This window comes from Ochotona princeps, chromosome X (genome assembly GCF_030435755.1).
Source record: "Ochotona princeps isolate mOchPri1 chromosome X, mOchPri1.hap1, whole genome shotgun sequence".
Taxonomy (NCBI): Eukaryota; Metazoa; Chordata; class Mammalia; order Lagomorpha; family Ochotonidae; genus Ochotona; species Ochotona princeps.
In genome coordinates, this window is record NC_080865.1 from 81,703,756 (window position 1) to 81,762,885 (window position 59,130).

Here is a 59,130-nt window from a genome sequence, read left to right on the forward strand (position 1 = left end):
TATGATGCTAGTGCCACAGGTTGAGGCCTAGCCCACTACACCATCGTGCCAACCCCTTGTGTGTATCTTAGAAGGAATCATCTGTCTTGATCCCAGCACAAGCTTTGGCTAATTCTAAGCTCAGAAGAAAGAGTCTTAACCTTATACTGTTCAGTTGTGTGCCTTAAGCAAACCTTTGCCACCATTCCACTGAGAGTTCAGGAGAAAGCCCTGAGACACACAACAATTTCCAGAGCATGAGACGACTACTTGTCTAGAGGAAAAGCAGTCATTTTGAAGATTTTAATTATTGACTCCACAATCCCAAAAACAGAGGATTCACTAGAATCATAGAAAATACTTTTTGTTGTTATTACTGATAGTGCCTATGCTGTGCCACAACAAAGTTCTGATCCTCAAAGTTATAGGAAGAATCACTTACAGAACACTTAAGGCAAAACAAAAGAGAAAATTCAAACCAAATCATAGCTTGAGGTCCATAAAGCAACCACTGTCATGGGAGAAGCCCTAACATTGATGACACTGAATGGAGGCTCTCTGGAGAAAGCAGTTTATAAGTATAAGCAGGACAGACAAAAAAATCCTTGAAGTATATGTCATATTCCCAAAAAAGGGAAAGAAAACACAGAAAGTTAGGCAGGCAAGAAGGAATGACTATGGGCACAAGGGAGGAACCAAATTACTGAAAAAAAAAAAAAAAAAAAAAAAAAAAAAAAGAGGTCCATCATTTGACCCAATTGGAAATCCAAAATTATCTTAAAGAATTTATAAAACAGAAAAATAGGCATTGCCAAATTGCTATTGTACCTCTATAACAGAGCATCTGAATTAAAATTAATGTCTGCAGAAATGGACCAATTGGTAAACCTCCATGGACTTAATCTGCGGATTCAAGTTAGAGTAATACCTGGAGAGCTTCTAAGTTTGAACATATCCCTATAATCTCAGTGAATTTGCTGAACACGAAACAGAAGGTAAATTGTTGTACATCATTTTTAATAAAAGATTTATTGGAAAGTTAGATTCACAGAGAAAAGGAGAGACAGAAAGACCTTCCATCCACTGGATCACTTCCCAAGTGGCCACTGTTGCAGGTAGTGATGGAAGTACTTACTTCATTCCTCAGAATATTAAAAGTACTTAAAACATTTAATAGAGCATCCTTACAGGCTACAGGCTTTAGGCCTCATAGAGCATCATAATGGCTTATTTAAATAAATTTAATTTCAGTTGAATGACACATGACACATTTTTGTCACACTCAAACATCAAAGGTGAGCCAGACTTCACATTTGTTACTTCTAAGTCTTATCCTTCCCTCTTCCCTGGATAGGTCAGATATAGAAAGAATTAGTGCTCCCTGCTTTGGTGCTCACGGGAGTTTCAAATTACACAGGTCCCTACCCACACGAACCCTCATCCCAGCCCAATCTCTAACCACAATTAAAATTCCAAGTCAGTCTCTTTTTCTTGCTGTCTCAGCCCATTCTTGGACCAGCTCTTTTCTACAAAAAGGTGCATTATGAAAGTAATGAACATTTTCATATTTTAGCACATAAATGCATAATAATAATGCATTCTATGTATGTGGAATCATCAGTTTCAACTTTTGAACCAAACCTTTTGTGGAGATTCACTTTGTTGATCACAGCACTACCTGACACTTCTTCTCAGAGTCACAAGGTTAGTACTGCAGCTCCAAACAACATGTTCTTATACCACCACCCCAAACTAAAACTAGGGGCTCATTGTAAAAGGATTCAATGTACTGGTCCTCTATCTAATCACAAAGAAAAAAAATTTTTTAAGAGTTTATTAATTTTTATTGGAAAGGCAGATATACAGAGAGGAGAGAGAAGACACAAAGAGAGAAAGACCTTCTGTCTGATGATTCACTCCCCAAGTGATGGCAACGGCCAGAGCTGAGCCAATCTGAAGCCAGGAGCCAGGAGCCGCTTCTGGCTCTCCCGTGTGGGTGCAGGGTGCCAAGGCATTGGGCCCTAGACTGCTTTCCCAGGCCACAAGCAGGAAGCTGGTTGGGAAGCGGGGCCACTGAGAATGAACTGGTGCCCATATAGGAAGTGGCAAGGTGAGGACCTTAGCCACGAGGCCCAAAGAGGAACATTTTCCCTGAAACCTCCAGCAAATTTCCTGATATGTCACATTGACCAGCATAGAATCACACACCTACCTCTACCAGAGGTGGTGAATGGCCAGCCCATGAAATCACTTGGCTGAAAACAATATTCAGTAAATCTACAGCAGGCTAATTTTTAAGCTGGTAAGTCTGCATGGCCAATGTATGACATTATAAATATCCAAAATGGTCTCTGAAACTAACAAAGGAGAACAGGATGGACTAAAAGCAATCATGAGACACAACCCAAGACTTGCCATATCACTGTCTGAGCACAGGTCATTTCAGCAAGAAAAAGGTGGACTTGTTGGTTAGTAACCAATAATATTTGTAACAGAAATGTCGAGACAGTCCATTCTTTATAAAAATAGGTTATGTAGAATTTTGCAAATGCTTTGATATGTTTTGTACTGTATTATTTGCACACTATTTAAACTTTGCTTAATTACTCAAAAAATGAATTGGAGAGCTGTCCATCTTTTTCTTCGGTGTAGAATACATATCTTTACCTTATTATACACATCTGTATTTTATCAAAATATACCTTCAAAAGTTATACTACTTCATGTCAATAGCATTCTTTTTGGAAGTGTTTTTCTCATTGTGCATTATCACATGCACAAAATGTTCTAGGGAGTTCTTAATACTCTTCTAAGGTTAAAACAGCATACAGCAGAATAATTTTATAAGAGGTTAGTAGGAATTGGTGTTGAATTGTTTTTATGCATTTAATGACTAACCATATTCTAACCATGCTTCAAAAATTTGGAGGGGCCGGTGCTGTGATATAGTTCATAAAGCCTCCATTGAAATGGTGGCATCCCATATGGATATTGGTTTGAGTCCCGATTGCTCGACTACCAATCTCTCTGCTAATGTGCCTGGGAAGGCAGGAAAACATGGCTGAAGTCCTTGGGCCCCTGTACCCACTTGGGAGACCTGGAAGAAGCTTCCGGCTCCACATTTTGGATTGGTCCAGCTCCAGCCATTTTGGCTATTTGGGGATAGAACCAGAGGATGGAAAATCTCTTCTCTCTCTCTCACTCTCTCTCTGTTCCCTTCTCTGTAACTCCACTTTCAAACAAAAATTAATGTCTTTAATAACTATACACACACACACTTAGAGTGCCCCCGGAATGCAGCCCATGGTTTTTATTAGTATCTCTATATGACTCTTCTTACTAGATCCATGGTTGCTAAATACCAATTTGTAAGGAAAGAGGGACAGACAGAACTCACAGCCAAAGCAAATTTTTCAAGGGAAATAAAATCACAATTTGGACAGAGTTGAACTGCTTTGTACTAGCTTTTTCTTTGGCTTTTCTTTTTCTTTTAAAAAAGATTCATTTACTTTAAAAATTTTTTTTTGCTTTTATATTTTGATGATTTGTACATAGTTGATTAGGGTGAATAGGGTCAAGGGCTACAGGAAGTTGGGTGAGATCACCATTTCCACATTCTCATTTTTTTCCTTCCTATATCCAGGAGAAGCGGGAAGATAAGGAGAGAAGCCACATCCAGCCTCCCAAATGCCTCTGCACCCAGGGTCCAGCCACCCGATTCCTCCCCAGGGTCCCCAGTATGGGGCATGCTCTGAGGGCACTGCTTAAGAGGTTTCAACAGTTCAACATTTCTAAATTACTGCCAATATCGCCACTCCAAACATGATGAACTCTCTCCAGAATCCACTGGCTGACACAGTCCACCTTAGAGTCTGTTTGCCCAGATCTTTTCTACCAACACTTGGCTGGGGTAATTAATTAATTTGCTCTTTCCTCCATCTTCTATTGTGGTACCAAGTGTCCTCTGTAGGTTCCAATGTACTGCCATGTCCTCCATGTGTACCTGGATATGCTGTCCACTGCTCTGTCTAAGCCACTGAGGAGCCCAGCTCTGACACATGCACGCCACAGTCAGACCATGGAATCTGCAATTCTCTCCATGTTTGGGTTCTGAGTCCAGCAATTCAGTTGGGGAGATCCCCAAAGGAACTTCATCTGAGGTGATCCCAGACCTGATTCTTTTATGTGTTTGCCAATACAGGGTCCGACACTGTCTGTCGCCCCAATCAGCTTATGCACATGCTGGTTTTTGCAATTACTGCATCAGTTCTGCCTCCAGCCCTCATTTATTTTCATTTGAAAGGAAAGTAGTTACAGAGAGAGGAAACAGCATTCTTGCACTCACTGACTGGTTCACTCCTGAAATGACTGCAGTGGTCAGAGCTGGGCAGTTCTGAAGTTAAGAGCTAGGAACTTTTGGATCTTCCACGTGAGTGCAGGGTCCCAAGCACTTGAACCATCCTCTGTTGCTTTCCCAGGCCATAAGCAGAGAGCTGAAATAGAAGTGAAGCTGCCAGGACATGAACTGGCATCCATACGGGATGCCAGCACTTCCAGGTGGAGGATTACCCTGCTCAGCCACTGTGCCGCCCCTTTCCTGAGCCTTTCAAACTTGAAAAAGAACGCAGAGATGGAAAAAAAACACAGAAGATCGGGTGGGGAACAATACAAGACCTGGGTTTGAACTGGCTTTTGGAAAAAAAAAATGCCAGAGCAAAAGAGTCCCTCTGGAAATCTGATCTGCTTTTAGGCAAGGAGCTAAAATGGCTGAGACTTCCTTCCTTCCTCCATCACTATTCATTTCCAAATTTATATTTCCAGCACAATTTTCCTCCTGTGCTCCAGAGCCATGTATTCAAGAAGGCATACATGTTACCTCCACCCCAGATACTAAGAAGACATCGAAAAAGCACATCTCTAAAACTCTTTTCCCTTTCCTTCTGCAGTTTTCCTTATCTCAGAAATGGTACCACCATTCACTTACTTGTTCAAATCTAAAAAACAGGCTTCATCTTTGTCTCTTTTCTTTCTCTCCAGCTTTACCCCTTCACTAAGTCTATAGCAATTGTACATAAGTTTTCTTTTGAAAAAAATGCTCAGTCTCTACTTGAGTCCATCTCCACTATCACCACTTTAGGCTAAGCCAAATCATTTTTTGCTTGCTTAATTGCAACTGCTTCCAAACCGTTATTTCTATTTACAATCTTCAAAAGTTATTTGAAAGGCAGGCCAGGCACAATGGTTCAGTGGCTAAATCCGAGCCTTGCAACCTCTGGGATCCCATGTGGGTGCCGGTTCTAATCCCGGCAGCTCCACTTCCCATCCAGCTCCCTGCTTGTGGCCTGGGAAAGCAGTCGAGAATGGCCTAAATAGCCTTGGGACCCCGAACCCGCATGGGAGACCCGGAAGAAGCTCCTGGCCCCTGGCTTAAGATCGGCTCAGCTCCGGCTGTTGCAGCCATGTGGGGAATGACCCAGCAGACAGAAGATCTTTCTCTTTGTGTAGCCTTCTCTCTCTAAATCTACCTTTCCAGTAAAAACTAAATCTTTTAAAAATGTTATTTGAATAGCAGGGCCCGGCGGCGTGGCCTAGCAGCTAAAGTCCTCGCCTTGAACACCCCAGGATCCCATATGGGTGCCGGTTCTAATCCCGGCAGCTCCACTTCCCATCCAGCTCCCTGCTTGTGGCCTGGGAAAGAATATTTTCCTCTCTGTCTCTCCTCCTCTCTGTATATCTGACTTTGTAATAAAAAAGAAATAAATCTTTTTTAAAAAATGAATAGCAGAGTTACACAGAGAGATTTTCCATCCCCACGTTCACTCTCCAAATGGTGGAAAAAGTAGGAGCTGAGTCGTGCTGAAGCCAGGAACCAAGAAGTCTATCTAGGTCTCTTGTGTGGGTTAAGCAGCTCATGCACTTCAGACATCTCCCACTGCTTTCCCAGTCACAGTATGTCAATCAGACTGTGACTCCAATAGGGACTCAAAAGGCTGTTCAGGTGGCATCCCAACCTGCTCCCTAACTCACTGCCACAGCACAGGCCCCTCTAAAGAACATAAATTTAAGATGAAGAGGAAAAAGCACAGACCGCTTGAGATTGTACAAGTCTTCTTTAGCAATTGCATTACGTGAGAAGAAGCTGAGCCAAAAGAGACTGAGGCACTCACCTCGTTTTTCACAGCTGTGCGTTGTCCGTCAGAGGTTCTTGGAAATAATGTCTCACTGGGTTCAAATACACAGTCCGCCAGTGGCAAAACACGTGATTTGCCTTGTGGAGAAGCTGACTAACCGCTCAGCGATGAGGAGCGCTTTCGAGAACAGTTAGTCCCAGCAGGCTTTGCGGCAAGATTAAAAATCCGCCTCTGATGACGTGTTTTTCCATCGCCTGGGAGGGAGTGGCGAGGGACAGATATCCTGACAGGGCTCTGTCTAAGAAGGAATGGGCGGGTGAGGAAGCGGTCAGAGAGCAAACAAAGACTGAAACAGGACTGAGCAGGGAGCTGAGATGTGCAGCATGACTTCTAACGGTTTGGTGGCTGACTGGGCAGCGGCATCCATGACTGTGGACTCTCAGGGACCAAAAATGGGTTACACCGCACCAAGGTGATCCAGTTCACCAATGAAGTAGTGCTCGTGCCAAGACTTTCACATGCCCTCCAACTCAGAGTCCTGGGATGAGATTGATGACAGTCTGCTGTCCATTGTGGTTGACCCTGAGGTGCCGCGTGCTGCGAGAGGGCCTACACCTTGAGCACGCGCTGGTTCTTAGTGTGTTGATAGCCAGGAGTCAACAGGAGCAGCAGGTTCACCGGACCTGGGAGCTACTGGAAAAAATGAAAGAGCTCGAAGCAGTGCCCTGTGTTCTGTCTTCCGAGCTGCAGTGGCAGCTTGATGAGCACGAGGCAACAGTCTCACATCTATGATCTGCACAGGCAGCCCTGTGTCAGGCGCTGAATAAGCCCGATGCACTCCCCTAGGGATTGCTCCAGTCCCAGCTGCCTCAGGCCCAGCTACCTGAGCCCCAGGTGCCTAAGCTCTGAAAAGTGTGAGCCACAGACGCCTGAGCTCCAGATGTGTGAGCCACAGATACCAAACCTCCAGATGCCACAAATGCTTGAATTGCCTCCTGAGCCACAAATGCCTGAATTCCCGATGTGTGAGCTCAACATGCCTAAGCTCCAGATTACTGAGAACAAGAAGTGTGAGCCACAAATACCAGAGCCACAGATACCTAACCTCCAGATGTCTGAGCCCCAGATGCCTGACCTCCAGATGTGTGAGCTCCAGATGCCTGAGTTCCAGAGATGTGAGCCACAAATACAAGAGCCACAGATGCCTAACCTCAAAATGCCCAAGTCACAAATATTTGAGCCCCAGATGCCTGAACTCCAGATGTGTGAGCTCCTGATGCCAGAGCTCCAGATGTGTGAGCCCCAGATACATGACTTCCAGGTGTGTGAGCATCAAATGCCTGAGCTCCAGAGATATGAACCTCAGATGCCTGACCTCCAAATGCTTGATCTTCAAATGCCTGAACTTCACATATGTGAACTTCAGATGTGTGAGCCTGAGCTCCAGAGCTGTGAGCCCCAGATGCCTGAGCTTCAGAGATTTGATGTCCAGGTGCATGACCCACTAATGCCACAGCTCCAGGTGTGTGAGCCAGAGATGCCTGAGCTTCAGATGTTTGAACACCAGATGCCTGACTTACAGATGTGTGAGCAAAAGATGCCTGAGCTGCAGATGCCTGACCTCCAGAGATGTGAGCCCCAGATGCCAGAGCTCCAGAGATGTGACCTTAGGAAACCTGATGTGTCACAAATGCTTGAGTGTGAGCCCCAGATGACTGAGCTCCAGATGTGTGAGCTCCTGATGCCAGAGCTCCAGATGTGTGAGCCCCAGATGCATGACTTCCAGATGTTTGAGTGCCAAATGCCTGAGCTCCAGAGATATGAACCTCAGATGCCTGACCTCCAAATGAATGATCCTCAAATGCCTGAATTTCAGATGTGTGAGCCAAGGATGCCTGAGCTCCAGAGCTGTGAGCCCCAGATGCCTGAGCTCCAGAAATGTGACCTCCAGACACCTGATCCACAGATGCCTGAACGTCAGATGTGTGAGCCCCAGGGATGTGAGCCAGAGATGTTTGATCTTCAAATGCCTGGCCTTCAGATGTGTGAACAAAAAATGCCTGAGCTCCAGAGAAGTGACCTCCAGACACCTGATGTGTCACAAATGCTTGAGTGTGAGCCCCAGATGCCTGAGCTCCAGAGATTTGATGTCCAGGTGCATGAACCACTAATGCCTGAGCTCCAGAGCTGTGAGCCCCAGATGCCTGAGCTCCAGAGATTTGACGTCCAGGTGCATGAACCACAAATGCTTGAGCTCCAGATGTGTGAGCCCCAGATGCCTGAGCTCCAGAGATGTGAGCCAGAGATGCCTGAGCTCCAGATGTGTGAGCCCCAGATGCCTGAGCTCCAGAGATGTGACCTTAGGAAACCTGATGTGTCACAAATGCTTGAGTGTGAGCCCCAGATGCCTGAGCTTCAGAGATTTGATGTCCAGGTGCATGACCCACTAATGCCACAGCTCCAGGTGTGTGAGCCAGAGATGTCTGAGCTTCAGATGTTTGAACACCAGATGCCTGACTTACAGATGTGTGAGCAAAAGATGCCTGAGCTGCAGATGCCAGAGCTCCAGAGATGTGAGCCCCAGATGCCTCTGCCCCAGTTGCCTGAGTGCCAGATGCCCGAGAGCATGGCATTCCCATGCTCAACACCTTCACCACCCAGAAAAATCAGGAAAGGGAATGTAGAGGGTGGAACAGCATTACCAGTTCAGATGCCTACTGAAAGGATGTACCTCCCTCCCATGCAGTCAGCTACAATAGGGTCCCTGGAGGAGACAGCCCATGGGTGGGACCAGAGGAATCAAGGTTCTGTGAGAATATACTTTAGTGACCTTTATCAAAATGAGGAAGCCCAGGAAAGCAACCTCAAGAACATACAGCCAAATTACCAAAACGAAAGAAATCTTTTGAATTCCAGCAATAGAAGTTCACCTCAGACCTCAAGTGGAGAGACTGAAGCTAATTCATTTATCTTGTCACCTGGCCCACTGTAAATACAAGAAAATCTAGGGTATTTGGGTAAGTATTGACTAAAAGACAAGTTCCTCTTTTGAATTCAGGGGGAAAAGAATAAGGATAAAGATATATACCAAAGAGAAGCTAATTTCTATGGGCCCCTTTCTGATCAGTAACATTTTTTTAAAGGATTTTTTTTTTTTTATTGAAAAGGCAGATTTACAGAGAAAAGGAGAGACAGAGAGAAAGATCTTCCATCTGCTGGTTCACTTCCCAAATAGACGCAAGAGTCAGCTGAGCCGATCCAAAGCCAGGAACCAGGAGCTTCTTCCGGATCTCCCATGCGGGTGCAGGGTCCCAAGGTTTTGGGCCATCCTCTACTGCTTTCCCAGGCCACAAGCAAGGAGCTGGATGAGAAGTGGAGTAGCTGGTATACAACCTTGGCCCATATAGGATCCTAGCACATGCAAGGTGAGGATTTAGCCACTAGAACATCGTGTCAGGCCCTGATCAGTAATTCTTAGTCACAACAAAGAAAATTAACAAAGTCATGAAACAAAAATTTTTTCACCTCCAAGCTAGAGCCATTTTTGACATAAGAATCACATATTTCCACACATAGATCTTTCCCCCAATTTTGTATTTTACCTAGCTGTGTATGCTTGTAGTTTACATTGTTTTCCAAAAAGAAGAGTTACTATTGAATATGTCAATTAATCTTAACACTTTCTACAATTGCATTTATTTCAGAGGTGGTGGATTTGGGCTGGCTGCTATCAATTGATTGACGTCCTGAGGAGGCTGCTGTTATGGAATGTTCTCTTTTTGTTATTTCTACGTTGTCCTTAACTGCCTTATCCTGTGCAAACAGGTACTTAGCTGGGAATAGGAATGCTTTAAGAACAGAGATAGGAACACTGCATTTTCCCTGAGAATGCTATTGTTATAAACTGCATAAAGTATTCATATTTGGTTTTATGTTTTTGTAACATTTTTAGGTGAGGACCTGTTTTTTGGGATATATGTGTTCCTGGAACCTTACATGAAACTGAAAAATCCACAGCTGCCAGTGTTTGAATCCTCACTGAAAAGCCCTTGAACTATCAGCTGCCTTCACCCCAGTGAGAACTCAGCGGCTGAAGTTAAAAAGGATGTGAACGGGCTTGGCAGCGTGGCCTAGTGGCTAAGGTCCTTTCCTTGATCCCATATGGCCGCTGGTTCTAATCCCGGCAGCTCCACTCCTCCTCTCAGTATATCTGATTTTGTAATGAAAATAAAATAAATCTTTAAAAAAAAAAAAAAGGATGCGAAGAATCTGAGAGGAGACTTGCTGGGGCATATCGTAGAACAAAGGTTTATGCAGATTTTGTTTGAACTTGAACCTTCTGTCAGAAAAAAAGAGTGGCATAGCAGAATTTGAAGGGGGTGGAGAGTATAGTGTCAAATTTTAGAGATTATAATATGTTATTCATTACTTCATTAAATAGCAATTAATTGGCTTTTTGTCACAGGAACTGCAATTGTACATTATTACCTAATGCTCGATTACAATCCAACTGGATGAGTCTGGTCAGATGATAAGAATCTGAGATATAACATGGATTAGGGTATCTGCTTTGCCTAGCATGCAATATAGCCTTGGGAGGATTCAAATGGAATAACTTTCACAAAAATTTTGGGGCAAAACAAATTGAAATGAAACCCAGATCCATTTTTGGATAAAACCAATTGAAATCATATCCAGGTTCATTTTTGCAGTTCTGGGGGCAACACCAAAAGAACTGAGTCACAAATGTGACCAAAGTGTTCATCACATGACCTCAATTGCAACAAAAGAGCAAGCAAAAGAAATCAGAAGAAGCTGAACAAAAGTGGAGACAAGACTTTCTGTACACCAAGCTGCTAAGACCACTAGATGACTTGAAGACAATGTTTGGGGGGTGTGCTGGCTGCATACTCTGGCCCTTAGCTTCAAGCTGCCCCATCCCTAGTTCCTTCCAGTTAATAGCAGGTCAAGGATACACACTGAGGCAATTAGGCAATGGATGGTGTTTCTCTTGGGAGGACTGATTGTCTTAAAAACATAACTGGACTGTCCTGGATTGCACAAGCTCTCTTGAAAGTACCTCTGTCCCTCCTCCCTCCCATTTGGTCTGTCCCCTACAGGTTTTCTGTTTCCCAAGGCAGCTGCTGCAAGACAAGGTGGAACTCAGAGGTTGAGGGGGGTCAGATATACCTTAGTCTGAACCAAAGGTGTCCTGGAGCTCCCCCTCTAAATCCTGCCTGACTCACCAGGATCAATGTTAGTCAGTTGTTTTCTGACCCTAACAATGAAAAGTGTGCACTTGCCCACTGTTTTCTGTGTTATGTGTGTCCCTGGGCAGGTTTGTTTGGAAATGGCAGCTTAAATCTTGCAACCTACTGAGCACAGTCCTTCTTTTGGGGGAATGAACCTTCAGACTCCCATGATTGTCCCTGCTGCTCTGTCTACAATTGCGTAATATCTTGAGAGGTGAGCATGTCTACTGCTGCACAGATGGTAAGGGACAAGGGATTGGAGTTCAAAAATTTGAGGCCCAGCCTCCTCTCTGTGTGCCAACCAAGAAGAGCCATTACCTAAGCTCCTGTTTTACTGAGATGCACAAATGTCCCATGAGCAGAAATTGCCTGTCTTCTTGTCAGGCCTTGTCCCTTCTCTCCCATGCATAATCCAATCAAGGTGCTTAGGAGTTTGGAAAGGGTGTGGACTGCTCATAGGATAAATGTTCCATGAGGTGACAGGGAAGGTGCAAGAGGCCAGCTACTTGACTGGCATAGGGACAGAGACCCTGCCCTACCACTTTTCTTCCTTCCCTTGGAGTTGTAATTACAGGAGACAGGTTACTTTGGAAAGGGTCCATCAGGAACAGTAGGTGCAACACTACTACTGAAAGGATGTGATACTCTTGTGGGTACAGTGATACTCTTGTGGGTACTCTTGTGGGTACAGTGATAGCTCCTTGAGATTTGGGGAAATGTCACAGATGAGACTTGGGAATATTAGAATACATGCTAATGTGGCCACCAATGTGTGGTTGCTAAAGCAAAAGCACCAGGATCACTTTTGGAACTTCTTAAAAATATGATAAATTTCAGTCCCCACTTCAGCTCTCCTGGCTTCATCAGTTCTGTTAGTGGGGCCTCGCAGGTGTTTCTCACAGACATTAAAATTTGAGAGCCTATGTTTTAATCCATAGTGTGATGTGAATAAATCATCCCAGTTCTCTCTATGGCTAGTTCATTCAATGTATGTTTGTAGGCCTGTGCTCTGCTTTTACACAGCTCAATATGATTACTCAGAAACTACCGGAAACCTTTAACCAGAATTACTAAGTCAACTGTCAACTCACCCTTCATTCTGGGCTGGACACATACACATAAAGGCAGGAAGGCATTTGTGGAAAGAGCCTGTTTTTTGTTTTTTATGATCTTTACGTAGTTGATTAGGGCTCAAAGGGTCAAGGACTACAGGAAAGTGGGTAAGACCATTGTTTGCACATTCTCTTTTTTCCTTCCTGTATCTGAGGGAAGGGAGGAGATAGAGAAGTCACACCCAGCCTCCCAACCATCCCAGGGTCCCAGATGTGGGGCACGCTCCGAGGATACTGAAGAGCCTGTTTTTAAAGAATATTTTTATTTGAAGAACAGATTTAGAAGATGAGAGAGTTTCCATCTGCTGGTTCACTCCCCAAATAGTTACAACGGCCAGAGCTGAGCTGATCCAAAGTCATGAGTCAGGAGCTCCTTGCCAGTCTCCCATGCAAGTGCAGGGTTCCAAGGCTTTGGGCCCAGCAAGGAGCTAGATAGGAAGTGAAGCAGTTGGGACACAAACAGGTACCCTTCTGGAATGCCGGCGCATTCATGTGGAAGATTAGCCAATTGAGCCATTGGGTTGGCCCTTCTCTGTAACCCTTTCAAACAAGCAAAAAATACATCAACTCATTTTTAAAAAGAGGCTCAGTAGTTAATATACGTGCTAGAAAGGGAGGTGGTGGGAGGCGAGGCTTGGGAATAGGGTTCCTAGGGGTATTGCCTTGGCGGAACCCACAGAGGTGAGGTACAGAAGAGAGCAGCATTCAGGACTGTTGAACTATCAAAACCTCTTGAGGTGTGGTGACTGCGTAATGGAGACTATCATATCCAGATGTAAGGATGCAGTGCAGTGTGCATCTCTACTTCCAGATCAAAGATGGACTCCCAATGAAACTGTTAAATGTATCTTGACAATAGGATGCTGGACTCTCTGCCGTTGTCCATGCCCACAACGATGAACACGTGACTGTTTATGAAGAGCTATGCTATAGTAATAATATACGGGAATTTGGTGGTGCGGGGAGGGGATTTAGGGAGGGGTAAGGGGAAATCCCAGGGCCTATGGAACTGTATCATAGAATGATGATAATAATTTAAAAAGAAGTTAAAATTTAAAAGAAGAGAGAGCAGCATGTGGTGACATGCTCCCCAACCTCACTGCCATGGAGCCCCTTGCCATCGATGCTTAGACTCCTATGCGTCTCTCTCAGCTGCCAGTAGCAGCTCCAAGTGGGAGCCTCCGCACGCAGCACATGGCTAGGTCCTGAGATGGAAGGAGGTACCTCCCAGGTTTTACAGGGCCACAGATGGCAATTGTACCTCTACATCCCTTTGGGGGCAAGAGAGCTGTGCATGACTATGTGCCACCTGACTGAACAAATGAACACTGTAAAATAAATGTTCTTGAAACATGTTTCAGGGGCTGGCAGAGTAGTGTATCAGATTAAAACTCCACTTGCAGTGCAGGCATTCCCTAAGGGTGCCAGTTTGAGTTCCAGCTGCTTCACTTCAGATGCTGAGGAAAGCAGCAGCAGATGGCCCAAGTTCTTGTTTCGGCCCCTGAATCCACATAGAAGACCTGGAAGAAACTCCTGGCTTCAGCCAGCCCAAGTCGAGCAGTTCCAGCCATTTAGGGACTGGATGGAATGCCGCCTTCTGCTTCTCTGTGTAACTGCCGTTCAAATAAATTAGTAAGTGATTTTTAAAAATTTTTTTTAAAAGAAGGAAAAACATGTTTCAAAGTAGAGCATCCTGACCTCTGGCATGGGAAATTGTGTATTTTCATGAGACCAGCTCTTGTATCTGCTCAAAACACAAGAACTATGGAGATTAAAAATCTGCTCATGGGAAATCATTTTCCTGAGGCCTTTCTGACGACCACAGTAAACTGATTTCAACAAGAGAACTATAAAAGTAATTAAAACCACCCATAATCTGAAATCCTGGAGATGACTATTGTTTAATGTGTTTCCATAATGCAAACACAAAAAAGTACATACATGTACATACTGCACATGCATGAATTTCAAAATTTATTGCACAAAAATAAATTCACCTTTTAATTCAGTTTCTACCAGCTTTATGAAGTCCCCTCATATACAAAAAGTACATATTCTCTCATAGACTCCTCCACTGTTGTGGCTCCAATCTGGATCATCTTATGCTAGACCTTATCCAGCACATGGAAAGTTGCAGAGCGAGAAAGAAGTACTGTCAAAAGCGGAAAGGACCACTTAGGCCTCCAGGTACACTCGTAGAGAGTTTTAGTAACGGAAATAATAGTGCACGTTTCCTCCCAATGTTCATGTGACACACAACAGTCAGGTACTAGCAGGTTCTTCTTTTCAGTTAAGTAAACAACTCAGGCTTCAGTTACTTCATCTACAAATTGGGGATTATCACCCAACCCCAAAGGGTTGCTGTATTTAAATGAAATGAATACTATGTGTATAGTACACAGCAGTGGGGCTGCTCAATAACACTGGGGGCTACTTTTTCCTACTGAATTGCATCACACACCAAGATTTTTCCTGTTTGTGTGCCTTTTGAAACAATGGAATTTGAATTTGCAATACATAGACAGTAAAAGCAAGGAAAATAAAACCCATTACATCAGAATTCTAGAGGCAGTACAAGCATTCAGAATGCACACAATGAACATGGAATGCTCCTTTTTGCACCTATGATGTGCAGAGTTGTGACATATATTCCATGAAAGAGATGCAACTAGAAAAAGAGGTCCTCTATAGTGCTACAACTATATAAAGACATTTCACTTAAAAGCTATTAAATGTCCAAACAGAATATGAAATCCTATTATTCAGAAACTATGAAGACAGCCAATGTTCAATTCCTTCTCCCACCAAAAAGCGTCACTTTTGTTAAAAAAAAAAAAAGTATGTCCAATGCATGGGTTGTCATTGAAATCAATCATATGACAATTGAGCTTTAGGTTAGGTTTTAAGGAATCCAAAACAATTAGAACATGAACAGTGTCTCTCCTGCTCCTACTGTATCTTCACGGTGTATCTTGCCCAGAATAACATGAACAATGCGTATAAGTTGTGCAATGCAGACAGACATAAGGTGTGAGTACATTTATTAAGAAGCTCTTAGATTTCTCAATTCCATATTTTATTATCAAATTTTGGGGGGAGGGAGGGAGCTTTTGTGATTATTCAGGCCCCAGCATTTGAAGTGTCTGCACTTTAGATTCTAACGCTTTCCTAATGATGAGGCTTGGTAAGGTGCATACCTATGAAATTATGATTCCTGTTGACAATTCAAGAGACTAGAATTTAAGAAACTTAGACTGTACAAATCAGCCTACACTCTTAAGGTTGAGCACAGAGAATAAACATGAAGTTTTCCATAGCAGTATGGAATGTATGATCTTTATTATTTTTTAATCCATCAATCTAAAATCACATATATCATATCAAACAGGAGTACCACAATATAATTTTATATATATGATTTAGTTCTCTAAGTTAATATACTCAGAAACTTTAGATAGCAGCAAGTATCAGCTCTTCCAAAGAAGCCTAGGTGAAAAACAATTCTACTCATGAGATCAAAGTGCCACTTCCAGATCCACTGTTGTACTGACATAAAATGAACTCAGTGAACATTCAGTTCATAGATTTCAAATTTCTTGCATTTTTCTGAAGTCAAAGCTTTTCTTTTGGCCCTTTGTTAATATTTTCTATTCTAATTCCTGATAAATTAAGCACACATGTTTTCTAAGGATCTAAGATAAAGCTATAATGCGTAATGAAAATTAGTGGTGTAAGTGTCTGTCCCAAAACATAGAAAACTTTAAAGGAATCTACAGTTTTGAAATATCTAAATTTCCAATTAAATACTTGTTACCAGCCAACTGAACTAATCTGGGTTCTAGATAGTCATCTCAAAAATAGGTATTGAAATAAAACCATTGTTCTTTATGGTACCATCATTTTAACTAAATTCCTTTTGGCAAACAACAGATGTTTTCAGAGAATATTTTAGAAGAAAACATTTTTACATACTTAGAGACATTTTGGAATATATGCTTTTGAGTTGGGCATATAGATAAGATAGTCAAGAAAGATACTGATTAGGTAATGGTAGCAACATAGCAGAGCTGAACATCTGCACTGCACTGAGAGGTAGATTAGGACTTACTCCTTAGATGTAATAACAAGCTTTTTTAAGGTCTAAGACTTAATTTTTTAAACCAAGGAAAACTTCTGAAATGAAGGCAGACATTTGAGAGCTTTAGTTTTTAATAAACTGTGTAGATAGACCAGCATAGTAAAATAAACTTCTGCCTATGCTAACGACAGGCACGCCAAAAAGCCATTTGGATGCTAGACAACCACAATACTATACTTCCAAATTTTAAAAAATTATTTCAAACAGACACAGAAATGAATAGTCTCCGGTACTTCACTCTAGAAACCAGAGCCATTAGAGGTCCCTACAGGTTTATAAATCTGTGTCTGTATCAAGATCAACAAATTTACAGATTAATCTCAGTCCAGTTTTTGCTAGTCAGCCATCTGAATGATGACACAGCAGGGCCTGCTTGCTTCTAGAGTTAGCACTTGCTGTTGAGAACAAAGGGAATCAGTATTTTTTTTTAATCAATTAGAACTTATTCAAATAGGAAGTAACAGGGCAGAAACAACAGAAACAAAAAAAAAACACTATAGGGAGAAAAGGATAAAATAACTTTCTGTATAAAGTTAAGGCGCTGAGGGGGAAGATTATAAATCTTAATATTTTTTCAAAATCAGCCCATTCTACATCAGCATGTTTTTAAAAAGCTGAAGGTCTTACTTTATCCTTCAGCATAAGTGTGAAATTTGAGGAAATCAATACATTCCAAATTCAGGAAGATCAAAGAAAAGGGCATCCTTGTTAAAACGCAGTAGTCACCAACAATAATGGAGAAAACAGTCATACTTTTATATTAAGTTCAATATTGAGAAGCACTTGCTTTTTAACGAACATAAATACAAATATTGAAATCATCCTGATTAGGAAGTGGGAAATCTTACAATGAACCAAATCTTATATTTACCACCAATGAAAATGAATTCTTTATGTCCTTGAGTTTATTTCTTAAAGCAAGTTAAATTCACTAACAGCTTTGATTTTGCAAATAACATCAAAGTAGCAAAATGCAAGTAACTGCAACATATAAAATTATACTTTAATAGAAAGCCTTTTATACTAGGATCCAGAGGCTGAAAATCATTATTTATTTAAAAAACCATACTCTAAGCCATAGTTTTTCTTTCAATTACATTTCAACAAAGGAAAAGAAACAAAACAGAAAAAAAGTGGTCATAATATATTTTTTTTCTTAAATAAGTGCTACTCATGCCCAAGTTACTAGCAACTCACCAAGTGAGGTTAGTCTGCATATCTTAAACAGTCTATTGCACAAGATTTCCTGGCTTTTAGCCAATGGAAATATAACTTCTGATGCCAAAGATTCAATGGATTACACAGACTGATAACCAGTGCGACTTTTCCTTCTTCCAATCATATAAGAAATAAAGACAACAATTACAAGGAAGCCCAAGGCCACACCCACTGCAACAGGGATAAGAAAGTTGAGGTCAGAGTCAGCAGAACATTCTTCAGCTGTCAGAAAGAACAGAAAGCAGGGACAGGAAATTAGTAAAGAATGCAATTAAGCAGAAATAAGAAACCAGCATTTTGAAAGCGTACTTAGGTTAGTTTTATACCATTACCCCATCCATGCATATGAAAGAGCTTCAAAAAGTTCATGAGAATACCTATTATGGGGAAAAATGCTCACACGTTTCAAAATGCTTTGCATCCAAAATGAATTTATTCTATTTCTTGGAACTTTCTGAAGCATCTTTCTATTTGTATGCTCTCATTTTATTCAAACATTTCTAAACAACTGATCACCCTACATCTTTCAATATCATCCCATCCCAAATCCCATCAAACAGTGATCAGGAGCTGCCTGTGCATTTCCCCACGCCTTTCTCTCTTGCAACATCTTTCATTAAATCATGAATAAGAATTCTGTAAAATAAAATGAAGGTTTAAAAAAGCTTAGTATCAAGAAAATGCAGCCTAATCTGTTTTTGCATGTGTATTAGTGAGCCATCAGATTATATATATAATCATTCTTAGCTGACAGCGGCCTGGAAGTATAGCAGCAAAAGATAATAGACTATAACCCTTTTTCACTGACCCAAGAGAAAGGCAATGTATGCAATGTATGTAATGTAGATTTTAAGCTTTGAATTCAGACAGAACTGAATTTGGATCTTGACTCCAAATACTAGCTAAGGCACGTGGGTCAAGATATTTAAACTGGGTCTCACTTTTCTTATCTGCTAAAAGAGGATAATAACAATTATAAAATAAGCGAGGATTAAATACAATTATATTTGTAAAGCATCTGATCACACAGCAGATTGTCAATATAAATGTTCATTTTCATCTCTTTTCCTCCAACCATGTTCATAATCCTATCTGAGAAAGTCTAGGTTCAAAATACCAAAGATCAAAGTAGCTGTGCCTTACTAACATTATTGGGAAAGGCCAACATTCAGGTCTTAAAAAAAAATACTTCAGTAAAATAGTTCAGAAGCTTAAGCCAGAAGGATTTTGTTTTGTTTTTTTAACTAGGGTAATTTTTGTCAAAATGCTTATAATACCTGTTAAATATGTAATCTCAATGAAGTTACTCCTATTTGAGTAAAAGTACAGGGTTATTGGGCCCGGCGATGTGGCCTAGCAGCTAAAGTCCTCGCCTTGAAAGCCCCGGGATCCCATATGGGCGCCGGTTCTAGTCCCGGCAGCTCCACTTCCCATCCAGCTCCCTGCTTGTGGCCTGGGAAAGCAGTTGAGGACGGCCCAGTGCATTGGGACCCTGCACCCGCGTGGGAGACCCGGAGGAGGTTCCTGGTTCCTGGTTCCTGGCATCGGATCGGCGCGCACCGGCCCGTTGCGGCTCACTTGGGGAGTGAATCATCGGACGGAAGCTCTTCCTCTCTGTCTCTTCTCCTCTCTGTCTCTCCTCCTCTCTGTATATCTGACTTTGTAATAAAAATAAATCTTAAAAAAAAAAAGTACAGGGTTATAGTAAATAATCTTTAAGGTTTAATGCATTTAACAGAATCTGACATTTGGTGTTTCTCGTTATAAATAATATATATTTTTCTTATAATTTTAACCTTTTCCCATCCATAAAAGTGCTGTAGTGTTCTGATTATGTAACATGATTTTCAGTAACCATATTAGCCTGGGTTGATAGTAAGTAGTGTATTTACTGGAAGCTCCTCAAAGATTGATAGTTGGGTGTCAAGTAACTCTCAGCAAGCCAACATACCACACACAAAATGAATTAATAAAACGATCACGCCAATGTGAAGAGTCTCATCTTAATAGCTTTACTCCTTTTTATGTTACATACCTATGCTACACTTAAACCATGGAAAATGCTTTGATAGGCCTGATTATTAAGCCCATTTTGAACATTAACAGCATCTTTCTTACACACTTATCTATGCTATATCCCACAGGGGCTGTCTCAAAGAAGAGCCTAGTTGTCAAGCTCCACTGCCTTCCTTTTGAGATTGTTGTTAGCTTACTTTTCATAAGTACCAGTCTGGTAACAACACTAACTAGATTTTAATACTCTAGAGATCAACAAGATGAAGTCGAGAAACACAACATAATCTGTCCTAATTAATTCATACAATATTTCTATCTTTCAATTCTAATCAGGCATCCAAAGGTGAGCAAAACACAAAGCAAAGTGGTTAAATATGCTTGAATGATCATAGTCTATATTGTCAAATGTAAGAAATCCTTTTTTAAAAAAGCTCTAAAAATTCTAATGCCACTTTCAGTTCTGTTATATTCTTTTGAGTCTGTTTTTATTACTTAATGAAAAACTACAAGCCTGAGATTTTTTTACTTTCTTTTGATCTTAAACTCCAAGAAAGTCATATAGCCTAAAAATGCTGATGGCCTTGAGGATATTCTCAATCTCAGCAATTAACAACCAGATGTGAGCATATCTGATGGACATTAATGCCACATCAATATTTATTTAATGAACTATATGCAAAGGCACAGTAATGAGTTTAAATCAGCACAGTTCTTACACATTGAAACAGAACACTGGTAGTGAAACAGTATTTATTAATTTCATTAAGAAAGATACAACTACATATTTCATTCTTAGAAATGGCCACGTTAATAGGCTTAAGGCATCTTAGGTTAGGATCAAAATTTGGCCAAGGCTTAATATAGACCTTAAAACATTGCACACTGATGCTCTTCTTAACAAGTTTGTCTGCAGGCCTAGAAAATACAATACTTTTGATTTTTACTTGATCAAAAACAGATTTTATTAATTAATAAAGACTGACCTCAAAATGTTGGGTCTGATTCAAGAATCAAAGTTTCAACTATCAATTTTAAGTAGCAAAGTGTTTCAAACACCAAGAGGCAAGAAAAAAAAAACTTGTTATCTGCACATATTTGTACATAATCAGATTACAGGTTCTAAAATTGCTCATATCCAGAATGATGGCGCTTGAGACCAACAAAATAAGCCAGCAACACTAGAATAAGTACTCCTGCCAAGGCTGCTCCCACCGCTATGGGTACCAGGAAGTTGTCGTCATCTGCACTGCAGTCTTGAGCTAGATGTGGAGAGAGGACAATTGAGAACAAACAATGACAAAATTTCAAATTGGTCAATTTTAAGTTTCAATGACAGCACTTCTCAATATGCATGCTTTGGTTTTTTATGACGGTAACAAATCATTGGAATTCATTATAGGCAATGAGATGTCCCACAAAAATGACTTTCAAAATAAGCAAAGTATACCCTTTGGCATAGCAAAAAAAAATGTAGACATTTTATGCATAAAATAGCATGTGCTTCCCTGATTTCTTAAGCAGAAGATAAAGAACAAATAGAAATAACCCCTTCTTGATGATCAGGCTGTGAGCTTTCATAGGCAAAATGTGATGGTGTTAAAGAAGTGAAATGCCTGGACTACTGCAGTCTCTGAAGTACTAAGTCACCAAATGAGCGACTACACAAGGCAAGTATAAGAACTCGATGCATAACAGAGTTGGGTTGTTCAATAGTGGGAAAAGAGAAATAAGCTGGCTCTGATGATATAATTGTTTGGCTCGAGATCCTTAGTCTAGTGTGAGAGTTAGACAAGAAATTCGGTGGCTGTAATTTCCAAAATGAGCTGCAATACGGGCCAGGCAACACACAACATATCATGGAAGGGTTTCAGAGGCAAACTTAAAAGTCGACCTTGTTACACAACACACTTGGAAAAGGTAATACTGGATCTGAGTTTTAAAAGATGAATAGTAAGTAATCATGTAGGTAATAGGGAAAGGGCATTAGAGGTTTAAGAAACAGCACAGATGAAAATATGGCAGGTGACAGAACATGGCATTTCAAAGGAATTGCAAGCAGAGTAGAATAGTTATAACAATGGAGCACAAGGTATTCTTTCTTGGATGATAGAAAATAGAAAAAGTATTTTAGGACCGATCAACAAAGGTCTGTTACCTTCCTAGGCAGTTTGGCCTTATCCTGATGAAAACAAAAATCAACTGTTGAGTTTTAAGCAGGATGTCTGTCTGTCTCAGACATGACAGCAGAGAGAAGCAGTTAGTTAAGAGGTGTTACTAGTATGGGCCCAGCGGCGTGGCCTAGCTGCTAAAGTCCTCGCCTTGAACACGCCAGGATCCCATATGGGCACTGGGTCTAATCCCGGCAGCTCCACTTCCCATCCAGCTCCCTGCTTGTGGCCTGGGAAGGCAGTTGAGGACGGCCCAAAGCTTTGGGACCCTGCACCCGCGTGGGAGACGCGGAAGAGGTTCCTGGTTCCTGGCTTCAGATCGGCACAGCACCAGCCGTTGCACTCATTTGGGGAGTGAATCATCGGACGGAAGATCTTCCTCTCTGTTCCTCCTCTCTGTATATCTGACTTTGTAAGAAAAATAAATAAATCTTTAAAAAACAAAAAGGGGGGGTGCTACTGGTCACTGGGACCCAAAACACGGTACTGACTTGGGTTAAGTAAAAGTACAGATGCAGAAGAGACAGACCAGAGATCCAATTAAAAGAAATGGATGTAGAAGCTACAGCAGAGATAATAGAAAGGTTTCCAATCCCATATTTGATTATGTAGACGCTGGTACAATTCATCATAAGAAACACAAGAGGAAAAATACATGCTTTTCACTTTTGTTTTACTTGTAATTGTGTGTTAGGAGAGGAGAGTATTGGGGGTAGTCAAGGGTGTGTGGATCAGGGATGCTCAGTTTGGGATATACTGAATTTTAAGATGCTTGTGTCTCAACCAAGTGGTTTGATGAACCTAAGTGGTAGATTCATGGACAAAGATTTATAAGTTAGGGTAAATAGAATACAAACAGGTATAGAGAGATCCTTTGGAAGTATAATGATTTGAAGGATAGGAAAGAGAAGTAAAAAAAAGGCAGGTGGAAAATGGTGCCACAGAATATAAGGAAGAAAAGAATTACACTTAGGAAGGATAGGGAAACAGTATAAAACATTAAAGCAGCCTGTGAAATGTTCGCTGGATCTAGCAATATACAGGGGGAAGGGTATGAGTCAAATTGCTGCAGGTATAGTAGTGAATGGGAAGCGACTGATTGGAACATCAAGAAGCTGGGATGGGAAACACGATACTTACTCTAAGAATTTTAGAATTAAGACAAGAGAGAACAATAGGCAGGGGGTTAGAATAACAGTAATTAGAAGGTGGACATAAGAACAAAAAAGGACAGAGGAGGGTGGAAGATACTTAAATGTAAACTGGGATTTTATGGATTTTTTGACATTGATGATGGCTGCCACTTCAATGATGATTTTTACTTACTTCTTGGTTAGGAATCCAGATAGCTGACATTGTCAGGTATGAATTATGAGTCTTCAATTCATCCCCTTCAATTTCCCAAATTACTATCTAGCCCATATACTATTAAGTGACATGTATCATAAAATATTATGCCTTGGATTTAATATAACTTGGTCTTTAAAAAATTCATTAGATTAATTTCTTCCTCTGGCAATGGAATCACAATGCTCTCTTCCCAAATTGGGTATCTGACCTAGTACTGAAATGACTTTCATAAATACTGCCAATAAGTCTTTCATGTAAGACAAATACTCCCGGAATAGATCAAAAAGTTTACTCCATTAATACAAAAATCTTTCTAGATGCTGTCACTTACCTAAAAATGCTCTCAATTACTATACAAAATATTAATGTATAGCAAGTACTGATTTTGAGAATTCAAACTTCAAAAAAAACTTTAGATAATGGAAAGAGATTTTGGTAAAAATAGTAATTTAATGGAATCTCATCCTAATGAAAAGGAAAGATTCATTCATTCTGTCAAAGTCATTCTCTTCTGATCTATTGGTCTAACGTACATACCCCCCACAGTGTACTGAAAATAGTTTGGAGAAAGGAAAAGTTTATTTGTGGAAGAGATTAGCAGCCACAGAAAACAGTGAAAATTTTTAGATTAGAAAGTCTGATTGCTCGCGCTAGCCCCATGGCTCAACAGCCTACTCTTCCACTCTATAACACCAGCACCCCATACAGGCACTAGTTCTTGTCTCGGCTGCTCAACTTCCCAATCTACCTCCCTGCTTATAGCCTGGGAAAGCAGTGGAGGACTGCCCAAGGTCCTTGGGACCCTGCAGCCATGTGGGAAACCCGGAAGACACTCCTGACTTTAGCTCAGCTCTAGCCATTGTGGCTGCTTGAGTGAAGCAGCGGATGGAAGAACTTCTCTCTTTAGCCCTCCTTCTCTCTGTAAATCTGCCTTTCAAATAAACAAATATATATTTTTGAAAAGTGTCATTGCCAACAAAAAAAAAATTTAATGACTAGTTTTGCATTCATCAAAAATACTGCTGATCTTCAATTTTCTGTAACTATAGAAACGTTTTCAAATCGAATTGTTAGCGTGGAATTGAAAGGCTAAGATACACATTTACAATTATGACTCCCTTTAAAATTCAATAAAGTCAAGATTTTTCTTTGTAAGAAACAATGTTTCAGAGTCATATTCTTACATGACATCCTATTATATCTTTCGGATTTATAAGCAAACTGAAATGTATCACATAAACCTGAGAAGATACTTATAACTCAGTGCCACTCACACATACCTCATTTTCAAAGATAAATATGATTATTAACAATAATACAAAGGTAGCTACCGGGGTTTAAAAAAAAAAGGAGAAAAGGGAGATAAGCCCAAGAAAATTTAATATTACCTGTCTAAACAAAGAAATAAAATGCTAAACGCTTTAAAAAAAATCTGTCAATATAAGAATGCTTCCAGAAAAAAATACATGAAAATTAAGATGGTTTATTTTATACTAAATGTAAGACATATTCTTGATATGTTAATAAATAACTTCTTAACAGATTCCCCTTAACACTCAACTGTATAATTTCTTTTTAGAAGCGGAAACTTAACCACTCAAAAAAAAAAATGAATAGCAGGATTTTAAAGCCTCCACCATGAAATGAAGAAACAGACACCAGAAGTTAAGCAACTTGGCCAAAGTCACATGGCAGCTGATGCTGGACATTCACATGGCTTAAACTGGGTATTCCAGGGGAAAATCACCAGCTGGGTTGCTAAATTGCCTTATGTAGTCTAATGTGGCTTTGAAACTATGTATGAATTAAGAGGTTCAGGTATTTTCAGGTCATCCAACAGATATACTGCCCAAAATCCTACTTTGGTTCAAATCAACAGCTCAGTTGATTTGGTTGCAATGTAAACCTATTATTCACAAATATTAAACATCAGCTTCAATTTATGAGTTGGGAAAAATACATGAAGAGATACTATGAAACTTTACTAGAAAATATTCTGCATCAGAGGTTCCCTAAGAATCTATACACCTAAACACACACACACACACACACATACACCCCTCACCGTAGACCTACTGAGTTAAATCTTTTACAGATGGGGCCTGGCTTGGGTATTTTTGAAACACACTTCCCAGGTAATGATTCTGTAGCCAGCCTAGACTCAGTTGGGGCCCTCTATGTGCCATTCTTATAGACAGAGGACTACAGAGAGAACATTTTAGAAATAATTTAGTCTTATTTTTCCTTTTGAAAGAAATTGCCACTGTGTCTAAAAAAAATCTTGACTTTAATCAATGGGAAAAAATTTGAGCAGATTTTATTAAGAAATAAAAGAATCTTTATTGTTTTAGAAGCAATGTTGAGCAAACAGGCAAATATCTAAAGAGATATCATACATAAACTAGTGGTTTAAACATTTGAGGAAAAAACATTGAAAATATTTACATGGACCAGTTTCTTCATACAAATGCTAAGACATGAAAAATACCCCAAATCAAATAGTGTCACCACCAAGATGGAAACCCAATAAAACAAAAACTAGAAGATACAATGAACTGTGGCTGTGGTAAATAATAGTATAAATAGCATTACATAAACTGGCCCATGTAAAATACAAAAATGTTCACTGAAGTCAGATTTTCAATAAAACAGTGTTTATTAGAGGTATTTTAATATTAGATGTATAATCTAAATGTAGAAACTTATAATAACAATAGCATTAAACCAGTGCTACCCACTATGCTTTTAATATTGTTTTTAAAAGCCACTGTATTTTAAATCATAAGAAATATCTAAAGCCCAAGTTCTTATAGGCATCATCCATTCTTACAAAGTTACATTGAAACACAATTTAAATAAAAAGCTTTTTAAAAAATCAGATTTATATTTAGTCATTAAGAAATGTATTAAACTGGAAATGCAGCTCAATGTAGCTCTAACAGAAGGGTTAGACAAGAATCTGATTCTGAACCAGTAATGTTTCAAAGCTAAAGAGAAAACTAATTTAAGTGAAAGAAAAATATTTATCATACCAGTATGAATCAAAAGACAGTTATAGACATACACATGCTGCCATGCAATTACCTATATATCCATGAGTATGTGTGTTTGTATTGATGCATTCAACATCTGTATTTTAGAACCCACATATTCCCTCATTTTCTACTGAATATAAGGCATATAATAATTTCCCCAAAAAAACATAGGAACCTTCCATTTGGCTGCATATTACCAATCTTTAAATATATGTTCAGCCATTCCAACAGCATCTCCTAGAAGCTTTAAGAAATACTAGCTATGTTAACTAATAAGCTGAAATACTTCGCTTTCTCATATAAACATTATTTACTGCATGGTGAATGAACAATTGGTGCATCTCACAGCATAAGACTGAATATAAAGAGTACATGAATTAACAATGACTCTATCATAATAAACAATAATAATGTAAGCTTTGATTAGCACATAACCATTCAAATGTAAAAGCCAAATTAGTAAATGTTATGGCAATCAATGCAAAGTAAAACATAGAACAACTTTTTAATGAACTATGGGAAGACCAAGGCTTGAGTTAGAGCAAGTTATTTTGTAAGTGTAAGGGCACTTTTTTTTATCTAGGTTCTGGGACATACTGGTATTTCTTCATCAAGAAAAAAGGAAAAATGCATTTACCACCAGCAAGAAATACTGGAATACTTAAGAGAAAACTGCATTAATTTTAGTACTGCATATAGAAGCCAATTTACAGGTACAAAAGACTAATGCCCTCAATTGGCACTGCCTAGCAATTATCGTCAAGCACCTAAAGATTGATTAAAATGCCCAGTTGGAACAGTCTTGTGTGTTGCAATTTAAAATAATGAAATATCCAGTTTTTTAAAGGATTAAACATTAACATCTATTCTAAAAATTTTAAAGCCTTGATATCTTTTGTCATTACAGCGACATTAAATAAAAGTATATTCAAAAAGCATTAGAAAAGCATTCATTGCTAAGAACATAATACTAGGCCCTGTTCAAATCTACTAGCTGTATCTCTCATAGGTCAAATATGCAGCAGTGCCAAAGTAGCTGAATTAATCTGCAAGGAAAATCACAAAATAATCCAAGAAGAGCAAGTACAAATCCACTATAGAATGTGTTCCCCAATTCAACTACATGCAGTGGGAAAAACTCTTTTTAAAAATCGATTTTTTAACTGTATTTTCCAGTCAGAAAATATAAAGTGAAAACACTGTGATACCAATTCTAAATGGTAAAATAGGACCTACAATCCAGGTCATATGTGCAATATGCTTTTTGCTATAAAAATAACAGCTTAAGATTCCTTGGCTGGGTAAATCAAAATTACATGACAAATTTTCAGTTCATATTTTTAGGGGATTTTTTTGTTGAAGTTCAAAGTCCTCCATACCACCCATTCTGAGACAAAAACTACAACTAAAATATACATTAAACAGTATTGTATGTTGGAACTTGTACTTGCTTTATTATTTTGTAACAGAGATCATCATGTGGATTTGTGTTACAGAGTCTGATATCCAGCATAACTTTTTCTTCTGCCAATTAGGTAAGCAATCACTATAACGATAATCAAGCCTGAAAGACCAGCACCAACTATAATTGGTATTAGAATGGTGTCATCATCCAGCGGACACTCCTGGGCTGTAGGTGAGAAAAAGTGTGTAACAAATAATGAGTATAATCAAAAAAGAATGTCCAAAAGTAAAAGAAGCTGATTCAAAAGTCAGAAATGCTCTTAAAAGACCAATCTGAAGTAACTAAGACAGATATATTTTTATGATAAAGCTACAGAAAATTATAAACTCTTCTACAATTGAAGTCCCAAAATTTATTTGTCCTTTGATTTGTCTGTGTATGTACATGTAGATATTCATACCTATGAATGAGCACATCATTTATATTATACCTTATAAATACATACATATATGTATGTAGATTATATGCTTCTTCATATTTCAAGTCCTTTCTAAAACAAGACTGTTATCTCATCAGAAATGAACATGGCTAAGCCAGCCCCATTTCTACCTAGCCACTTAGCCTCTCAGTCAATGGTGGAGTGACTGGCTTTGGGGAAATTGAGACTAGAACAGGAAAAGATTTGGAAGGTATCATGGGATTGTAACAATCAGGCCTGCTTTGGATCCTTCAGACTAGAATTCAGCAAGCTATAGCCCATGGGACAAATCTGTACCATGAGCTAATCATGGCTTTCACATTTTTAAATGGGTGGATGGGGTGACCAAAAGAATAATATTTTATGACACATGAGTTACATGCAACTCAAATGTCAGTATTCATAAAGTTTTCTGGAAACGCAGCCTTATGCATCTGTCCATGTATCACCTAGTGCTCTTCTGGGGCATTAACAGCAGAGCTGAATAGTGATGGACATCACATGCCCCAAATGCTAAAACACTGTCTGGACATTTACAGGAAAAAAATTTTTTTTCAGATCCCTGACCTAGAATAGACAATTTTAGTGGCTGTAAAAACAAAGAAACTGGGACCTCTTACTAATTCGAGTATATTTACTATGTTTCTTACCAACCCAGTCAGGGCTGGCAGCCCATGGGAGCTATACTTTCTATTTTTAGAAAGTAGTCTGATCCAGTAAGGTCCAATCACGACTCTCCCGCCTTACTGCAATTCTACTTTCTCACCCTATACAGCCACATATTGCCTGTGTCTTGTATTTTTCATAAGTACTCACAGCCAAGAACTTCGTCCCAAAAACAGATTACACATCAATACCCATATTAAATGTCAATGGTGTTTTTAAATTCTATGTACATAAAAGCTGAAGTTTTAGAATGGAAATAGCGCACAGTTCATCTCTATTAGAGCTGATCAGATAAACAGGCCTGAACTGATATGAACACTGCAAATGATTTCAAATTCTAAACAGAAAGTTGGAACTTAAGATTAGGGTAATAACGCAGGAGAGTTACGTAACAACTCTACCAACAACAAAAAAGGTGTTAAAAGATCAAAATAATTGAAGCACTTAAGGAAAACAGACAAAAGAGAAAATGAATTGTTAGAAATATTTTTTTAAATGTGATTAACCTCTCTAGTCACAAAAACAGTAGTAGGTGAAGACCCCAATTTACTTTGTCCTAACCAAGTCAGACTAGGAGTTCAACACTTCTGTAAAAGCAGCTGAATGGCTCACAGCATATTCACTTTTAAACAGTTTCCACATTTCCTTCTAAAATGTAGAATTAATTGTTCAAAGGGATGTGGATGACTGGAATAATTCTATTCAACAGAGTTGTGATCTGCAAAATCCCTAATTTCTAGAAATTGTTTAAAAAGGACAAGTCACTTAAGGAATCTTACATATTTTTTTCTAAATGCAAATTTCACTCCTGTAATGATAAATATATCTTTTATTTTCATGCAAATATATTATAATGAGCCCTTTGCTAGGGTTTCATTTTTTAAAAACTGATAAGTGCCACCATTAGCTCTGAGTAGATCTTCACAGAGCCTCAATCACACTGGCATGTGCTTTGAAAGCTCTCCAGATCATTCTGGCTGGTGAACAACACAGTACACATATTTGAGGCTTAAATGCCAGTCTTTTCTTTTTTCTTTTGTCTTACTAAAAGCATGCCAAACTGCTTTTCACACAAGTATGAAAATGTGTCCAGCAAGAAGATGGCCCCAAGCAGGCCAAGTACCATCCTCCTCACAAAAATAGGAGCATCAATATTTTATGTGAAAGCTCACTTAAAACGTTGACAAGTTTTCAGCTTTAATAACTCTGATGCACACAGGTTTCAAACCAAGAAACAGTTTGAGAAAAAGGATGAGCCAAATACAGAGTTACATGCCTCACTCAGGGCCCATGAGAACCTGAGTCAAGAGATTTCATAATTCTCTATTTCAACATATGAATGTTCATGACTCAAAAGAAAGGCCACCTAGCAATCAACCTGAGAAAATAAATCATTAATCAAGTGTTGCTGATTCTTACCTGTAGAATACTTTCCTTCTATCACACTGAAAGGTTGAACCCTTAGATCAAAGGTATTTATCTGAAATGCTTCAGACACTGAGATAGTCTGCTCTTTGTTGCACATGTAAGAACTTCCCAGCGGGGCATCCCAGTAGCTAAGATTGGTGTTTGAAATGCTGAAAACTTCAAAGAAAAAAAAGATATTAGTAACTTCTTCCTACCTCATCAGTATCAAAACCGGAACAGTTCTCAGGGGTTTCAACTGATAATATGGGAGCTGGGGGGAGGGGGAGCAGTTGTCTACCCACAAAAAGCTAGTCTTCCCAGCCTAAGTTCCCTCATCTTTCATACATGTTTCCACAGTCTAACATCTCAGTACCATCCTGAGCTACTGTTCAGTGTACTTTAAAAATACGGGATGCCAGTCAAGATAGAACCACATAGTGTTAAAGGATACTTTTTTACAAAGCATCTTCTGTTTCATTAAATAAAGCACTGTTTAGTAACAAGACAACTGTGGTTCCTATTCCTCCAGTGCCACCCACACTCCTTTCCCCCAGGCGAATGCTTTGCTTACCAGAGTCATTAACCAACAAGCTGACATTCACTTCCTTCAGATAGAAGCGATTTTCATTTTTCTGCTGGAACAAAGAAGCTTCCAGTTAATCAACAAGTAAAATTAATATTTACAGAAGAAAAGCAATATAGTACCATGACACAAATAGGAAACCAGGAATTAGAGCTTGGCCAACTGAATAAACAGAACTAAAAGACAACTCAAAATAGGACAAAAACCTATTTCTTTGCATTTCATTTTCAACTTTGGGACCAGAGATATAGTTCTAGCCATTGTGCAGATCATGAGTCATTTACCCCTCAATTCCACTCTTCCTGACACTTGGATTAAGCAGTAGCCTCTCACCTAGACTCCCAGACTTTAATCCCTACCAGCTTTAATCTTTCCTTTTCAGGGCTATTATCCTTTTGGGCAAGTCATTCAAATTATTTGAGTGCTTAGTATACACAAGCTAATACATCTTACATGTTCCAGAGAGCTAGCAGAATGAACCAGACTTGGATCCTGCCAGCACTCTGTTTGCAATAGGCCAGGGAAGATAAGATAAAAACAAATAAATGATCCGACTACAAAGAAAGGGATAAGTCATGAAAATTGCAAGAGAGAAACTATGTCCAACTAGGGGAAATACAAAAGCATTGTCACTACAGGGATAAGGAATTTGAAAGGGTTATAATCAGGTGAGGAAAGAAGCAGAAAGGGAAAGGAAAGTCGTCAGAAAATAAGCATAGTCACAGTAGGCTAGCATTTAAGAAATTATTAGTGAGGCCAGCAGTGACAAATCTGGGTTAAAACAACCATCACCTATTATAAATCCCACATAGGCACCAGCTGAGTCCCAGCTGCTCTACTTCTAATCCAGTTCCCTGCTAAGGTACCGAAAAAGCAGAAGATGGCCCAAGTGCTTGGGTCCATGCACCCCCAAGGGAGACCCAGATGAAGCTCCTGGATTCTGACTCACCCAACCCTGGCTATTGTGGCCTTTTGGGGTGTGATTCAGCAGATGGAAGAAATCTCTCTTTCCCTCTCCCCGTAACACTTCAAATAGAGCAAGAAATCTTAAAAACAATTCCTAGTGCCAAGCCCTATTCTTCAAATCTTATAAACAGGGATTCACTGAACCATGATGGCAGCCCTAGCCAAAGGTGCTATCAAATCTTCACTTTGAGATAGAATAACAGAAGCATGGAGATGGTAAATCATTTCACCGTGAAGCTACACACTTAAATGAGCTGGGACTTAAACCCAGAACTCAGGTTCATTATTGTGGTGCAGCAGCTTAAGCTGCTACCTGCCATAACTGCATCCCATGAGTGTCAGTTGGAGTCCTAGCTGCTCTACTTTTGATCCAGCATCCTGCTACCATGCCTGGGAAAGCTTTGACTGACTACTTTTGGTGACTTTTCTAAGAAAAGAAAAACATGCTATGCATTTCCCAAAACTCTGATGATGTTGCAAGTTTCCTTACTTTTTCAAAATGCCCATATAATGGTCAAAATGTCACCATTTGGGGTTACATCTTAAACTAGCATCCCAGGAGGTGTTGTGGCATATGAAGCTAAGCCAGCCTCTGCCTGTGACAGCATCCCATATGGGCATTTGTTCATGTTCTGGCTGCTCCAATTTCAATCTAGCCCCCTGGCTATGCTCCTGGGAAAGCAGCAGAAGACTGCCAAATGCTTGTGGAAGACATGCAAGAAGTTTCAGGCTCCTGGCTTGAACCTAGTCCAACTCTGGATGTTGTGGCCGTTTGGGGAGTGAACCAGAGGATGGAACAGTCTCATTCTCTCTCTGTTGCTCCCCTCTCTAATTCTGGGTTTTAAATAATTAGTTTTTTTAAAGTATGCCAAGCATTTAACTAGTGTCATTAGTATAACTAGTTCCAAGTTTCTGACTTAGTCCTGGACATAGTGCACTGACTTAGTCCTTGGGTATAGTGGCTAACTAGGGAGCAAACCAGTAGATGAAAAATATCTCTGTTGTACCTTTCAAATAAATACATCTTTTTTGGAGAATCAAGATAGTGGAATAGGGTAAGAACACACTAAAACAGATGAAGAAACATTATCCAGCATGAAGCAAAGATGGAACATTTGAGGAAACAGGAGAGGACAGACCAACAACAGAGGGGCACCTGGACAATGACAGAAACAGGAAAGCAGTGGAGACAACGGTGTGAAGTTGCAGATAACCCAGCGGTATTCAGCAAGCAGTGATCTGAACACTAGCTGCTACAGCTCCACCAGCAGCCAGGTGGGAAGGAGAGTTTATCAGGAGCTCACGAAGTGAAACACACAAAGAATTGCCTGTCCTTCTGGTTTGTCTGATTTGACCAGGAGCAGAGACAGAGCAGCAGATCCCAAACTGGTGGGGTGGGAACAGGGTAGATTTCACACTAGACTCCCACTAGAACTGAATCAGGTGCCATTTTGTGTAGGGAGGCAAAGGCTATGCCACAGGACTGTGTGTGCACTAAGCTGGGAGTGAGCTCATTTTGGGCTCAGTGCATTGCAACAACGTGGCATCCTATAGGTTCCACCCAAAATACGTCCAGGTAGTCCCCAGACCTAATGGCACAAGTGGCACATCAGGCACCATTTTGCACACAGTGCCAAAGGTTTGGAGACTGCAGGGACAACAATGAGCTGCACATGAGCTGAGCTGGAAGTGACCTCACTAAGCTCAGTGCATTGCACTGGTCTCACACTGAAAATAATACCAAGCCTGGCACAGTAGCTTAGAAGCTAAAGTCTTCGTTTTGCACATGCCAGGATCCCATATGGGCACCAATTCATGTCCTGACCAGCCCAATTCCCGTCCAGCTCCCTGCTTGTGACTTGGGAAAGTGGTCGAGGATGGCCCAAAGACTTGGGACCTGCACCAGCATGGGAAACACAGAAGAAGTTCCTATCTCTTAGCTTCACCCATTGCAGTCAGTTGGGGAGTGAGTTATTGGAGGGAAGATCTTCCTCTCTGTCTCTCCTTCTCTCTGTATATCTGACTTTCCAATGAAAATAAATAGATCTTTTAAAAAAGAAAATAATACCAACTTTGGCATCCTACGACTAAAAACAGGTCTTTGTGGCCCTCAGACCTAACAGCCAGCAAGATCAGCACCAACAACAACCTAGCTATTTAGGACATCTGGTGTCTCCCTAAGCCTGGGAACTGCTCAAACCGGAAATGGAAGAAGGTTGTACAGACAATGGTGCAGCCTCAGTACAGTATCACAGGAGGTAGAGTGGTAAGCCAGGAGCTGGGGCTACTGAGAGCAGGTTGGAAGTCTAACATAAGAACCCAGACCTGGAACTCGCTGGAGGGAGTGGCACAAGTGACTGCAAACAAAGAGTCATGTAACAACCACAGTAAGTAAAACTGAGTTGTAGACCTGTGGGTGACACAGTTTAGAAACCAGCCCTAAGGAGAAGAATGTGCTAACCAGAAGTACAATGACCAAGAGCAAAAGAGACACAAGGCACAATGGAATTACTGAAGACTCCCCTGCAAAGTAGCAAAACCCTCTGCCAACCTTAGAATTAACTGAGGAAGACATCAAGAAAATGGAGGATAAAGAATTCAAAAAACTCATTTAAAAGCTTCTTATCAACAATGAGAAGCACATAGAAGAGTTGAAAGAATTTAAGGAGTATGTCACACAGCAAATAGCAACACTGAAACAAAATCAAGTTGAGTTGTTGGAAATGGAGGATGCAATAGAGCAAATTAAAAATTCACTGGAAAGTCTCCATAATAGAATGAATGAACTGGAAGATATTTTTTGTCACTATAACTCTGCCTTTCACATTAAAAAATAAAATCTTCAAAATTTTCATAGACATGGAAATAAAAAAGAAAAAAGTAATAAATGTTAGTATTATTTCTGACACTATTACAAATAGTACGGTTTCTAAAAGGATTAAGATATTATTCTATGGGCCCGGCAGCATGGCCTAGCGGCTACAGTCCTTGCCTTGAATGCGCCAGGATCCCATATGGGCGCCGGTTCTAATCCCGGCAGCTCCACTTCCCATCCAGCTCCCTGCTTGTGGCCTGGGAAAGCAGTCGAGGATGACCCAAAGCCTTGGGACCCTGCACCCACGTAGGAGACCCGGAGCAGGATCCTGGTTCCTGACTTTAGATTGGCACAGCACCAGCCGTTGCGGCTCATTTGGGGAGTGAATCATCGGATGGAAGATCTTCCTCTCTGTCTCTCCTCCTCTCTGTATATCTGACTTTGTAATAAAAATAAATAAATCTTTAAAAAAAGATATTATTCTAAACATTAGAGTTGTCCAACCAGTAATGGAGAATCATTATCACAGAAATTAATTATGTCCATATACCTCAGACAGGTTGTTTTCAGGTGAGTTAATTCTTGCTCCTACACTAGAATCTATATAATGGCAGAAGGGCTACTCAAGGTGGGCAATCATAACAGTGTCCAGCCTCCAGAACATCAAACCAACTCTGGGATGAGCAGAGATCAATAGACTACCTTCTAAAATTAAATAGTGTTGGGATCGAAAATAAGATTTAATAGCCACTCCCCTACATACATAAAAAACTGTGTCTTGGATATATTTTCTAAGAAAATCTAAATTGTAAAAAAAAAAAAAAAGTTGTTACTCACCACAGCAAAGACAAAGTCAAGATACTTAATGGTGCTGCCATTCAGCCTAAGTTGAGAAGTTTGAGGAGAGCAGCTGCCAGTGGAGTCAGTTAAGTTGGGATTGACATTAATAACCGAAGTAACCTTCAGGGGAAAAGGGGTAGAAAGGTGCATATTAACTACACAAGTTGACAGTAAAGCCTTAGAGTCTAATAAGACCAACTTTGGTGAAGACAAAAACCCTTTGCTAGGATAGTTAGATTTATGGTACCTTATTTTCAGATTAAAAAATAAATAAGCACCGGTCCTCAAGCCATGACTTGGATAACTGAAAACAGTATCTTGAAATTATTGTACAGCAAAAATTAAAGGTTAGAGGGGAGACTGAAGAAATGAGGGAAGTATGGTTATCAAAACTGTTATCTATAGAGGTCAGTACAATGGCTCAATTGGCTAATCTTCCACCTGCAAGTGCCAGCACCTCATATGGGTGCCGGTTCATCTCTTCACTGCTCCACTTCCAATCCAGCTCCCTGCTTATGGCCTGGGAAAGTGGCAGAGGACAGCCCAAAGCCTTGGGACCCTGTACCCATGTGGGAGACCAGGAACAATCTCCTGGCTCCTGGTTGCTGGCTTCAGATTGGCTCAGCTCCAGCCATTCCGGCCATTTAGGGAACCAGCAGATGGAAGATCCTTCTCTCTGTCTCTCCTCTCTCTGCCTTTCAAATCAAACTAAATTTAAAAATCTTAAAAACAGAATTGTTATCTCTGAATTCTGTCCTCTTCATATAAATAAAATTTTTGCTTTAAAAAAAAAAAAAAGGACAACAAGGAAGTATCCCTCAGCAACAAGAAAAACAAAAACACACACTTTTATGGAGCACAAGAGCCATTTGTCTAGCTTGTTTAAGTCACAGGATCCTGGAAATCAGATTATTTTTTTCAGTAGCACTCCCTCTACAGTGTAAATTGAGGCTGGGAAATACCACTGTGTACTTTAGTTTATTGATATGCTATGAGTCATCAAATCACTACAGAAACAGTCCCACTGTTCCTGTGTACCCACGAACAGTGTGTTTCAGATCAAAGTGTGACTGAGTTATACTTTAAACTATCTAACATCAATATCAACTGTTTATATGCTGATCTACTAATGGTAAATAGAATGAAACTCCAAGACTCCTTTAAACTGCCAGGATTTCTGCCAGGCAAGAAAATACATTGAAAGCTGTATTAAATTTCCATAATGATAATTAACTTCAAACTAATCAAAATCCAGCAAGTCGATACCAAATCTCCACTTAAAACTGAGCCATTTCTGTTGGGCTGGCAGTATAACATACAGTATTGAAAAGAAAAAGGCAAAAGGATGCAACAATTCAGAAGACACACCTTGTCCTGAGTGATGTTCAGCTGCAGCCCCATGGTAGCCAGAAGACAAGTACCGTTGCTATTACGAACCAAATAGGTTCCAACCCCTGGTTTTTCCTTTGGAGTGGGAGTTGTAGTAGAAGATGGCACGGTGGTGTGGGTGACAGGTGTCACTGTAGTAGAAGGCTTGTCTTCATCGCACAGAAACTCTAAAACAAGCAAGAATAAAATAAACTAGAATGAACTTTTTCTTAATTGGTAAGGCCGAGGCAGAGTAAAATATTTCTCAAGATCAGAATTCAAGAGGGCTCTAATAATGGGAAAGAACACCTTGTTAGTATAATTTTCAACTAAATGAGACAGGTTCTCAAACTGCTGCTTCATATCTGAAAGATGTCTGCATTATAATACACCATAAATGTTTTATTTACTCACGCATGGCTGCATGCTCATCCCAAAGAATTTCACCAGCCTCTGGTGTAAAATTCAGGGATGTAAGGCAGCAAACATTTCATTCCTACCTATCCTGCACCTTCTGCCATCCCACATACAACCGTTATAAAAAGAAGAAAGCTGTCGAATAGGAAAGAGCTCAGAAATCAATAAAAGCTTTATATATTAAAGAATCTTATTTGTATACTCTCTAAAAGAGGGGGAAAAAAGCATTTTAATCTCTAGTGGCTAAAGTCCTCACCTTGTATGCTCCGGGTTCCCATATGGGCACCAGTCCATAGCCAAGCTACTCCACTTCCCATCCAGCTCCCTGCCTGTGGCCTGGGAAAGCAGTCGAGGGTGACCCAAAGCCTTGGGACCCTGCACCCGCATGGGAGACCCAGAAGCGGCTCCTGACTGCTGGCTTAGGATTGTCTCAATTCCAGCCATTGCAGCCACTACGGGAGTGAATCAGCGGATGGGAGATCTTCCTCTCTGTCTCTCCTCTCTGTGTATCTTACTTTCCAATAAAAATAAATAGCATCTTTTTTAAAAAAAGAAACTGTTAGCAATTTCACAGTATTAGTGAGTAATAAATCTTACATTTCCATGAAGTCATACTGAAGTTATAAAATCAACTTGCAAAATTAAAACACAGAAATCTCATTTCTAGGCTCTGTTCTTAGAACTCCTGAAGAGCTGATGATCCAGCTATTACATCTGTTCAACAATTAGGTTTTATCAGCTAATACAATCTTTTAAAAGGCCATTTCAAAACATGTGCATCATAAAATCTAAATTGATAAGGATTGCTATTATTTACTAAAACTTTATAGTTCAATGAAAGCCAGGAACAAGTCTTAGTATATAAATGCTTTCAGATAACAACTTCAATAAAATCTACCTGCTGTACTCCAAGATTAAAGCAGGACTCAAGTATAGACATACATTCTTTCAGTACTCACCTTTTTTGCTCACTGTGCCATTTTCAACAAAAGCTTGCACAACAACTCCCCAGTAGTTCTGCACAACATCATTCATCTTCAACGTTAATAAACTATTGCATTTAAACATGGAATTCAAAGGAATTTCAATTTTCACAGAGTCACTAACATTAATAATTCCTATAAAACAAGATTAACAACAGCTTTTGCAAAGAAGGTAATAGAAATCTGATAACATAAACATACATATTTATACTGGCTTTCTTCTCTCAACCTGCCCCATTCCATGCCCAAAGTGACAACACATGACATGTTCCAGGGAGTGACAGTTACTGAGGCTGAAACTTACAGAATAAGGGGAAAACCAAATGGAGCTAAAGAAGAAATATGAGGAATGCATGTGGTGGTGCAGTGGGTTAAGCTGCTGCCTGCAACACCAGTATCCCATATGAGTGCCAGTTCAAGACTCGTTTTCACTGCTTCTAATACAACTCTCTGATAATGCACATGGGAAAACAGCAGATGACTGCCCAAGCACTTGGGCCCCTGCCATCTATGTGAGAGATCTTACATCATTGGTTCAGTCCCCAAATAGCCACAACAGTCAGAGCTGGACCAGTCCAAAGCCAGGAGCTTCTTTTCAGTCTCCTACAAGGGTGTTTAGGTGCAAAGACTGGGGCCATTTTCCAGTGCTTTCCCAAATACATTACCACGGAGGTGAGTTGGAAGTGGAGCAGGCAGAACTCAAACTAGCATCCACACAGATGTCAGCACGACAGGCAGCAGCTTTATGTGCTACGCTACAGCACTGGCCCTCAAAATGTTATTTATTTAATCAAATAAAAAATGAAACAATTTTTTAAAAGCTGCATTTATTACTGCTAGATAAATGGGGGTACATGTGTATCTATAATTTTATTCTCTGTAATTTTCTACATTTTGATCATAAAAAGAAAGTTATTCCAATTTTCAGATACATAAAGTAGTATTTTAAAAGACTGAATTATTTCAAAAACAATTCTTAACAGTCCCTTTAAAAGGGAGAGATTTTAGGTTGCAAACAGTTTTAAAATCTCTTATTTCAAAGAAGCTACTAAAAAAAAAAAAAGAGTTCCGTCTGTTCAAAATAAAGGCGGGGAGAGAAATATGAACATTTAGACTTCCTTGTTTTTCTATGTACATTTTGCTTTTACTGCTGCTCCCATGGCCCGGACATTATTACATCAGCCCTTGATTACTGTAACAGCCTCTTAACATTGGAATCTTTGCCTGCAGTCTCCTCTCTTCCAAATTAATCCTGCAGATTCTTCTTCATCAACTATTGTCTCTGCTTTTGCTACATCATTCTGTTGCTTTAAAAAAAAAAAGCTAAAATGGTTCTGCAGTGTCTTTCCCATCAAGTTAAATGTCTTTCCTTGGCTTCCAAGGCTTTTCCTTCGGCAGTTCTCCAATTACCACTGCACAAGCTATACTTCCCCCTGCTGGAAATATCCTAATCCAAATTCTCCACTTACTCAAATTCTATCATTAGTCACAGTGGCAGTGCACAAGCTGCTTTTTAACCAAGTGTTCTCATTCTTCCAGCGCACACGGACTTCTTTCTTTCTGCTAATCAGGACTAGTGGTGAGAACATGCTAGGATCAAGCACAGGAATGCACAGATGGGCCCAAGGACTATGTACCACATGCAAAGCTTGCTGTATACAGTCAGTCAGCCCTCTGTATCGGTGGTTTCCACATGCCTGGGCCCAGTCAATCAGAGATAGAAAATACTTTTAATTATATCTGCAGTAAACATGCAGATATAATTAAACAAGCACACATTTTGTCATTATTTCTTAAGCACAACTATTTATATTATATTATTATTGATAAGTATGTATACCACTGATAAGTAATCTAGAGATTATCTAAATGTATACAGGAAAATGCGTGTGGATTATGTGCAAATACTACACCATTTCCTCACATTATAAAAGATTTATAAACCCTCTGCTGCGTGCTTGGGTGCTGGGTACTGGGTCCATGAGCCCCGGGACAAGCGGGTCTGGCAGGGCCTAGGTCACCTGGCCTGGGTCTTTAGGCCCACCTGTGAGAACTGATCCTCAGTGAAGACAGAGTCCACTGGGGTCTGCAGAGGACATCTGGTACCACAGCAGAGGAAACAGAACAGAACAAGTTGAACAACTACCCCAGCCAAGCAATGATAGCAAATATCTGGGTGAATGGAGACTCGAAGGTCAACTAGTCATGTAGGCCCCGGTCTCCCAAGGGTTAACTCCACAGCTTACCTTGTTTCTAAGGGGTAACAGAATGGGCAATCTTGGCCTAATGCATTTTAGCCCCTGGCTTGACTGCAAGTTACTCTTCCTAACTTCCCCTTTGTTAAGATGCCCCCAGGGGAGTTTAGGAGTTGCTTGAACGTTGGGATAATACTGGGAGGGACTAGGCAGACTATAAAAGATGCAGGCTGACCCCAAATAAGTTTGGCATTCTGTGTACAAGAGTGACCCACTGCGTGTTGTCTTGTGTTGTCTTATGTGTTGTCTGTTTGTAACCCTAGCCCCTCTGCTCGGCTCGGGGTACGCGGCGACGCGGGCGTTGCCGACATAGTCAGACAATGCAGCCTCATCCTTGAATTGGCAAGATAGATAGCATTTCGGAACTACTGAAACCACCTGGGCAAAACCCATGAAGCATGTACCACATTGGGACCATGGGTCAACACTGGGTGACCATTCTCCATCCTAGGGTACTGGGGCGGTTGGGAGGCTGGGCATGGCTTCTCTCCTTTATCTGTCCCCTTCCCCAAAAACAGGAAGGAGAAATAGAATATTTAGAAACAATGATCACACCCACTTTTCCCTAACTCTCAATCATTCCCACCCTGACCAACTATGTAAACATCACCTAAAATAAAAATAAACCCTCCACTACTCAAAGAGAAACACAAGCAGCAAATATAAAAAATGAGACTGAGCTTAATGTTTACCAATTCTCCATGACTTCAGAACACAACTTAGCTTTGTCTCTCCAATTCTTTCACTAGCTCTGAGGCAAGGCAGAGCACATACATATAAGATAAAAACACCCCATTAAATATATATACATATATATACATATATATATATATATATATATATATATATATGCTCACACACACATACATACAAGACAGACCACAAAAAATAGATAAACCCCACAATTTTTACATGTGGTATCATATACAGATATACATACCATAGATATGATAGCAAATAACTGTTAAGACAATATCTGCTTTCCAGGGTTGCTATTAAGGGAAATCCCAAAGCCTATGGAATTTTATCATAAAATCAAATAGAAAAACCAAATAAGCAGAAAAAACTTGACCACATTTTTAAAAAAGGGATTATATGAAATGCTACAGGTAAGACATCTAGAGTAATACCTAGCACAGAGCAAAACACGTGAATAATGACAGCAAATACCACTGTCACAAACACCACTATGCATGGGTGTCAGAGTAAGAGCCAAGGGACTAAAAGCTATGATATTTTCATTGTGGTTAGGAAGATAGACAGGCATAATGATGACTTTTAAACTGGTTACATTTCTATTATCAATAAAAAAGCAAGAGGACATGGCACAAATCCAGTTAATAAGGTTACCTTTGTCTTTAGCGCCAGAAAATACTGTGTTATCACTAGTGTTGTAGGAAAATGAAATGCTGTCGATCAAATAGTGAGATGCTTTCTTGGTGAAATTCACAGACCAGGAAAAAGCGGACCCAAACTGCACTGCTATTTTGGGACCATTCTCGTCATCCCCACAAGAGCTTCCCTTATATGTCACATTGCTAAAACCTGGAGTAACGGATTTCTAAAAGAGAAAGAATTCTGTGAGTAAAAAACAAATAGGCAGCAATGAGCACCAAGCATTTCAGACTGTATCACACATTTCTGGGGCTGGTGTTGGGATGCAACAGATTAAGACACCACCTGCTCCCACTTATGATCCAGTTCCCTGCTAATGGCCTGGGAAAATCAGCATTAGATGGCTCAAGTGCGGGGGGCCCCTAACACCCACAAGAGAATGAAGTCACTGGCTTGAACCTGGCCCACTGCTGGCTACTGTGGCCATTTGGGAGTTGAACCAGCAGAAGGAAGATCTCTCGTTGTCCTCTTTCCTATAAGTCTGACTTTCAAAACAAATAAACCTTTAAAAATCTTTTTAAATGAGGCTGTTAAGGGGCAAGACTTTCATAAAAAGAACATTTTAAACAAGAATTGGATTAAGATTTTAATAACAAGCTCCTTTAAAAAGAGGCCAACTTTGATACATGTGCATACATTTTAAACATATTACCGAAGTAGTTAGACTTGAACAAATAATACTCAAATAATCTTCCCAAATCCAATTCTAAAAACAAATCCCAGAGAGCTAATGAATTAGAATATCCATTCCAACACTAAACAGAATACGTACAAGTGTTCACGTCCCCCCGAAAAAAACCACCCAGAATTGAAATGTAAGTCAGTTAGCATGAAATCATATTTGAAAAAAACGCACCTTAAGTATTTTAAATAAGGCAAAATTAAATTCTTACTGCAGAAATCCAGGAAAATTAAAATATTTACTTACAGTAGTTTTGTTGATAGTTTCGTAGCTTATGTTGAAATTCATCTGCCATTTTGCATAAAGGCAAGTGGCATTTTTTGAATCCTTCAAATCAAGTTCAAATGCATATGACTGGCTGGCTCCTGCATTTATGTCAAAAAAATAGGATTTTTAAATTGTACTACAGAATATTCAAACAACAATTAATTGTATATTTCAAAACAGTATAAGATTCTGAATGTTCAAAATACACATGAAAAACCAAATGTCTGAGGTGACAGGCCACTTACCTTGATCTAATCCTTACACTTGTATGCATGTACTAAAATGCCATCCTGTAACCCATAAACAAATACAATTATGCTTGTGTACTTATTTTAAAAACTTCAATCAGCTCTAAAGAGAAGCAAGGTATTTTTAATATATGCTATCCTAGTGATTATTTTTCTTTGTAATTTTTAACAAAATTCTTGACAGGCCCAGCTTCAAATTAGCTCAGTTCTGGAGGTGGCAGGGCAGCGAACCAGAGAGCATGGATGATCTCTCTCTCTCCCATCTCTCTGTAAAATCTGCCTTTCAAATAAAAATAAATAAATCTTTAAAAAAAAAAAAAAAGAAAAAGCTATCGCTTCTCTCAAAGCACTGATGAAATGTTCCCTGCAAAAATAACGACAGAGTTGATGTTCTGTGGTCTTGCCACTTTAAATCTGATAGCAAGCTACAAGATCTAAAACACCTAGATATCTTCCCCAACCCTTACTCAGATGTGATCAGAATAGAGGTAGCTCCTCCTAAGCATGTGTATCCTATTACCAAAGAACAGTCATTACATCTCTAAGAAAAACCTTCCATAAACTGAAGTTTCATCTGTTTCACTTTAAAATGTGGTTGATTAGCAAGGCTGATGAATCTTTTGACATGCATTCAAAACTATTTCCTAAATTCTCCATCTGCCACCTCTAAAGAGGCAGAGAAACTTTATAAAGACACAAAAGCCCTGGGAGTTTTTACACTGAGCCCAAAGACTCAAAACACTAACTCCGAGTAAGGAAACTGGCTGACGAACACGGCAGTGTAAGGTAGTAGACAACCACCCAATGATTTTCACTTTCTCACACCATATACAAGGACTAAGCCGTCTTCTCAAGATAACTGCATAACCATTAATGATATATGAGAAATTCGGTGTCATCCACAGGCAGGGACATGTTGCCAATTTGTTTCAAGTTGTACACAGAAGCCTAGTGTCATGCTCTGGAGACCTGGCTGTCTTGGGAAGCCTAAAGAACACACTTAGGCCAAAGCGTGCGGTTACTGACAGTGACTAAGCTTATTGGCTAAGGCCCCAAAAGACCTTGTGAGACTTATGTCAATGTTACAATGACTTTTCTCTGAGTTGAAAATGGCATGGAGCTGTGATCCCGTTCCAGCCCTAACCCACAGTGGCGCTCTGAGAACTCACACTTCTTCAAATCAACTGCAAATCTTCTTATACAGCATATTATTCTTCTGTTCCAAACTTACAAACAACTATGAAAAGCCCCACATATACTAGAGGAAAACGAAAAAGCCATGCAAAATAGTAATAAAATCGGTATGCCCCAAACCAAGAGAACTGCAGCTTTATGATGCAGATAGCACAGGCTGTAACTCAAAGTTATCACCTGACATCAAATTCAAGATTGTCTACCTGGTGGCCCATGAACAAAAACAGAAATACCCGGAGGGCTCCAGCACACAGTCCACTCTCTTCACAGCCTTTCTGTCTGCGAAAGCCATTCTTTTCACTCCTGGTCTCCATCTCCGATTGCACAGAGATCACTTCCACCCATACATCTATCACCTCCAAGTCAGTAGTTTTCAAAACTAGAATTTGTTCTGCTGTCTCCAATCACTTCTCTCCTCAGCCTCTTTGGCACTAAATGAAAACCAGGTCAGTCACTCAAACCCAGAAATTTTAGAGTTTCTACTCTGTGAAATCCTATCTTTTCCTAGTTTTCTCTTAAATTCAATCATTGCTTTGATTTCTAGTCCCAACCTACCGTCCTTCTTTTAATCATTACAGAGGCTCCCTGGTTACCCCTAGAAGTACTGTCACATTAATCGTCCTTAAATATCATTTCCTTTCAGGACACTTTCTTGTTTAAAAAGTTTTATTGGCTCCAATATTCCCATACTAAATGTGAATTCCTTTGCTTGTCTTTCCTTAATCTTGTCCCACCCTATTACTTTAGCTTCTCTCAACCCATTTTCCCAGAACACACCCTTTAATCCAGTTAAACTCGTTTCCAACACACCCAAATGTCATATTCTATTCAACCTCTACCTTGAGGCTTCTACTGTGGTTAGCATTTGAAAACTACCTTTCTTCTACTGACCTAAACATCACCTGAATAAATATTCCCTTCTCCTTTAGGCTGCCCTGAACCTGAAATAAAGTCCCCTTGTTTGGAATTTCTAGTGGATATCACTGTGCACTAAAAAAGTTGGGGAAGAGCCTGGCGCAATAGCATAGTGGTCAAGGTCCTTGCCTTGAATGCCTGGGATCCCATATGAGCACCGGTTCTAATCCCGGCGACTCCGCTTCCCATCCAGCTCCCTGCTTGTGGCCTGGGAAAGCAGTCGAGGACGGCCCAAAGCCTTGGGACCCTGCACCCGCGTGGGAGACCTGGAAGGGGCTCCTGGCTTCGGATTGGCTCAGCTCCAGCCATCGCGGCCATTTGAGGAGTGAACCATCAGATGGAAGATCTTCCTCTCTGTCTTTCCTCTCTGTACATCCGCCTTTCTTTTTTTTTTTTTTAAGATTTATTTTATTTTTATTACAAAGTCGGATATACTGAGAGGAGGAGAGATAGAGAGGAAGTGGAGCTGCTGGGATTAGAACCACCAGCCATATGGGATCAAGGCGAGGACCTTAGCCACTAGGCCACGCTGCCAAGCCCTACATCCGCCTTTCTAATAAAAATAAATAAATCTTTAGAAAAATTATAAAATAAAATAAAACAAAGTAAAGTAAAAAAGCTGGGGAAAAAAATAATCACTTTCCCAGTCTGCCTTGCAGCAAGAAGGAGCACTTGGGCTAAATGCTGCCTAACAAAGATATTCACCCCACATTTTAAATAGGAGGGCTTCCAATGGAACCAGGACTGGAACAAATGCCCTGGAGGGAGGGGAAGTAGCTGCACGAGATAGAGCACCCCGGCTGCAGGACCAGCAGGGCTGGTGGTCAAGTGGGCAGTGATGCAAGCTGCTGTGTCACATTTAGTGATAGTGTAGCTCAGTAGCAAGATATGGGGGTTGTACAGCCAGTAGGACCAGTCATTCTGAGCTGATATATCTCTTACAAAGTAAAGATTTTATTGATATATAACATACACAAAGAAGGGGCTCGGCAGCGTGGCCTAGTGGCTAAAGTCCTCGCCTTGATCCCATATGGCCGCTGGTTCTAATCCCAGCAGCTCCACTTCCTCTCTATCTCTCCTCCTCTCAGTATATCTGACTTTGTAATAAAAATAAAATAAATCTTAAAAAAAAATAAAAGAAAGAAAAGCATGAATAACATATATAAAAGGAAAAGTGACATAACACAGTAAGTACACAGTTTATAGAATTTCCACAAACTGAACCCACTGGTGTTAAGAAACAGAACATTACCAATGCTTCCAAAGCTCCTCGTTTCCCTTTTTGGTTACTATTCCCCTCCCAAAGGTAACTACTTTTGTAACTTCTCTTCTAAAGTTTACTTATTCATTCTTACTTATTCTAAAGAAAGAGACAAAAAAAGAGAGGGAGAGAATTATCCTTAATTCTTCAGTCCTCCCTACCCACAAATACCAGCAATAACCAATGCTCAGCTGGGCCAGACCAAACAAACCCAGGAGCTAGGTCTCCCAAGTGGGTGGGAGGGGCCCAAGTTTTTATTTACTTGTTAAAGCTCACTATCCTGATTTCTAACACTATAGATCAGTTTTACCCGTTTTTCAACTTGACACAAATGGAATCATTCACTATGCTACCTTTGGCATCTAGCTGCTTTTCATTCAACATCATGTTTAGAGAGATTCACCCAAGTCGTGCATAACCGCAGGTTAGTCATTCTCACTGCCCTGGTCCTATACCTTTCTTTGATTAGGTGTGAAACTATGCTCTACGTTATTTTTTTTTTTAAAGATTTATTCCTTTTGTTACAGCCAGATACACACAGAGGAGGAGAGATAGAGAGGAAGAGCTTCCGTCCGATGATTCACTCCCCAAATGAGCCGCAACGGGCCAGTGCGCGCCGATCCGAAGCCGGGAACCTGGAACCTCTTCCGGGTCTCCCACGTGGGTGCAGGATCCCAATGCCTTGGGCCGTCCTCGACTGCTTTCCCAGGCCACAAGCAGGGAGCTGGATGGGAAGTGGAGCTGCTGGGATTAGAACCGGCGCCCATATGGGATCCCGGGGCTTTCAAGGCGAGGACTTTAGCCGCTAGGCCACGCCGCCGGGCCCAACTCTACATTATTTATCTGTGCTAGTCTTGGACATTTGGATAGTGTCCTCTTTGGTTCTATTACAAAGGCTACTGTAAGCATTTTTACACACAATATTGGTAAATACATGTGAGTGTGGATTTGTTGGTTATATATCTAGAAAGGAAATTGTGGCAAAAGCTTCACAGTATGCCCTGCTACCTTTGTCATAAATTCCTTCTGTTTAAAATCAGTAACATTATATTTCTCTCGCAATAAAGCTGCCTATGCTATTTATATTTTCTGTAGCCATTTTGTCCACAAAGCTGTCCTTACGTCTAGAAAACCTAAACGAGTAGGTACAATGCATGGCTCCATGTTTCAGTAATATTTCATACTATTCTGAATTACTCAGTGACTTCATGCCAATCAAGTCTGCCTCCTCCCTACTGTCATAATATCCAAAAGCAATTTTCAACTGTTACTTCAAACGAAACTGGTGTGCCATGGGAAATCAGAATATAAAGTAATTCATTACTTAAAAAAAATCACCAAAGTCTATAGATGAACTATTATGTATCAATGGCTTCAAGATTCTCTTTTGATAATGTGCCTGTAACTCTTATGAATTCTAATTTTGTTCCCTTAATCAAAAAATGTTATCTACACCACAACCCCCAGGAGTATGCCTTTTATATGAATGCCATCCATCACTGATGCCATGGTGGAGGAGACCATGTGTATTATTGTTCCTCTACCTCTCAACATTCCCCGTAGTACTGAATACATACAAGCTTTTCAATAAACACTGACTGATTGCATCAAGGTGAAAATACCCTACAGTAAGGACAGAGTTTAATATGGTTACAGGAAGGCCAGGCCTCTAACTCTGCCGAATTATGAACCTGCAAATTCCCCCAAAGCCCCCCCTCAACAAATTTTGACATGAAATTCAAGCTAGGAGAAATGCTCTTCCCACAAGGTAAATCTACACATTGGTTTAAAAAAATTTCTAGCAAGCAATTTCCATCTTCATTGCTATGTTTGACCTGAGAGTAGCCAGGCCATTTTTGTTTGACAGGCTTTATGACAAAAAAAAAAAAAAAAAAAAAAAAAAAAAAAAAAAAACGTGTGCAACTGGATACATCCTAAAGTATATAATTATAGAGTTGAGACTTTATTTACCAAAGCAAAAAACCGGCATGGCACAAAGCCAACTTTCTCCTATTTAAAGAAGTTTTCAACTCTGTTTCCAGAAAGGTCATTTCTAGGTTCTTGCAGAACTTGGACTTCACTTGTGAAAGCATGAGATGCTAAAAAAAAGTGGCTAGATTTTTACAAGCCTGTTTGATCCAAAGCATAGCTGAAAAATACTCATCAGCCAACAAAGCCAGAGGTGGGGAAAGAACACAACACCAATGATAAAACCAAGCCAATTAAAAACAGTGACCTCAGAGGTAATAAGAGGTAATTAAGAACCCCCATTTCTAATGTTGAAGAGCTAGAATTCAAACCAGGCATTCAAATTTAATAGCTGTGAGATGCTGGGCAAGTTACCCTTGCTGTGAATTGCTATGTGTATTCTCTGACAGCTTCTTTAAAAGCTTTATCAAGTCATCAGAGCCCAGGGAACTATACCAAGCAAGTCAGATTCCAGTTTACAAGTTCCCTTTCTGGTAAACATAGCACCCCGGGATCCTTCAGACTTTTTTAAACTTTACACTTGCTTTCATCATGTTAATTTAGGCACTTCTGTCCTCAAACTCTTCAATTCCAAATGAGGCTCCCTCCCAGTACTGAGGGGCAGGAAGTTAAACCACTGCAGTGCTAGTTCAAGCCCTGGCTACTCAGCTTTCAATCCAGTTCCCCCCTAACAAGACAACAGAGGATGCTGCAAGTGTTCGGGCTCCTGCCACCCATGTTGGAGGCTCAGATGGAATTCCTGATCCTCATTTCAGACCAGGCCAGCTCTGACTGTTACAGCCTTTTGGAGACTCAATCAGCAGATGGAAGATTCCACTCGCTTCTCTCTTTAAAATAAATAAATATATTGGGCCCGGCAGCTAGGGTGCTCGCCTTGAGCACACCGGGATCCCACACGGGCGCCAGTTCTGGTCCCGGCAGCTCCACTTCCCATCCAGCTCCCTGCTTGTGGCCTGGGAAGGCAGTCGAGGACGGCCCAATGCTTTGGGACCCTGCACCCATGTGGGAGACCCGGGAGACCCGGAAGAGGTTCCTGGTTCCCGGATTTGGATCGGCGTAGCACCGGCCGTTACGCTCACTTAGGGAGTGAAGCATCAGATGGAAGATCTTCCTCTCTGTCTCTCCTCCTCTCTGTATATCTGACTTTGTAATAAAATAAATAAATCTTTAAAAAATTAATAAATATATATATTTTTTTTTTCAAAAATTTTCACTTCTCAAATACATGTAATAGCTAGACCCCAGCTGAGGTGAGGCTAAAGCCAGGAACCAAAGCTAGGAACGGGACCCAGCACGATAGCCTAGCAGTTGTCTTAAAGGTGCCAGGATCCCATATGGGCGCTGGTTCTAATCCCAGCAGCTCCACCTCCCATCCAGTTCCCTGCCTGTGGCCTGGGAAAGCAGTCGAGGATGGCCCAACACTTTGGGACACTGCACCCACGTGGAAGACCCAGAAGAGACTCCTGGCTTTGGATTGGCTCAGTCCCAGCCGTTGTAGCCGCTTGGGGAGTGAACGGAAGATCGTCCTCTCTGTCTCTCCTCCTCTCCATATATCTGGCTTTCCAATAAAAATAAATAAATAAATCTTTAAAAAATTGTAGCACTGTTTCTAAGGCAGAAACACAATTATTTGTTTAAAAAAAATAGCTAGGAACTCAATTCAGGTCTAGTACATGGATAGTAGGAACTAAACTGTACTTGAGCCATCACTGCTGCTTCCCAGAACCTGCACTAACAGGAAGCTACAGTCGGGAGCCAGAGCTGGAAACCACACACAGGCATGCTGATATGGAACATAGGCATCTTAGCCACCAAGCAAAATGTCTGCCAGCAGACAGCCCTTTTTTTGTTTTGTTTTTAAAGATTTACGTACCTATATATTCAATAGGCAGCATCACAGACAGATCCATCTTCCTTCACCTGATTCAATCCCCAAATGCTCTCAACTGCCAGAGCTGGACTAGGTGAAGCCAGGAACCAGGAATTCCATCAACGTCTCCCACATGGGTATCAAGGCCCAAAGCATTAGGCCATCACCTGTTGCTTTCCTACTCACACGATCAGGAAGCTGGACGGGAAGCAGAGTACCTGGGACTTACAGCAGTGCTCTGATGTGGGATGCTGCTATCAATAGCAGAAGCTTAAGCGGCTACACAATGCCAGCCCCAAAAATAGTCTCTAAAAAATAGGACACAGGAGTCAATACCACAGCATAGTACATTAAGCCTCCACCTGCAACTCCAGCACACATCCTATGGGTGCCCGCTTGAGTCCCAGCTGATCCACTTCCAATCCAATTTCCTGCTAAAGGCCTACGAAAAGCAGCAGAAGGCTCAAGTGCTTGGGCCTTTGGCACCCACTGAGAGACCTGGATGAAACTCCTGGTTCCTGGCTTTGGCCTGAGCCAGAGCAGCCACTGCAGCCACCTGGGGACTGAATCAGTGAAAGGGAGATCTCTCTCTGTCTCTAACTTTGTTTTTCAAATATATAAATAGGAACTGATGTAATGCCTCAAGAGGCTCAATCCTTGCCTTGCAATACCACGATCCCATATGGACGCCGATCTGCATCCCCGTTGCTCCACTTCCCATCCAGATCCCTGCCTGCGGCCTGGGAAGGTAGCAGAAGATGGCTAGGTACCCTGTACCCACGGGGAAGATCCTGAAGAAGCTCTTGACTCCTGGCTTTGGATTAGCTCAACTCCGGTCACTGCAGCCATTTGGAGAGTAAAACAGCAAACAGAGGATCTTTCTGTCTCTCCTTTTCTCTGTAAATCTGAGTTTTCAATAAAAATAAATAATTCTTCAAAAATACTTTTTAAAAATTATTACAAAAAAAACGGACACACAGGCATGCAGTGCCTATTTATTCTTTTGTTGTTGTTGTTCAGAATGATGGTTTTCCCATTGGTTTAAATCAGATTAACAGTTACTCACTTAAAATTCTAAATTATACTTGAGTGAGTGTATTCCCTGCACTCAGTTACACAAACTCTTTCTGGAAAGACTCCTAGTAAGCATCTGCTGCAGCAGTTCAAATCCTGCTCATGACACCTACATCCCATCTCACAGTACCTAGGTTCTGCTTGGATTCCAGCTTCCTGCTGATGCGCAGCGCGAGGCAGCAGTTGATAACCTAGGTCTTGGTGCATGGACCCAGGTCCATGTCACAGTTGCTGGCTTGGGCCTGGCCCAATCCAGTAGTTACACACATGTGGGAAGTGAAACAATGAATGGGATATTTCTTTCTGTTTTTCAAAAAAAAAAAAATGAAAATAAATAAAAATGTAAAAAGAAAATAAGCATCAATATTTTTAAAAAACAGAAAATATTAACTTTAAGCTATGAATGTTGAACATATGAAAAGGAACATTGAAAACTAATTTTGAAATCTGATTTAAGTTACAAAATTATTTTAAAGCCAGAGTGTGGGTCAGGAAATAAGATTCAACACTTTTCAACTAATGGGAAGTGCTCACAGCTGAGTGGTGTCTGGCTGCTCTCCAGCACTCCTTCTGAAATGCACAGCAAGATACCAACAAGCACTTACAAGGCACACTTCGGGGTCTGAGGGGATCTCTGAAGGTTTGATTAGGAAATTATTATCAGAATGCTTTCGTCCTTACAGGAGAAACAGAGCAACCTTCCTTTGCCAACAGTCACCTACGTGAACTCCAGGGCTAGGAAATAATTCTTGTTTATGAAGTCCACCCAAAAACATAGGAGGAAAAAACTGCGTTCATGGAAAACACTAAATGTCAGAAGCCCATCAGACGAGATAACCTACGATGAATGGAATAGTGATAAGCCTATCTTCTCAAGTACCTCTAGTCCAACTAGTCATTTCTAATACTGAGATTATCAGTTAAACAAAATGTGGGGGGGCCCGGCGGCGTGGCCTAGCGGCTAAAGTCCTCGCCTTGAAAGCCCCGGGATCCCATATGGGTCCCAGTTCTAATCCCGGCAGCTCCACTTCCCATCCAGCTCCCTGCTTGTGGCCTGGGAAAGCAGTTGAGGACGGCCCAAGGCATTGGGACACTGCACCCGCGTGGGAGACCCGGAAGAGGTTCCAGGTTCCCGGCTTCGGATCGGCGCGCACTGGTCCGTTGCGGCTCACTTGGGGAGTGAATCATCGGACGGAAGCTCTTCCTCTCTGTCTCTCCTCCTCTGTGTATATCTGGCTGTAATAAAAATGAATAAATCTTTAAAAAAAAATGTGGGAAGCTAACAGAGCAATCTCTGTGCTTTCTTTCGGAGGCGTTGGTTTTCTGTGCAAACCTAACTCTCCTCCTCACCAAGGACTTCTAGGCTCTCCATATCAACCCTCACAACTACCTAGACAGAGCTGAATGCAGACAAGTACAGATAAGACTGGCCGTATTATGTGGGATTATACCTTAGCAAATTGGTCTTTATTTATTTGACTGAACACTAATCTTAAAGTTCTCCATCGACATCATAGAAGAACTTCTTGCAAGATATCACTTAAGACACACAGAATAAAGAGATCCCAAAATAAATCACCGTCATATTCTCACAGCCCATAAAGGCATAATCCCACAGATTAAACATGTGCTATGCCTCGTGCTAGGTAGGCAACGCAAAATAACAGCACAAAAGATAAAATCATAGGGCCCGGCGCAGCAGCCCAGTGGCTAAAGTCCTCACCATGCACTTGCTAGGATCCCATGTGGGCACCAGTTCTAATCTTGGCTGCTCCACTTCCCATCCAGCTCCCTGCTTGTGGCCTGGAAAAGCAGTCGAGGACGGTCCAAAGCTTTGGTGACCTGCACCCGCACGGGTGACCCAGAAGAAGCTCTTGGCTCCTGGCTTCGGATCGGCACAGCTCTGGCCGTTTTGGCCACTTGGGGAGCGAAACAGAGGACGGAAGATCTTTCTCTCTGTCTCTCCTCCTCTCTGTATATCTGGCTTTCCAATAAAAATAAATAAATCTTTAAATGAAAAACAGATAAAATCATAACAGAGCCCTAACTAGAACTGAGAAGAGTGGCAATGATAATCGCTGAAGAGTTTTGGGAATGACAAAATGTAATCCTCTTTCCCCGATGGTCACATGGCTCGCCTCCTTCTAACACACCTAGGTCTCTTGCCACAGGCTACCCAACAAGGCAAGGCCTCTTCCCTACATACTTACTACACGAAGGGGTCAGCCTCATCGCCTACTCCTATCCTCTGCTCATTCTTTTTCCTCATTACCTGCCTTATCTTCTTCACAGTATTTATCACTATGTGAAATTACATAATTTACTTGTTGGGCTGCCTTCTCCCACTACAGTGTGAGCTCCATGACTGCTGTGACCTCAGCTATCCTAAGGATTATTCTCCCCCTTTCACCTGGTATAGTGACTGGAATCAAAGACATTCAGCATCCCCATACCCCACACCCCTGTGGTAGCACGGCAAGCTAATGTCCCACAAGCTGTGCTGGAATCAGATATGGGTCCCTGTTTGAGTTCTGGCTGCTGCACTTCTGATTCAGCTCCCTGCATTCTGATTCAGCATCAACATGACTCCTAATGGCCTGGGAAAGCAGCGCGAGGAGGGTCCAAGGCCTTGGGCCCCTGCATCCACACAGGAGAACCAGAAAAAGCTCCTGGCTTCAGCTTTGGACCAACCCAGCTCTGGCCCTTGCAGACATTTGGAGAACGAACCAACGGATTGAAAATCTTTCCCTCTCTCTTTATCTCTGAGTTTCAAATAAAATAAATAAATGTTTTTTAAATGACATTCTATAAGTATTTGTGGGAGGGAGGTAATTCTGCCAGTGCAGTTTACACAAAAGGTAGCTGTGGCAGGTTTTTCCCATCCATAAGCCTAAATGGTTAAAAAATATACCTCGGGCTCGGCAGCATGGCCTAGTGGCTAAGGTCCTCGCCTTGATCCCATATGGCCGCTGGTTCTAATCCCGGCAGCTCCACTTCCTCTCTATCTCTCCTCCTCTCAGTATATCTGACTTTGTAATAAAAATAAAATAAATCTTAAAATAAAATAAAATAAAATAAAATAAAATAAAATAAAATAAATCTTAAAAAAAATATATACCTCAACCCTAAAAAAAAAAAAAAAAGCTATTTCTAATCATCAATAGAAACAGAAGTCTAAAATCCAGGATGTCACAAAGCGAACATAATTAGGTAATACTGTCAGTAAAGTAGTTTCATCCACTATCCTTTTTATCATGCTTCTAAATCATGGAACTTTTCAGAAACTTCACTAGTCAATTATAATTCATTCAAGTAAACATCAGCATAACTTAATCTCTGTGAAAAAGACCACCATGCAGACTCTAAGAATTGCTTCTCTTACTTGACATAAAGCGGCTTTTTTTTAAGGGTATAAGACGATTATAAAGATAAACTGGCACAGCTACAGCCCTAATTCTAATCAGACTGTACCTACAGGACAGATTTTTCTTTACAAGTAGCCTCTACAGCACCTAGGCATAGTACTAGGTACATAGTAGGCACCTTACAAATATTACTAAGTTTTGGGGGGGCTGGTTCAGTGGTAAATCAGGCTATGCCTCAGCCTATGGTGCCAGGATCCCATATGGACACTGGCTGGAGTCTTTTGTTGCCCCACTTTTGATCCAGCCCCTTGTATTATGATCCAGCGTTAGCATTACCCATGTCAATGGCCTGGGAAAGCAGTGGAGGATGGCCCAAGTGCTTGGGCCCCTGCACCCATTGGGAGACCGACAAGAAGCTCCAAGTTTGCTCACTGCTGTCTTCTGTGGAGTTAGAGAAATTGTCCATCCCCTAATTCACTCCCCCAAACACCTACCAATACTGAGAGCTGGGTAGGTCTGCATCCAGGAGCCTGGAATTTCTTCTGGGTCTCCCACCCAGAAGAAGCAGACACCCAAACATGCGCCATCCTCCACTGCTTTCCCAAGCACACTAGCAGGGAACTGGATTGGAAGTGAAGCAGTTGGGACTCAAACCCTGGCACCTACACTGAATGCCAGCCAGCACCACAGGTGGAGGCCTAATCACCGAGTTCTCAAACAACTAATCTTCGTGTATGTTTTTATGTAGAAAAGTAACATGCAAAACCCACCCCACAACTGCAAACCTGCTAAATTCTTAGCGGGAAAAGTGACATGGGAGCCTTCATGCTCCACATGGAGCTAGAGCTGTCTGAAGAAGCAGGCATACAGAAAGGCAGTTTCAGTTTTATCCTAGAACCTGTTACATATCACATCTAGGTCCATGAACTTTCACTCCTCCGAATCCTGCTCCAGAACTGAGAGACCAGGAGAATCAATCCTGGAAATCTTGCAAGGGAATGAGTCTGGTTAGTCCCAACCAATAAATGGCGAACCAGCAGATGAGCTGATGGGTCCTTCCATGTGCTCCTTTTGTCTGTTTATTTCTGCAACAAGCAAACCTTGCTTTCACAGGAAAACAAAACAAAAAAAAAGCTTTCATGAAAAACAAAACAAAATTTAATGGCATAAAAGCCAACAAGTAGGACAACTACTATTTTTTTCACTATCTCTGAACAATAGCAGTGTTGTATTTGTGCAGATTCAATTGGCCGAGAATTCATGATGAACAGATGCCTTGGTCAGATGTGTTCCAGGCACTGATAAGGTTAAGGTGCTTTCCATTGTAAACAAGCCTCCCCAGCGTCAGTCAGTCCTCAGCCAAGGCTTTGCAACCCAGTTAACACTTTGAAGTAAACCTTCCACCAGAGTGCTACACAACGTTTCCTACACCCTGAGGAAACTGCACCGGATCCTGGACTTGCAAACAAAACAAACAAACAAAAAAAAGTGCTGCTGTTAGGAGGGCTTCACTTTGTTATTTACAAAGCACTTCACACAACTTTGGCTGATGGGAGTTGCATCCATCAGCATTTACCATATTAGAAACTAAATTTGAAAAACAAAATACATGAACATCAGAGCCGTCGGAATGGGCAGTCATCATACACTATTTAGCCTCACTATACACTGGTGAGAGGAAAGAAAAGCATAAACATTTGAGTAGTTTTCTGCAGTTCTGAATTCAGAGACCTGGGAAAGGCCCTTGCAAATCACTGGGTTCCAGAATCTTCCCAATGCTATGGCTCTGAAACAGGGCTGCTCAGCTTGGCACAGTGACCTCTGGAGGCAGATAAGTCTTTGTTTTGAGGGCCTACCCTGTGCCTGGCAGGGTATGGACCAGTATGCTGGGCCTGTGTTCACTGCATGCCACTACCGCCCCCCCAAGACAAGCAAAAATATTTCCAGACTGTCTCACTTCTTGAGAATTCACTGTTCTAGGACATTCATTTCACTCTACTGAGACGGGAATTACAAAATGCGTACCAGTACCACTACTGCCTTCTCCGACACCCCCAAACACGTCTGTATCGTCCCCACTCCCACTCGAGTCTATTCCTTCTGGCTTTGTATTGTGTCACAAACAGCAAGAGCCAGCGGGTAGTGACAAGCACAGGATGAATGAGGTCACAGGAAGAGACACTGGTCAAAGGTCAGCTTTATGCATTAGAGCTCTGGGGATCTGTGGCCCGTTCTGGCAGAACACAATCAGCTAAGCTCCATTACGACACCTGCTAACAACCAACTTTGAACTGACCCACCTGGCCTCTTGTGTCACGAGGAAGAAGCGGCCAGTCTCCCAGAGCTGTCCTCGGGGAGACACTCTAGCCTCAAATATGTCTGGATTTTTTTTTTCCAGTGTGGGAAGGGGGAGGGATTAGGTTCTGGCAGGGAGTTGGCAGCAAAATTAATTTGAAAAAATATTCTTAACCCGTCCACATAGGACATTCATTCTATACCCAAGTCTCCCACTCGTCCGTTTTCCAAAGACTCCAAAGGACAATGCCTCAACCAGTTTAAGGTCCCTTCAGTCTCAAAACTTCGACTGCCGAACTCAAATCCAGCACCATTGCTCATCTCTTAAATCATCTTTTCCCCCCACATTCTCAAAAGTCCCACCTACAACTCCCAGGAACCCTTTCCTGGCCCTCCAGGCTCTCTCATATGTCTCCACCCTTCCCGCCGCCCCCGTTTTACCCCCCAAGTTATTCCACGCAGGCAGTCTCTCTTCTCGAATTTCTTTCTCACTTCACACAATATTTTGTCAGTCGCCTTCCAAACTCTTCCCTGATCCAGGGCAATCAGGACTCTCCTAATTGCCTCTGCCGCCCCGGAATCTGCCAGGTCCCGCCCTCCCGCGCTCTCTCCCTAGAGTCTTCCCCAAGTTGGTCTTTCCACAGACCTCTGCCAAGCCCCTCTTCGACGACTCCCTAGGCATCCACGCGCCCCGCCCCCGCCCCGGATCTGCCCCTAGTTACTCTCGCGGTCGCTTCTTCGCCGCCACCCGTCGGTCAGGCCGTCTCTAGGTCACCGCTCGCCTCGGCCGAGCCACAGCCGCCGCCCAGTATCCGCGGCGGAGCCTCTCAAACGCCACCTCCCCCACACCCCACCCCTTCTGCGGGAACAGTCCTTCAAGTAGTGGCCTTCGAACCGGAGCCCCGGGCCCAGGCTCAACACCAAGCGGGAGGGCCCGAGAACTCACCGAGAACCAGGCAGAGCAGAACGAATCCCAAGCCCTGAACTGGGGAGAGACCGGGGCGCAGCATGATCCAACAGAGCAGGAGGCGACAACGGTTGGCGACCACGACAGGAAAGAGGCTCGCCTGGAGCTGAGAGACAACCGCCGACCACCTACCACAGCGATGCAAGAACCAGGAGTTGGCGCTTCAGCGCAAGTCATAAGACCAGGGGCGGGACTCTTTCTTGTTTTCAGCCTATCCTAGTGCTTGAAGAAAGCGAGAGGGGTGGTGATGTAGGATCAGTGGGCGGGGTGACCACGCCCTGGCTTTTTGGTTCACAACCATTTCTCCGCCTGTAAGCGATAGGCGCGGACGGTATCTTCTCAGATTAACGAAAGACGATGAACTTTTCAGGGCTGTACAGAGATTATTTCTACTCCGATTTCTTGAAGAAAAAAAATAATTTTGCTGCTATAAAAACGGTTTCTGCGTATCTCAAAGTCATGCCTAGAAAAATAATACATTCTTCTTCAGTTTTTACCAATACAATGCACGCTTTTAGGTGCACCAGAGAGCTAGCCGATGATGAGAGAGTTAGGGAAAGACATGGAACCACTGACCACAGAAGCAAGGCATGGTCCTGAAATTTTCCTGGTTACAACAAACACCCTGTTTCTCAGAGTGGGACCCTGAGCTCAGAAAGAGGAAGTACGGTTATTAAATACAGGAAGAAAAACGTGAGATAAATAAAATAAGGATAAAAAGGGAAAAATAGGAGGTCAATGCCTTGGCACACACAGCAAGCTAATCTTCAGCCTGCAGTACCGGCATCCACGTGCTCCATTTCCCATGCAGTTTCCTGCCTGCGGTCTGGGAAAGCAGCAGAGGATGACCCAGGTTCTTGGACCCCTGTACCCACGTGGGAGACCTAGAAGCTCCTGGCTTCTGCCTTCAGACTGGCCCGACTAGGGTCATTACAGCCATTTGAGGAGTGAACTAGGGATGAAAACCTCTCTCTGTCTCTCCTTCTCTCTTTATCTCTGAAACTCTTTCACATAAGAAATAAATAA

General features: G+C 41.2%; 1 protein-coding gene across 3 annotated transcripts; it reads right to left on the reverse strand.

Annotated features, from left to right (window-relative positions):
• Positions 1-17,643: 17,643 nt before the first annotated feature.
• LAMP2 (lysosomal associated membrane protein 2) lies at positions 17,644-58,282 on the reverse strand. 3 transcript variants are annotated; one of them, XM_012927732.2, is made up of 9 exons: positions 58,084-58,282; positions 42,906-43,024; positions 41,933-42,143; positions 38,304-38,462; positions 36,928-37,115; positions 35,557-35,679; positions 30,927-30,987; positions 30,368-30,532; positions 17,644-18,052 (listed from the first exon to the last, which is right to left on the reverse strand). In XM_012927732.2, the coding sequence occupies exons 1-9, from the start codon at positions 58,145-58,147 to the stop codon at positions 17,910-17,912; spliced, it is 1,233 nt and encodes a 410-aa protein (XP_012783186.2). In that variant the 5' UTR covers positions 58,148-58,282; the 3' UTR covers positions 17,644-17,909. The 3 variants fall into 3 exon arrangements, with proteins under 3 accessions (XP_012783186.2, XP_012783187.2, XP_012783188.2); XM_012927733.2 differs by lacking the exon at positions 17,644-18,052 and adding an exon at positions 20,580-21,105 and having other exon boundaries at positions 58,084-58,280; XM_012927734.3 differs by lacking the exon at positions 17,644-18,052 and adding an exon at positions 26,197-28,029 and having other exon boundaries at positions 58,084-58,281.
• Positions 58,283-59,130: the final 848 nt, after the last annotated feature.

Excerpts from the sequence above, each read along its gene's own strand:
- LAMP2 (XM_012927732.2), bottom strand. The coding sequence starts at position 58,147 with ATGCTGCGCCCCGGTCTCTCCCCAGTTCAGGGCTTGGGATTCGTTCTG. Across the intron at positions 30,988-35,556 it reads TTGACTTTGTCTTTGCTGTG|AAAAATGAAAATCGCTTCTA; the intron begins GTGAGTAACAAC and ends TTGTTCCAGCAG. Across the intron at positions 30,533-30,926 it reads CTTGTTGGTTAATGACTCTG|TTTTCAGCATTTCAAACACC; the intron begins GTAAGCAAAGCA and ends TTTTCTTTGAAG.